Here is a 72089-nt window from a genome sequence, read left to right on the forward strand (position 1 = left end):
TAGACATGGTTTCATGGATGGAAAGAATTCTATTTGTATAGCCTCTAATGTCTCTGGGAGAATAGTAACTAGATGAAGCAGCTTATCTTGGGACAAAGACATTGGAAATTTAAGAACTTACAACTAACCCTGAGAATCTCTTACATCATAACTGACAAGAAAGAATTCTACTTGAAGAAAAAGCGGACTATCAGAATTTGGGATAGGGTGCTGAGGAGGTGAGGAGGTAGCTGAAGAACAAAACTAATTTTTGATTTTGTTATTATAAAAATGTTTTGTCATTATACAAACATCTAGGACCCTTGATATAATTTGTTAAGATCTAATCAAGTGATTAATTGTGTCAACAAGACTGAAAGTTCCAACACCCTTGTGACCCACTAACAGACAACTGTTAGGGAGAATGTCTTCTTTCACTGCATTGTGATACCTATATGGCAGATAGAATTTTCCCAATATTGAGAAATGAATGACTGCCTCCAAATTTAATACTTAAGAAACAGGAATAAATGAGGGAGTACAAAAAATACGTCTGAAGAAATGTAGGACAAATTTAAGGCAAGATTTCTAAGAGAGGAACTTGAGAATTACAGACATTGGAGAGCTCTGATGAGAAATTTCAAGAGCTCCTTGATTCTACGATATGGGTTTGGGTTTCATAAATGTCAATAGTTATGAAGCTTATGTGGTTAGAAAAATGAGATTTAAATTCTAATCAGCAGACATGAAAAGCTAAAATATTCCTAACATATTGCTTGCTTTTCACTTCAAGTTTCCTGTAAACAGCAGCCCCAGCTTCAACAATTCCAACTACAGGATCTCCTGAGCAAGGTACTAAGAATCTTTGAATGTTTCTGTGTTTCTATTTTTTATACTTGTGAAAGAAACATAATATTCCACTTATTTTATATTTTTTGCTTGAATTTCGATGAGTTATAGAAAGAAAGGAGCGATAGCACAGCGGGTAGGGCATTCGCCTTACAAGCTGCCAACATGACCCCCGAGTTCGATTCCTCCACCCCTCTCAGAGAGCCCAGCAAGCTACTGAGAGTATTCGATATGCCAAACACAGTAACAACAAAGTCTCCAATGGAGATGTTACTGGGCCCGCTCGAGCAAATCGACGATCAACGGGAGGGCCTTTACCTTTACCTTATAGAAAGAAAGGAAGGGAGAATGGAAAGAAGACCATAATATTAATTTACTTAAATCAAATTTTGTGAGGATTAAAAGTAGAAATGATTCTCTTTTTTAATTTTTTTAGTCCACATCTGACTAAGTACAGAGGTCACTCTTGGCTCTGTACTGAGGAATTACTCTTGGCAGAGCTCAGGGGACCATATGGGATTCTGGGGATTGAACCAGGGTTGGTCACATGCAAGGCAAATATCCTACTCACTGTACTATCACTTGAGCCAGAGATGTAAATTTTGTACAATATTTGTTATTTAAAAGTTTGGTAGTACTCATTGTTTGTTGATAGTTAATGTGTAACATTAAGTCGTCCTTGGCAGAATCTCCTGCATGGAAGCCTGGCTGTCCTCACCTCCCCTTGGAGGGGGTTGAGTTGAGTTTCCCTCCCCTCCCCGAGCAGAGTCCCGGCAGCTGAAGACCTCTGAAACCCAGCCACAGTCATGCTTAAGACCACTCCCCACATGCTCGGACGAGCCTCATAGATGGGAGAACTGGCAGAGGAGCCCAAGTATGCGGGACCCGGGACTGAGATCTCCAAGCCTGCTCCGATTGGGACTGGGCCTCCTCCACCCAGATCTCTCCCCCATATTGCAGTAGCTAGGCATTACCCCCACCAACTGGCCCTGGCTCCGTGTAGTTCCATCAATGGCCAAGACCCAGATATTAAAATAAAACCAAGCTCCCAAATGTGTGTGGCTGCATTTGTGGCCCTGCGACCTCTTATTGTCTATTTTTGCTCTCGGAGAACCCAGCACATTACTGAGAATATCATACCCACACTACAGAGTCTGGCAAGCTCCCGATGGCGTATTCAAAATGCCAAAACCCAGTAACAATGATGGATCTCATTCCCCTGACCCTGAAAGAGCCTCCAATGTGGCACTTGCTAAAATCTCAGGGCTAGAACTAATGGAGATGTTACTGGTGCCTGCTCAAGGAAATCGATGAACAACAGAATGACAGTGATATAGTGAAGTTGTCCTTATTAATATTGTTATTGGTGGAATTATTTTCACCAAAAGGCACTTATTAGAACTGTAAAGTTCTAAATACTGCTCTCTCCAGCATCTATAATATACCAGCATATTTGGATGCGGGGCCTTTAAAGAGGTGGAGATAGAGGGAAGGAGAGATGGTCTGAAGAGTTGAAGGGCATGCATAGCTTGTGGAGTGTTCCAGTTTGATTCTAACATGAGTCGCCAAGCACTGCTGGACCTGAGAAATACTGGAATGTGTATTTGCAGGAGGACACTTGATTGCCCAGAATACTGCTCTGATCATAAAAAAAAAAAACAATGAATAACAACAACAAAACGCTCAAACTAAAAGGATTTTGTAGAGAACAGATTAGTGGTAGCCAGAGAAAATTTTGGCAGTGGAAGGATTGGTTAAAAGTGGTCAAGTACCAACTTCCAGTTATAAAATAGTAAGTAATAGGTATGGTGACAATGGTCAATGACACTGTATTGCATATTTGAGTAAATCTTACAAAGTTCTCATAACAAGAATACAACTTGTGCTGGTGACAGATGTTAACCAAATATATTGTGATGGTCATGTCACAGTATAAACAAATTATAAAACATGTTATACATGAAAACTAATATTATATGCCATCTAGACCTAAATTTTTTAATGAGAACAATAAAAAGAGGTAATTAGTTAAAATGAAGCAGACAGGATTGTTCTTTAATCCAGCCGGACTAATATGCTTCTCAGATGAGAAACAGGCATAGGGAACCAAACACAGTGAAATGGTCTCACTCTATGGTAGGATTATATATGATGGTGTCCTTTCTTAGGCGTTTCTTGGTGTAATATAATCGTGTTCAACAATAAAGTGTTACACTGAGAGTTTTTTTTAAGTCACAAAATTGTAAGTAACAAAAGAGAAAAATGCAAATGTGATTTCTTTACTTCAGTACTAATAGAAATAGCTACATTTTCCTGTCTTCCTCTAAGGTATACCTTTATATATAAATCTTTGAGTGTTGGTGATACTTGCCAAAAGTAAAATTCTATATTAAATCTCTTCAAAAACCACTAAGGTAGGAAGCAGGGCAAAAAAAATTGCTCAGTGGTCAGAGATCATGTTTTGTATAAGCAAGGAGCCAGACTGCAACCCTGGCACCCCATTGTGCTCCTCATCACAAATAGCCATGGCTCTCGGAGTCGCCCAGCACAACTAGGTTGGCCCTGCAGGTCCTAGGAGTCACAACACCCTATAGCTCTGCATCCTTAGGCTCTACTACATCTGCCCAACCAGAGGTCACCAAATTCACCCTAGCAGTGCTCAGCAGCCCTCCAGGTGCAGATAAAATGGTCAGGGTCTCTGTGGTGCAAGGATTAAAAGTTCCCTAACTCAGGGACAGGAGAAATAGTACAGCAGATAGGAAGTTTGTCTTATAGGAGGCTGACCTGGGCTGCATCCCCAGAAATTAAGGATTACAATGACATTACTTCCTAATAATGAGTTCAATTCTTTCTCTTATTATTTTCTTTTATCCATAGCACTGAACCACCAATGCACTGAACCACCAATGCTGGAGCGATAGCACAGCGGGTAGGATGTTTGCCTTACGTGCTACCGACTGGGCCAACCTGGGTTCAATTCCTCCGTCCCTCTTGGAGAGCCCAGCAAGCTACTGAGATTATTCTGCCCAAATGGCAAAGCCTAGCAAGCTAACCATGATGTATTCAATATACCAAACACAGTAACAAGTCTCACAATGGAGACGTTATTGGGTCTGCTCGAACAAATTGATGCACAACAGAAGGACAGTGCTTATAGTGCAGTGCTTATCCATAGCACAGTGGGTAGGGTGTCTGCCTTGCATGCAGCCGACCTGGCCGGCCCAGGTTTGATTCCTCTGCCCCTCTCAGAGAGCCTGGCAAGCTACGGCAAGCTACCCGTGACATAAAAAATATGCCAAAAACAGTAACAACAAGTCTCACAATTTGTTGTGAAACGTTACTGGTGCCCGCTCAAGCAAATCAAAGAACAACGGGGAGGACAGTGAAAGTAAGATTATAGTTATTTTCCGCGTGATTCCCCAGGCACAACTAAGGGTAATTCCTGAGCACCACTGTGTGTAGCCCAAGAACAAACAACCCAGAAAAATGTCATGACTCCTATTCTATCGACCCATTTTGAAACTGCCTTTTTGTTTATATTGTTATGAGATCAAAAATATAGCTGCTCTGAAACTCCAGCTGTGACTGGGAGGCCACCAGCTATCTGGGTCCTACCTGGAAGTCCTGGGGTGTGGGGACCATTCAGAAATGGCAATTGAACTCAGAACCTAGCACAAGTAAGACTTGTGCTCTGCCACTTGAGCCATATTCTTGACCCATACTGTAGCACTGTAGCACTGTCCTCCCGTTGCTAATCAATTTGCTCAAGCGAGCACCAGTAATGTCTCCATTGTGAGACTTGTTGTTACTGTTTTTGGCATATCGAATATGCCACAGGAAGCTTGCCAGGCCCTGCCGTGAGGGTGGGATACTCTCGGCAGCTTGCCGGGCTCTCCGAGAGGGATGAAGGAATTGAACCCAGGTCAGACACATGCAAGGCAAATGCCCTACCCTCTGTGCTATAGCTCCAGCTCATACATTGAAATAAAGGATTATGATAACATTGCTTCCTAATGTGTTCAATTTTTAATCTTGTTATTTTCTTTAATTAGCACAGCAGTAGGGCGTTTGCCTTAAAAGCGGTCAACATGGCCGACCCGAGTTCAATTCCTCTGCCCCTCTCGGAGAGCCCGGCAAGCTACCGAGAGTATCTCGCCTGCACAGCAGAGCCTGGCAAGCTACCCATGATGTATTCAATATGCCAAACACAGTAACAAAAAGTCTCATTATGGAGACGTTACGGGGCCCGCTCGAGCAAATCAATGAACAATGGGAGGACTGTGTGACTGAGTGTGTGAAGATTAAAGTTATTTTTCATCATTACCCATAAGAAGGAAAAATATGAGAGAAAGAAAAGAATACAAGAGGAGGTTTCCAAGGCAGAAAAGGGAAACTTGCCAGGTTTAAACTCAGAAAAATTAATCTTAAAGAAATCTTAATGGTGTTATATTTCTCTATAAAACCCAGCTCCCGGAAGAGAACAGTGCAGTCTCCTCCCCCGCGCCTGGCTGTCCTCGCCGGGGCCCCTTGGAGGGGAGCGGGTTGAGTTTTTCCTCCCCGCCCCGACCAGGGCTCCGGCAGCCGAAGACCTCCAGAACCAGCTACCACCATGCTGAGACCACTCTCCACACACACGAAGGTACTGGCAGAGGAACGAAGGCACGTGGGTCCCGGGGCTGAGATCTCCAAACCTACTCGGATCGGGGCTGAGCATCCTCCACCCAGATCCTCCAAATTCCAGTAGGCAGGGGTCATACCCACCAACTGACCCCCTGGCACCGTGTAATCCCATCAACGGCCAAGACTCAGAGACTATAAAACCCAGCTCCCGGCAGCGACATCTTATTATCTCATTCCTACTTTGGACAAAATGGCAGGCTACCGAATGTAACCTGCCCACACGGCAGAGTCTGGCAAACTCCCCGTGACATACCCAATATGCCAAATACCAGTAACAATGATGGGTTTCATTCTCCTAACTCTGAAAAAGCCTTGAATATGGCACTTTTTAAAAAAAATCTCAGGGCTAGGACGAAGGAGACGTTACTGGGGCCTGCTCGAGGCAATTGACGAATAACAGGATGGTCGTGATCATGATCGTTGTGGTTAACACAGTCTATTCTCGGGGCTGGAGCAATAGCACAGCAGGTAGGGCATTTGCCTTGCATACAGCCAAACCTAGTTTGATTCCCAGCATTAGGAATAACCCCTGTCATCACCAGGTGTGACCCAAAAAGCAACAAACAAACAAACAAAACACACAGTCTATTCTCCCAATGATAAACACCTATCAGGGCAAGCTCTGCATCAATGGTTTATCATGTCTGCCTGTTTGTTGACCTCTTTCTAGTGAAAAATAAATACTGATGCTTTTTTTAGCCAAAAAGATTTTGAGGTGATACTGCAGCATAATGGCACACCATTCTGATAGACTATACTTTCTTTTAGGAATAATAACTGTCAAAATAACTGTCAAAAATTTTAAAAAACATGAATACTTTTCATTTATTGGGTTGTGAGGGTGGGGTTTTCCATGGTGCTTACTCTATAAGTGGACACTGATGAATGGATAAAACTTTGATAAGGAGAGAAGGGAACTAGGTCAGTATTGAACCAGGACAAAAAAAGCACAGCAAAGATACACAACTCAGAAAGGGTGGACATTAGGAGAAAGGATGACAGGCTGTTTAGCTAGAGTAGAAATACATAATAGGATTAGCAAGTAATTAATTTAGAATATTCATGTGTGAAATCTTTTTTTTATTATTTCAAAGGTAACTGAATATTATAATAAGCTTGCTCCCATTGGACATTGTAGATTGCTCTTAGAATCCTAAGTACTCCATAATACCCTCAGGATGTAGATTGATACTTAGAATTTTATAAATGACCCTGCCATCTCTGAGAGTTTTTTTGCAAGTAGTTATTTTATGTGTTAATCATACTCTGTACAGTATCCTAGCTCAAAGTTCCAAAATGACATCATAAAATACTACCCAAATATCCATATGCCATCTTTCATCTGAGATTCTCAAAGTGTTTTACAAACATTAATTAATTAAGGTTCACAATTAATTAGATGTATTAATTTTTTCAATGTATGAAATAGACTTTGCCGCTTCATTGATTTTTATGTGCTAACAAGCTTTGCTTGAGTATCTTCCTTTCTTCTTGCTTTACTCTACTTCATTTGTGAATGGCTATAAAGAGAAAAGGGTAAGACTAATGGCATTTGGAGGAGGGGAATTTGATTTGAATTTGAACTCCTCAGCCATCTATGTGTTTTTAAAAATGTTGCCCTTATCACAGTAAGGATTGACTCTGCAGGGTCAGTTCTAACTTCTCAATTTATACCTGGGAGCTGTGTCAAGAGCTGAGTCTCAGGTCTGGTACTTTTGCTTTCTTCTTGTCATGTCAGATTTTTAACATTTTGCTTTTGCTTTGACCTAGATTCATATGGAAATAGTGATGTAGATATCTGGACAAGACATAGACAGTTTGTGATTGTGTGGTTTAAGTGCCTATAAAATGACCCAAGTGTCTAAAAGGGGAAAAATGCTGACGAATCAAATCTTTTCATACTAGAAGTTGATTTGAATAAATGTAACTAAGGATCAGATTTTTTTTCTGTAAAAATAGGTGGAAAAAAAAACACAACCAAACAAGCATTTAATTATACATGAGAAGTAAAGATTGAAGCACCCCTTTTGCATCATTAGATTTCTACGTTTTCTTCTTTTGTTTTATTCATACTAGCTCCCAGCAGCAGAAGAACAGGATTTGGGGTTTGTTTGTATTTACAATTGGTTTCTTAAAAGATTCATTATGAAATGTGTTGCTGTTTCCAAAGAGGAAGCCGAGGCCCAAGCTGGTGTGTTCTGGCTGGGCAAATGGAGACTCCACCATCTGCATTCTGTTAGGGGAACACTGACCCTGTGTGTTGGGAGCAGGTTTGGGGTGGAATTGCTTACACATATGTCTTGGAGTTGAGCTAGGCCCTGTCTTATGAAGGTTTCCTTCTTTCAGGGACAGACATAGACCAAAGCAGATTTAGCCATCTTGGCCCTCATGTACTCCACATGGCTCATGTTCTCAGTCCATTTACCCTCGCTGAAGCTGACCTGCCAACTCCTCAGCTTGATCCTTCCTTTTCTCCTAGTTGATCAGTGCTACACACATAGAATGCAGCATGTTCCCCTATGTTCCATGAACCTCTTTTGGAAGAGTTATTGGACTGTTAGCTTTACAAAACAACAGAAATAAAAGTAGGGAAATCCGGCTGTTTATATGTAAGCTCCCAGTACTCATTAGCCTTCCGATGAGGACATCTTGAATCAAAATGAAATTAGAGGCAGACAGGTAGGAAAGATGCTTCCATAAAACTGGTTCTTTTGTATTGGTGGTGATGGAGAGAGCTAAAAATATAAACATATATTTTTTTTCATTTGGTTTGAAATACTAAATTATTTTCTGCAGAAGAATATTCTCTGAGGTCATGTCCTCTCTTCTAACATCCTTCTGAGATAAAATTATTTGGCTTCTGAATTCTGCTCTAAAATGTCCTTAATGGCTTTCATTCACAGCAAGTGCACCAATAAGGACGTCTCAGACCTAGACATTTCTGTATAGCTGTGCAAAGCCTAATCATTCCTCATGCTTTTGTCCTCTTTCCTTATTGAGATTTACCATTATACTCAGCCCTCAGCTTTCCTTAGCCTTGGAACTCACTACATTATTGGTTGAACTATTTGGCAATTAGTCATGTATACCATTGCTTTGTGACGTCTTGTATATTTGACCATTATCAAATTCATATGATCTAACTTTTCACAAGCCAAAGAGTTTCTAAAATTTTCTGTCATAGGTATTGAATGTTATGTAGTATATTAGGATTTAGGGAATTTTTTTTCAATACTAATTTAAAGTACAAGAGCAAAATGAGAAGTTAATTTCAATTGCTGATTCATTAAAGAAGTTATATGATGTGATAACTTTATAATTTTGTTTATAATTTTATATTTAATATATGTTTAAGGAATATAAATAAAAGGAGAGAAGATAAATTTATTCTAAGCATACTACATTATTGGATTCTTTCTAGGAAATCAAGGGTCATTTCAAAAATATCTGGGATGTTTAAAGTGAAAACTAAAAAATTTTCAAGAAGCAGAAGACACTTTCCCTCAGTATTTTTATTTCTCTACAAATTTTATTTTTGCTCTCATTAGAAATAAATTGACCTCCTGTGTTGTTCTTAGAAGGGGTAGTACCACAACTTAAGCATAGAGGCTACCTCAATACTAACTACAGCCAAAGATGACAGACAAGCTAACAATAGGTCCCAACTCCAAATTCCAGGAAAAGAATCTCATTTGCACTAATTGCATTAGATGACCATTCCAGATACATTAAATTACGTATAAGAGAACAGGTTATATATATTTGAATATATAGATTATAAAACATATACATGTATAGTACATTTTATGTATTTACATTTGTCACTAGAATCCCATGTTTATGCAAAATTTCAAATTCAAAATAAAAGGAATATTGTCATAACCCAGTAGACTACCCACAATTTTATCAACTGCAACCATAAAGTTTGGTTGTTTTCCCAAGTTTTTGTTGGCTCAGTTTATTTTAGTTAAGAATCTAAAGTTTATCTCTGACCCTCTTCTCTGAACTTAGATTATTTTTTAATTGTGCCTTCTGTCCTCCCTTTCTTTTGTTTCCATTGATATGTCCATAATCCAAGTGCTAAGGAGAAATTGAAATCAAGCCATATTAATCAGAGGATAATTCCCATAGATATGGTATTTAAATTGGCAGTACTGACATCCATACTGTATCCAGTACTTATACAGTGTGGTAATCTTCTGATTATTCTGTAAATTCTCTGCCCACACATAATTACCCTGCCACATTCCACACAAGAATATGTTCAAAGCACAGATTGGTTAAGGTCAAACTCTTACACTGGGCTATAAAACACTTTCACTGTTACCTTTATTTATTTATGTATTCTTTTATTTTTGTATTTATTCAATACTATTTAGCTAGTATTCATTGATCACCTGTATAAACCTCATAGATTGCTTGAGAAGACAGAATTATTTATAAATGATCCAAGGACCATTAGGACATTGAATGAAGACAAAATACAATAAATTATTTTATATATTTATAGTATTGTTTTATTAAAGAAATAAAAATGCTGATATGAGAGAGTATATGGGGAAATTAAACAACTTTAGGTAACATATCAAGTATACTTAGTCGTACTTTAAGCAAATAAAAGTAACATATATTGGTAATCACTTTATAAGATGATCACTTAAATCACTTAACTTCCCGTTAGTCATCAATTTGCTCGGGTGGGCGCCAGTAACGTCTCCATTTGTCCCTGTCAAGTGCTAGTGTAGCCCAATGGCGTCTGTTCGCTCTGGGAACATGAAGAGCCTCAAACCGATCATTCATGATCTTGATGAAGAAGTCTGACCATCTGGTAGGTGGGTGGCCACACGGTCTTTTGACATCCCGTGGAATCCAGTCGGTAACAGCTCTAGTTCAGCGGTTGTCTTTAAATCTCATTACGTGACCAGCCCATCTGATTTTTGACACTGTGGCAAATGAGACAGCGTCCCTGATTCTTGATCATCGACGGATGTCGGAACTCCGGATTCTTTCTCTCATTTGAGTGAAACATGATATTCCAAGCATAGCTCTTTCAATTCCTCTTTGGGAGACCCGAATAGCGTTCTCATCCTGTTTGTGTAGGGCCCAGGTCTCTGAGGAATATGTTAATGCAGAAAGAACAGTGGAATCAAGAGCTGTGCCCGGAGTCGGAGTTTCTTCGTCCTCTTCGCTATTTCTTCGACGTTCTTGAAGGCATTCCAAGCCGCCCTCTTCCTCCTGCACAGCTCGGGTGCCAGGTCATTTGTCATGTTGACTTCTCAACCTAGGTACACATAGCTGTTGCATTCAGAGATGGTCATTCTGTTGAGAGCGAATGGGGCATCAGGAACGAGGCTTCGCCCGCACGGAAGAGCCTGGCAAACTATTCATTGTGTATTCGATATGCCAAAACCAGTAACTACAACTGGTCTCATTCTAAGATGATAATTGAAATTTTTTAAAAAGCAGGATCAGGACTGGAATCATAGTTCAGAAAATAGGGTGATGCCTTGCACACAGCCAACTTATGTTTGTTCCCCATTATTGTCTTCTGTGCACCACCAGGAGTAATTCCTAAGTACTGCCAGGTGTGACCCAAAAGGTAAAAAAGAAAGTCAACATAATAAAGTTTATAAAAATTAAAAAGTAGAACATACGAATAAGACATTTATGAAGGTGTTATGTTTCTATCACCATGGTAGATATTTCCAAGGAGAGGGTATCTTAGGAATACAGACTCTAAAGTTTGAATAGTTGCTGAATACAAGGGGACATTAAATACAGGACAAGGGAAAGTTAAACAGAAGGTGGCACAAGTAAAGGCACAGAATGATGGGGTCTGACACCCGGACCTGGCAGTCTTTAATACCTTCTTCTGGATACATTGCAAATCAAATATATGTCTTATGAGAGGATTGATTTTAAAAGTTTCAAACTTTGAGTTTTTGCTGTGACTATTCTGTAAATGGAGTATATGGTGGTTAGAATAAATCTAGGAGATCTGTTAGAAAATGACAAGTTTATCCAGGGAAAAGATGACTGTGTGAACCACGGTAGAAATGCAAGAAGAATACCTGGCAAGACTTGTGAAGAAAACGTAATTGGGTGAGAATAGAAAAGGTAATAAGGAGATTCCTACATTTTTTACCTTTTCCTAAGAAAAAGAAGACTGGATGGATAAATTAGATATGCTCTAAAATGGGATAGTAGTGTGGAGAAAATCACATGTGTAATCTCAGAGATGTTCCATGTATATGGAAGTAGAAGTGTCAATCAAGAAGCTGGATGTATGGGTTCAGAGGAGAAATTTGAAATAAGGCATATTAACTAGGGGATTATTAATTAGGGGATGAAACCTCATTGAGGTTTCTCGGGAGTTCAAGATGCCACTCTGTCTAAGGTTCATTGATTTAAAGAAGGCCTTTGTTTCTTTTGAGGTGGAAGCGGTCATTGAAGCCCTAGTCAATCACGGCATTCAAACTCAATACATTAAGATCCTCCGTGAGTTGTATTATGGATTCACTACCAGGATCTCACCATTCTACAAAGAAGTAATCATTGATGTCAAGAGAGGGGTTCGGCAGGGTGATACCATTTCACCGAAACTCTTCAATGCCACCCTCAAGAACATCATGCGACAACTGGAATGGGAAGGAATGGGAGTGAAGATAGATGGTCAGCAACTACACCACCTCCACTTTGCTGTTGACATTGTTTTAGTAACACCAAACATTAGCCAAGCGCACAAATACTGGCCGACTTTGACCATGAGTGTGGAAAAGTCAAACTACAGCTGAATCTTATGAAGACAATGCTTATGAGAAACAGCCTCGTTCCTGACGCCCCATTCGCTCTCAACGAAATGACCATCTCTGAATGCAACAGCTATGTGTACCTAGGTCGAGAAGTCAACATGACAAATGACCTGGCACCTGAGTTGCGCAGGAGGAAGAAAGCAGCTTGAAATGCCTTCAAAAGCATCAAAGAAATAGCTAAGAGGACGAAGAACCTCCGGCTCCGGGCACATCTCTTTGATTCCACTGTTCTTCCTGCCTCAGAGACCTGGGCCCTACGCGAACAGGAGGAGAACGCTATTCGGGTCTCCCAAAGAGGAATTGAAAGAGCTATGCTTGGAATATCACGTTTCACTCAAATGAGAGAAAGAATCCGGAGTTCCGACATCCGTCGATGATCAAGAATCAGGGATGCTGTCTCATTTGCCACGGTGTGAAAAATCAGATGGGCTGGTCACGTAATGAGATTTAGAGACGACCACTGGACTGGAGCTGTTACCGACTGGATTCCACGGGATATCAAAAGACCGTGTGGCTGCACACCTACCAGATGGTCAGACTTCTTCATCAAGATCATGAATGATCGGTTTGAGACTCTTCATGTTCCTAGAGCGAACAGACGCCATTGGGCTACACTAGCACTTGACAGGGACAAATGGAGACGTTACTGGCGCCTACTCGAGCAAATCGATGATTAACGGGAAGTCAAGTGATCAAGTGATCAATTAGGGAATAATTTCCATAGACATGGTATTTAAAATGGCAGTAATGAAATTTATCAAAATAGAGAGTAGATAAAGTGGAAACAGAATTCCAAACTAAAGCTCAAAGTTCTGAAAGACTTAGGTTGAATACTGGCCAAGAGGAAATTGATAGGTCAGCTCAATGTTTCTGTCAAATTACAAGTTCAGTGAATTCATGGTGTTGAGCATTGTGCATTTACCACAATTTCCTGGTACCTCAGAATGTGGAACCATCTTAGCATCTGTCTTTGAAAAACTACAGAAAATTGGCATTTGCACAAAAATGTGTGTTTGCAGAACAAGGATAATATAAAGCTAGTATCCTCAGCAGTAGGCCTCACAGCCACCCCTCAGGACAGTCTGAATAAAAAAATGATTATGTACTTAATGTCCACTGAGCACCCTGGAGAGAAAAAGAGCATACTATAATTGCAAAGTATTATTTTTACCATTATTAATACATGAATCATTCATTAGAAAGAAGAAGTAGGAATCGAAAAGTCAGGAGATAATAGGCTGTGTTTATAATGTTGCACAGAAGGAATTGCGCACATAAATCCCCTCCCACTAGGATGTGTAGTCGGATGCATGCATGCTGAGTTTATTCTTGTTGCAAAGACAAACGCTTAGCAACAGCTCTAAAAAGCCATCATAACCAGGTAAATATCTGGTTGCACTGTAACCAGGTAAATATCTATTCTTCTATGTCCCTTATTTTTTTCTGCTGTCCTTTATTTTGGCTCAGGTCCCTTATTTTTGCCTCTTTTACAGGAGGTATTTTTAATAAAATATTTTTGGCGGAAGTAATCTTCTTGAGAGAAATATTTCACAAATTATTTCCCTCTTCATACAGATGAACATTGCCACATATATTATCTTCCTTTTAAAAATATGTGGGAATTTATAGAAATTTTCAAATACTTCTAAGAATGCCAAGAATAAGCACCAAATTTCTGAATCATTTATCAGAAAACCTGTCAATGTAGAACTGAATAAATTTATCATGGAGTTATTAAGCAAACACTTATGAGTGTGTAATTTTGGATGTATTTTTAGAAACACAAAAACGACAAAAGTAACTTCATTTGTTTTACTGGTCTTTATTGACTAAAATACTTCGGATAAGCAAGACCAAATTGAAATATTAAAATATGCTGTCTTTAATTTCTATATTTTTCATAAAAGGGATAATATCTGCTTCTACAAAAGGTTGTTGTTGTTGTGTGTGTGTATATGTGTGTGCTCACATGCGTGAGTGTGCAGGACCCAAAGTAAAAATGTTTATTCACAAGGACCAAAGGTAAAAATGGATATTCAAAGAAAAGTCAATTTAACGCACTTCGAAAGGACACTAAATTTAATCTAAGTGTCAGTTGACACTGAAATAGAGACAACAAAGTGGAAGAAAATACTTTATTTTCCTACATTAATAAAAAAACACTAATATGGATATGTTATGTTCATTATATTCTCAAAACACATGTGTGTTTATCTGTGCATGTGTTCATGTATGTGTGTGTAAAAGAGAGTGAGAAAAAGAGAGAGAGAGAGAGAGAGAGAGAGAGAGAGAGGGAAAAGGACTAAGAAAGAAGGTAGGTGGGGAGGGAAGACTAGGTCTTTTTAAGTCCTCAGATTCTGAAGGAATATTAGAATGAAAATTTTCTCTCCACAAATAGTTGGGAAGTTGAGACACTGAAATTGCGTGATTTAAGTTCACTAATCTTATTTAAGCATTGTGTAGGACTAAAACAGTATTCATAAAGCTCATGAATACATGGGTTTCTGTAATAGAATAATGTTATGCAGTCCTTCCTGTGTTCCAAAACAAATTTATCAAGACACCAGTACCTGGCACATGCCAAGCAGCTTAATGAATAAAAAAATATTAGCAAATAATCACAGGTTAACTGGAGCCACAACACAAAGTTCTGACCTCATTGACAGTGTTTTGCATGTAGTGACTGAGTGGAGTCCTATTAATAAATTTCTCTGTGTAAGAAACCCCACTCTGAAAGTAATGTTCAATGTATGAACTAAGGACAGAAACTAGCTATCATATGCCCTAAAAGAGCTATTTTCCCTATAATAAATTTAAAAGACTGCCACTTCCTTTAATCTTTAATCTGAAATTCTGTTGGGGGTAAGTTTTTGGGAAAATGCTTTTTTTTCTTTTTTTTTTGACTTAGAGGTTATATATTCCTTTTTAAAAATGGAGTTTTGTGGTCTATCAGTTTCCATCTGCTAAATCTCTTCTAGATTTCCCAACTGATCATTGTCTAGGACCCCCCAGTGGGCTTCCTAGAACTGATATAGATTTATTTTTATATTTCCTCTGTCATTTCGATGGAATTTGAAGAGGCAAGAAAAAAAGTCGTTTGTTCAGTCAGCCATCTTGATTCAGAGTTGATAACCTTTTATCGGGGCAGTCACAGAGGGACAGAACTCATGCCCCAGATCCTTTAAAAAGTAATTTTGAGAGACATTTAGCACGTTCAGAAGACTAGCAACCTGACCTACATTCTTTCAACATATTGATTTGCAAAATCCAAGTCTTTCTTTCCTTTCATATTTTCTGTGCCTTAGTATTTTTTTAAAAAGTAGCAAATATAGAAATGCGGCTATTAATAAAATCAACTTTTATTTTAAACTCCTCTAGTGCAATAAACAAGGAGACTTTCCCCTAATGCAAGAAGCAAATATCAATTTTGAGATTCCTGTTTGTTTTATTGTTTCTCCTTTGGAAGATGAAAACATGAGAGACAGTATTATTCATTTTAATTCCAGTAGTTGGTAGTGATGCTGGAGGCTGTGTGTATGCATGTGTTTGTACACATATGTGCATTTAAAGCCCATGCAAGACTCCATTTTAAATTGTGCCTTAAGTATTTTCTCATTAAAATCTAAAATGAAGATGCATATCAGTAGGAAAAAGAGAAAGAAAAAAATGAATGAAGTATTGGGAGCTTAGAAGTTTGTAAAAGAGAAGCTGTCAGAAAGTATTCAGGTTTTTTATTCATTAAGCTCTAGGTCTACGTGATTTATTTTTTAAGTCACCATGAGATACACAGTTACAAAGTTGTTCATGATTTTATAAAGTTGTTCTTGATCAGGATCAGTTTTCAGTCATAATGGTCCAACACCATCCCTCCACCAGTGTACATTTCCCACCACCAATGTCCCCAGTTTTACTCCTTCCACCTATCTCCACATCCCCAGCCTGTCTCTATTGCAAACTTCTCTCTCTTTCCCTTTCTGTCTCCCTGTTTCTCCCTCCCTCCTCTCTCTCTCTCTCTCTCTCTCTCTCTCTCTCTCTCTCTCTCTCTCTCTTTATCTCTCTCTCTCTCTCTCTCTATCTCTCTCTCTCTCTCTCCACTCTCACTCTCGCTCGTCCCCTCCCTCCTTTTAGGTCTTGCAACACAGATACTGAAAGGTTAGCATGTTCATTATTTTACCTACTTTAAGCACGCAGTACTTATCCAGAGTGATCATTTATAACCATCATTGCCATAGTGTTCTTTCTCCCATCTGCCTTCTCCCCCATCACTGAGGCAGACATCCAACTATGAACCAATTTTCCTGGCCTGTGTTTCTACAAATGGATGCAATGTCAGTTCTTCTCCTTCTGACTCTTTTCATTCAGCATGATATACTGTCCATCTCCATGCATTTCTAAGCTACTTTAATGATTTAATTTTTCCTAACAGCTGCTTAGTATTTCATTGTGTAGATGTACCATAGTTTCTTTTTATTTTAATTTTTATTAGTGAAACACCATGAGGTACAGTTGTAGACTTATAAATTTTTGTGCTTGGGTTTCAGTTATACAATGATCCAGTACCCATCCCTCCACCAGTGCCCATTCTCCATCATGTACCATAGTTTCTTTAACCAATTGTCTATTCTCAGGCATTAGGGTTGTTTCCAGATTCTGGCTATTGTGAAATGCTCTACATTGCTAATCCTCAGGGAGATGAGAATAAAAACAATGAGATATCATCTCACACCATGGAAACTGGCACATATCAAAAAGAACAAGAACAACCAGTGCTGGTGCGGATTGGGGAGAAAGGGACTCTCATTTGTTGCTGATAGTAATATGAACTATCCAGTCTTTTGGAAAACCAATATGGCAGTCCTCAGAAAACTAGCAATTGAGCTTACATATGACCCCGCAATACGGCTTCTTGAAATATACCCTGGGACCCAAAAACACCGCAGCAGAAATGCCATCTGCACTTCTGTGTACCATTTTTAATCATATTTCCTTAATATTTGCTTACATTAGCCACTATTATTCTTTTACTCAGTATATTCTCAGAAATCCTATTACAGATCTCCCAAAGCCAACTTCTTCAGTGGCCAGTACATGTTCATGACTTTTCCTTTTATTTCACAGTTATGTTTCCTTCCAAATCTATCATATTTTTATGATAATCTTTCCCGTCTACATTGCCATTTAATGTTTACTTCTTACAATTAAATATGTTCTGATAAGGGAAGAAATAATAGTAGCATCTGCCAGCTTTTGCATAATGCTCTAAAACTTGTATTTGATTCTACAATTTTGATTGCATTGAATTTGAGAGATATTTTACAAGCCCATTTTAATAAGGACATAGAAAGTGAAAATAAATAAGAGGCTCCTCAAGGTTGCTTTCGTATTTATTTAAAAACAGAGATGGAGGAGGAAGGTCATACAATTCTCAGGTTCACTGAAAATTTGAAAACTCATTCCACACAAACTCTTAGGAGTGCATAAAGCAAAAGTCCTTTGGACTCAGGTTTATGTCAGTGCTTGGAAACCTACCAGCTATATGAGACTTTAATCTGTAAGAAAAACGAAGGTCTCTATTTGGAGAGTTACTTATAGGCAGCAAATCACTAGATTCTATTAAATCACTATTCTGCTTTAACCTTCTGCTTTCTGTTCCAAGTGCCCCCCAATGCTTGAAATGAGATATAAAGATGGGGGGAAAAGGAAATGAGAAAGGAAATTAGATGCAAGAACAAAGTTATTCATTAATAGTATATCTCTATAAAATACTACACATGATATGATATGTTGTTTTATTAGAAGGCACGATTCACATAGAATGAAATTCTCAGAGTATATTCACGTGGAATTACATTTCAATGATATTCTATTGGAATTATGTGATTCCTGCAGCTGTTTATTATTTAAATTTATGAAAGGAAATTTAAAATTGATGGTTTATATAAAATTATTTTTAATTACATATCCAGACATTGAGCTACCTATCTGCTGATTATAAATTGTTGCATTATCTATTGTTTGTTGTCTTATGGTTCTGAAAACTGACTAACTGAGGCTCTCATTTTGGATCCCTCCATATGTTTTCAGTCAAAGAATAGCTAAGGCTGAAGTAATTTGAAAACTTCCTCACTCAATCTGAACACTGTTAAGGTGGTTGAAATGATTTAAGGCTGATATGTCATTGCTGCCTTTAAGTACTCTCTAAATAGAGACCTTCACTTTTCTTACAGAATAAAATCCTATGGTAGTTAGATTTCTAACCTGGAGGCTGGTTTTTCCTAGTGCAAGTTTTTAAAAAGTTTTTAAGAGAACCTATGAAATTTCTTATGATTGAGATTTGGGGTCCAAGAATATTTCTTTTGTGTTCCATAATAAAGCTAGTCATAAGTGTCTGCTCAGATTCAAGGAGAGGGGAAGAGTAGATTCTGCTTCTCATTAGATAGATGGTGGTACTTTCCAGAGAGGGAAGGGTTTGATGTGAATCATTTGCATACTGTAAAGGGATCTGTGTTCCATCTTAATATTCTAGATACCAATGTCTGAGTGTATATATTACCATATTGACGATGTTCAATGTGTTATTCGTCCCCATATCAAGTTTAAAACTACTCCTAGTGTATCTGTGTTGTAGAGACACTGATAGTTTTATAATAAAAGAGCCTTTTCTCACTCATACCCTGTCTAGTTTATTGAACTTTTGTTTTTAGATTGAGCTTATTGCTGCTGAAAATGGTTTAGATTTTAGCACTAAATTTATATACAGAAAAAACATAAGCTCCATGTTCATAACTATTGTCTCTCTAACTAGTAACGTTGAGAAAATAAGCAGAAATGATAACAAGAGAATGAAGGAAAAAGATTTTAGGTTACTGAATCAATGTGACCACATTTAAGAAGTTATCTACTAAAAAAAGAAGTTATCTACTCAATGTGTATATTGCTTGTGTAGATAAAATGATATACATGCATGTGTATGCATATATATATATATATATATGCAATGTATGTCTTTATAGTCATCCAGGAATAGTGATGTGTAAAGGGCTAGTAGTATCTTCTTTACACAGAAAACTAAATCCTAGAATTCTAAGACAGTAGATCTCCCTTAGGTCAATATTAAATTTTTACTTGACTTTAGACTGGTAGAAAATTGCCTCACAAGCTGTCCTCTTAGGCTGAATTTAAACTGTCACGGTCACTGTCCTCCTGTTGTTCATCGATTTGTTCGAGTGGGCCCAGTAACATTGTGAGACTTGTTGCTACTGTGTTTGGCATATCGAATACGTCACGGGTAGCTTGCCAGGCTTTGCTATGTAGGTGAGATACTCTTGGTATCTTGCTGGGCTCTCCAAGAGAGGTGGAGGAATCGAACTTGGGTCAGCCCAGTTGGCCGAGGTAGCCGTGTGCAAGGCAAACGCCCTACCCACTGTGCTATCGCTCCAGCATTTAAACTATTTTAAACTATTGCTTAATTGTTATAATATAGCTTTTTATAAGCCTAAAATTTTATAATGAAACAAGTGAAATAAACTTTTATTTTAAATACTTATGGTAATGACTCTAATGAATTCAGGCTGCTTCTGTATTACGTGTTGGTGAAAATGCAGTGACAGCCATGAAGCTGCCAGGCATATTCTGCCAAGAAAATGTACATACGGAAAATAGAGGAAACAACTATTAGAAAAACGATAAGAACTTCGCATATTTCCTTAATATAGTATTAAAGTGATTTTAATTGTGCACACACACCCACAGACCTCTAAGGGTTAACTGCACACAATGTAATGAATTCAATAATGATGAGTTAAAAAAGGTCTAATTAGCAAGTAACCACTTTATTATGAAAGAAAATGGTAATGAATTTAATAGCTCAAAATCATTAACAATATTTAGTTTGCTGGTACTTGTTCTCTATTATCCTCATTAATATGAACATTTAATATGTTTTAAAATGGATTTGTAATACTTTCTGTGCCATGAGGTTACACTGACAGAAAGAGTGTAATTATTCTGCTAATTGTTATCACTGTATGTTTGTGCTCCGAATAGAAGTATATTTAGGTGTTAATACAAAAAAAAGTAATTAAGAAAAGAAAGATTTAAAAGCTAATTAAACAAAAACTAAAAAATAAATCTAAGTCCAGCATAAGAAAAGATTTTCCAAAGCAATTGCTTTCTAAATACTTTTTCCTCCTGATGAGTTCAATTTTTTTTCATATTGTGAGTTTCTTTAAAATGAATAAAGTTGTCTTGAAGTAAACTGAGAATAAAAAAAAAAAGAAAGCACAGTTTTGAGATTCACAGTCTACAAAGTGAAGTTAAAGGTTTTCAATGTGTTCTACTGCAATCAAATAAACACTTTCTCTCTCAAATTAGGGGCTGACAATAGCTTCTCACACGTAGGGCTGTTGGTAGCTTTGTTCTGTCATCTGAACTTGCCCTAAATAAAGATCATCACACACACTCTGGTTCATTTCACATTGAGTCCCATTTTATGTGAGATTCAGTATAATTTTTCTTTTTTGCATTCTTCAGTCACCAGAACCATTGAAGGTAAAAGCAACTTTAGGCATAAATCCTTGTGGATGGAAAATATCACAAAAAAAAAGATAACAAAAGTTGCTTAAATATCATCTGACATGGTCAAAGACAAAAGAGTAGGGTGGAAACACGTAATCACAAAAAAAGAGTTCTCTTTCCAACACTAAACCTCGTCACCATCCTCCCATCGTTCATTGATTTGCTCGAGCGGGCCCAGTAACGTCTCCATTGGAGACTTTGTTGTTACTGTGTTTGGCATATCGAATACATCACGAAGTCCTTTTTCAAAAAGAGTAGACCAATATGCCATTCCAGGTTGGTGGTGAAGGCATGCTTGAAAACATAAATCTGGGAACCGTAATGATAATTTTAGCCGAGTTTATACTCCTTTTCTTAATTCAATATTTCCTCACAACTTGCAAGATAGAATTGTATATAAGCGTTCATTTTTTCGGAAATGCATATTTTCCTGTTTTCATTTAATCTGAACAATATCTTTGTCCTCTCTACGCTATTTTACTGTTTCAGGATGTCTCCTTGACTTTAAAATTTGGGTTTTTTTTTGGTTTTTGTTTGATTTTGTTTGGTGCCACACCCAAGTTATTCTCAGGGGTTATTCCTGGCAGTTCACCTGGAACCATATTGGATGACAAGGGTCAGTCCTGGGTTGTCTGCATGCAAGGCAAGTGCCCTACCCACTGTATAAGCCTTGCATCTTATACCCAAATCTTGCTCTCCTTCATGGTCACTCTCTGGCTATTGAAACCATAGTTGCCTGTTAGGATTCATGTCTATCTGTACTGCTTCTGTTTTTGTCTTGACAAGTAGCCTCTATAACCAGTTTGATATAGATTTATGTTCATCTTCTTATCGTTCTTGGAAACACCAAAGCAATAGGACATCCACAAAGTATGTCATTATTTCATTGGAAATAAAGGTTAAAATCTTTTAAGATATAGTAGCTAGTCATTTAATGTGGTTGGGACTATAAAGATAAGCAATAGAATGAATAACCTCACACAAGCCATTTCTTTCCACATAAAAGCAACTAAGGCCACTGAGAAAAGAGCTCGCAACACAGAAGTGACTTCTCTGACCTCAAACCTAGACAATATTCAAGAACTGTTTTTAACTATGACCACTTTTATGAACTGCATTTTCCTCCAAGTATTTATTATTTTTTACTGATTTTTTTGCTGCATTTAAATGTAGCAATCACTAATAATTACATCCAATTTAAGGATGCACCTATTACACTAGACAAAATAGTCTCAAAGAAAAACAACTTGTAATTATATTAAAAATGGGCTGAAATACCACATATCTGTATAAAAGCTTCTGACTAGTAGCATACATTCAACTAATTCTCAATAATTAGCAAGCAGAATGGATTGATCATTGGAACTGGAGCTATAGCACAGTGGGTAGGGCCTTGCACATGGCCGACCCGGGTTCATTCCCCAACATCCTATATGGTCTCCTGAGCACTGCCAGGAGTAATTCCTGAGTGCTGAGACAGAAATAAGCTGGATAACCAGGTGTGACCAAAAAAGCAAAAAAAAAAAAAAAAAGAATGGATTGAGCATTAACTGTGGTCTCATTTATATAACTTGAATTTTTTTCATTATTAATATTTTAGCACAGATTACAAATCTCTTCCTCTTCTAAAAAGGTAGTTAACACAATCAAATACCTACTGTGTAAACTCACACAAAAGGGGGCACACACACAGCTGCGATGGCTCTATCTCTCCCGCTGCCCGTGTTTGCTAGTCTCACCCTTCTCCCACCCTGGGGAGGTCGATGGTAATGGTCAGGCGGAGGAAGGAACGAGGGCCAGACTGGTAGGTATTAGTCGTAGTTTATTCTGATCCTCTCTTCATCTCTGTCTCTGCTCCCCTTTTTTCTCCCCCAAGCCACTTCATTTTCCTTCTCCATTCCCCTTCATCCTGCTTCTCTTCCTCTGCTTCTTTCTTCTGAACCCCAGCCCACTCCTACAGTACAGTTAAATCCTCTCTCCATGAGGAATTGGGGGAACAATTACACACAGGTGCGGTCACAATCAACAGGGATAGAAATCTTAGCCTCAGGGAAGGCCGCTCCTAGGACAGATCCTTTCTCAGCAGGAGGATCCACCCTAGAGCCCCTAGAGCGGAATCCCAAGGGTGTGTCTCTTCTCTCTTTGTCCAACAAGCATATAAGCATATATAATATAAATCATTTTGTATGGATACAGTAAGAAATATCTTAAACTTATAGAATTGCTCTCCTAGGGCCATCTCTATCTCAGACTACGGTGCTCAGGCCAGATAGTCTTTCCCACCCCTAGCAGGATCCTAGTCTCGTCGTTACTTTTGGATCATGACAGCATTTGTCTATGATCAAACTCTTAACTTATAGTTAAGAATCATGGCACTTTGGCCTGGCCCATTTCGATGCCAGGGTAGCTCACCGCTTGCCCTGGGTCCATTCAGTCCCTCGTCGGGACCCTGCTTTTGGGGTGTTAGGAACTAAGGGCAACTGAGGCTTAAGTCGAGAAAGCAGATGTCTGGGAAGTGAATAATATTCAAAGCCAATCAAATCCTAAGTTACAAAGCATGATGTTAATGGTCTTCCTGTGTCTATACAAAAAGGATATTGCTTTAAAGTAAACTGTTCATAAGGCATAAGGAGAGGAGAAAGGCAATATTTCACTCATACATAAAAAATCATAGATTTCTGGGAAACTGACTTTACAAATTAACAGAGTCTGATTGAGGGGAAAGCTGATTAACTGGGTGGGGAAGAGAGCATAGGAAAGACTGTTTGCATATAAACACAATGGAAGTGCCTCAGGAGCACTGTGATGGGTGTAACCAGATTGATGGGTGTAACCAGATAAACCTAAGCTTCTTGTGGAAGAAGGACAAAGCAATGTTATCCTACAATCTACCTTAAAATGCTAAGAAAATTCTATATCCTTTATCCAATTCTCTTAATCCTTCTATTTTATTGTCCTTGTCTAACCCATCAATGTTAATACCCTATTTTTTGTTGTCCATTCTTCTATCTTCTTTTGAGTGGCTGTTAATATTTGCTAGTAAGATTCTTTATGAAGCAAACATATAGATACATTTGGAAATTTGAAAAACCTTTCCTGCATTCTGCTTACAAAGTAAGTAGAAAGAATTTAGATCCCCAGAATCAATCAATCACTGTATATTAACATATGTCTACATAGTTTGATAGCATTGTATTGAACTGAAGGCATTGACACAATACCAGGAACATAAGTATTCCAATAAATGTCAATGCATTCATTCCTCCTCTTAATACAACTGCTAAAGTCGAAGAATATTTTATATAGGGCACACCTAAAGTATGCATATGTTTCTGCTTTCAAGGAATGAATCTATTGAATATGTAATATTTAGTCATGAGTAAAACAAATTGTCATATATTATTGTTATCCTGGAAGTGAATTCTGCTCTTTAGTGTAGACATCCATCCAGATAACCACACAAAATATATATAATAGCAAATATCACAAAGAGTTTGGTAGTAGATGTAGGATTTCCTTCGAATGAACTATGGCTAAATTCATACGGGGGGCGCGAGAACAATAGTACTGTGGGTAGGACATTTGCCTTGCATGTAGCTGATCCAGGTTTGGTCCCCTGATATCCTGCATATTACCCCCTGATAGCCAGGAGTAAGTTTTGAGCATTTCTGGGTATGGCCCATAAACTCGAAAGTATTTTCAGACATTGGGCTAAGTAACAAACCTCTGTTAATAGATTTAGTCATCTAGGTCAAAAAATACATTTAGGCAAGCAAGAAAGAAATACATTTTATCGAGCTGTTCCATCAGTTTTCATTAATATAGACATAATAGTTTATATGACTAAAGTGAAAAAAATAAAACTTTTTAACCATAGCATTGTCACTCTGGAGTTGTGGATTTCATCGAATATATTTTCATGAGTATAGAGAATATAAATCAGCAGAAATTTTCTTACTTTTAAGTCCTTATATGATTATATATTGTATTATATGTGCATACAGTGTTTAATTATTATTAATAATAAAATTCTAGCTTAAACTGTTTATACTAAGGTATTTTCTGATACTTTAAATTACTTTTATTATTTAGATTTTAGAGTTTCTCTTTGATTTTACCCTAAAATAGTTATATTTGTCTTTTTAAACTTTTCTTATTTCTTCCTTAGTATAAAATTCATCAAGAAAATTGTATCAAAAATATAATCAATTAAAAGTATTAAATCTGTCAAATATATCTCCTGAAACAATAATTCAATATATACGTCTACACTATATAAATGAATGAGAAAATATACAAGTCTTCATTAAGGACAAAGTTTTTATCCTTTTTCTCACACTGGTAAAAATCAAAATTTAACCTATCACTGTGCATATTATCATTGTATTTTGCATTTATACTATGGCTGGCATAAACTTCTTTATTATCTCATTCCCCCTTACTCTTTCCTTTCATTATCTATAAATTCTTTTAAAAAGTTATTTTTTTCTGTGAGCTATGTTCCTAGATAACACAAGTTTTATCTGGAGTGAATTTGTTTAATTAATTGTAAATATTTTTGTTTATAAAAAATTTTTGATTCACAGGGAAGTGCTCCAAATATCCAAGTATATGCTAACATATATTTTTTCTAGTAAATCTTAAGTGTCTTGGCATAATCAGAAAAGTTATTCTATACAATACTTATTTTTAAATACCTTGAGATTTTTCTTTATGTTAGAAATCTATCTTTTTTGCTTCTCAGTATGTCACTTGATAATTCAGTGATGTTTAATCTTCAACTCTGGTGCATGTATAAATTTCTCATGTATCTGAGAGAGAGAAAGAGAGAGAGAGAGGAGTAACAGAGGAGAATGATATGTTAATATATTTTTTACATATTATTAATTTTTTATTATATATCACTTTGAGAGCTTGTTTGGAGGTTCTAGTAGGGGAGCGCAGCTACTCGTATACCCTCGACCGAAGACGGGTCCGTCTCTATTCGGGGAAGGCCGTCCTCTTCTACCGAGCGCGCAGCTTCGGGAGGGACGCACATGGATCGGTGAGGGAGGAAGGGGACACCCGCCTAGCCAGCCAGATCAGCCGAATCAACCCTGGCGATCAATGGGGTGACAGATGTCGCAGCCAGATAGCTTTATCCCAGTTAATACAGGCATTTGATTTTATTTGTCTAGATTTCTATATCATCTTTCTTTTATATCTTACATACAAATATTTCTCTGCCTGTGCTTGATATATCATCTTATAAAACTATGCCTGCAGAATTTTAAGAGTCACATAGTAGTGCACAACAAAATTTAAAATAATTTGTATCATATGCCTTTAAGAACAGTACTTACCTTACTCTTATTTTGGATTCCTTTATTGTTGAAGGATCCGTGGATTTCTGTTATTATGCCTTGTTCCCTGTATTTGAGGACATCTGTTGCACAAGTTGCCTAATACAGGTGCTTATAAAATTTTATATATACAAATATTATGTATTTAAATATCATTTGTTATGTTTTTTTCAATTATTTAAGTGATATATAACACTACATAACATAAAGTAATGCAATGTTAAATAACATTGAAGGAAGGCAGTCTTGGAGTATCTAAAAATGTCTTCTTTTACTATCACAGTTGTTCTGAGTACAGATTTATGATCTAGAAATCTGTTTTCTTCTTTATTTACATGACTTTTCTTCTTCAGTGTCCAGATTTCGGTTTTGCTTTTGAGAAGACATGTCATTCTGATTCCTGACCTTATTATATTATATTTTTTTCCTGGAAGCTTTTAGGATCTTCTCTGTATCACCATTGATCTATAATATCATGACTTTATTTTCTATTTTTTATTTATTTACTTATTTATTTTTGCTTTTTGGGTCATACCCGGCAATGCACAGAGGTTACTCTTGGTTCATGCACTCAGAAATTACTCTTTTTCTTTGTTTTGTTTTAATTTTTATTAGTGAAACACCATGAGGTACAGTTGTAGACTTACAAATTTTTGTGCTTGGGTTTCAGTTATACAATGATTGAGTACCCATTCCTCCACCAGTGCCCATTCTCCACCACCACTAATCCCAGTATCCCTCCCATCCCCCATCCCCCCAATTCCACCCTGCCTCTGTGGCAGGACATTCCTTTTTGTTCTCTCTCTCCATTTGGGTGCTGTGGTTTGCAAAAGAGGAATTGAGTTAAGTGGCAATCATGTTCGGTCTATATTCTACTTTCAGCGTGCACCTCACTGAAATGAATGCTTCACCAAGAATCTCTATCCAGCTAAACTCTCACTCAAACTCGAATGCTTCACCAAGAATCTCTATCCAGCTAAACTCTCACTCAAACTCGAAGAAATGGTACACTATTTTCTAGATAAATAGCAGCTCAGGAACTTCATACACTCAAAACCAAACCTAAAAGAAGGGCTAAAGGGGCTACTATAAGACAAGACAAACCTACAAGTACAACAGACCCTTACAGAAAGATTACACAAAACCCCATAACAATAATCTCTCTCAACGTCAAAGGCAGCTCAGATAGAGAAGGAAGCATCAGAAATTATTCTTGGTGGTGCACAGGGGACCATATGGGATGCTGGGAACTGAACCTGGGTCTGCCATGTGCAAGGCAAACACCCTGCCCCCTGTCCTATTGCCCTAGCCCTGACTTTATTTTTTTAATTTGCTGCTGCAACCTTAAATCTAAAGCCTACTGATCTTTATTTCTGGAAAATTGTGTGTGTGTGTGTGTGTGTGTGTGTGTGTGTGTGTGTGTGTGTGTGTGTGTAGGTGGGCATAGAGAGTTCACCTATGTGCTCAGGGTTTACTCTTAGCTTTGTCTCACTCCTAGGGTGTATGGTCTCCAGGTGGCTAGAAAGGCCCCGGTGGCACTTCCTCTCAGCCCAACCCCCCCTCCATTTGGTGGGCTCAGGCCACTCCCCCACCCCGGGCAACCCATGTCAGAGGAGGATACAAGGACCAATCAGTTGCCATTTATTCCGTTCTCCCCACGCGCCTGTTCTAGTCTCATTTTAGTCTCATACTAGTGTCACACTGCCCCCATTCCCATCTCCTCCTGTCTCTCTCACTCATCTCTCTGCACACCATCTCGCAGCCTGGGCTGTCTATCTCCATGTGCTTGCTCTTATATTCTTCTTCTACATTCTTCTTCCTCTACCCCCCTTGCTAGTCTCTTGGTGCTCCATCTTGCTGCCTTGCGCTCTCTCTCTCTCTCTCTCTCTCTCTCTCCCTTCCTCCCTCTCTCTCTCCCTCTCTCTCTCTCTCTCTCTCTCTCTCATTTCTCTCCAACTCTATCATCTCTCTCCAACTCTCCAGTGTCTCCCCAACTCCTCAGCACTGGGGATAGAGGATACACATCTGGTAGCAAAATCAACATAAGAAAGCCCTCCCTGACAGCCCATCAGGCTCAAAGGTGGAAACACCAGGTAGGGTGTTCCTCTTCTCCTTAGTCCACTAACTTAGTTAACATCTTCATTAACATCTTAATTCTACTTCTTAATATTATTTTGTATGGACACAATAAGAGATACATTGAGGCTTGTAGGGCAATTCCCTGGGGATATCTTGCCATAGACTCAGACTACAGTGCTCAGGCTGGATAAATCATTTTTAATCCTAGCAGGGTCTGAATCTAGTTATTACTTTTTGGATCATGATAGAATTTGTCCATAACGATGTTCTTAACTTACAGTTAAGTATTATGGCATTTTGGCCAGGTTCATTTCGATGCCAGGGTAGCACATAGCTCACACAGCTTCCCCTGGGTCCATCCAGTCCCTCATGAGGACCCTGCTTTTGGGATGTTAGGAAGTAAGGGCAACTGCAGCTTAAGTTGAGAGAACAGATGTCCAGGAGGAAAAGATCATTTAGAATCAATTAACTCCCAAGTTACAAAAGCATAGCTTTAACTATCTTCTTGTATCCATACAAAAAGGACCTTGCTCTGAATTAACTATGCAAAGGATTTAAGAAGAGAAAAACAGTACTTACAATTAAACAGAGCACAAAGAAAGAGGTTACAAATAAACACAGAGCAATGGGAGCACTGTGATGGGAGTAACCCAATAAACCTAAGCTCCCTGTGGCAAAGCAGAGAAGACAAACCAATGTTATCCTACGCTAGGGGTCTCAGAGAACCATATATTGTACCAGGGAAGGAACTGGTTTCAAATGCTTTGCCCATTGTACTATTGCTCAGCACAAGATCTGGAAGAACTTTATGCTATTGCTCTAGTAATGTTCTCTTCAATACTTTCTTTTTCTGAAATTAATGTCATTGGAATGTTAGTTTTCTTAAATTTTCTTTCCTATTTTCTTCTGTCCTAATCGTTTTGTCTTTAAATTCTTAATTATTTTAACTTCAAATTCTTAATGATTTTATTTAATTACACCTGATTTTTAGGTTTGACAAACTCATTCTTATTCTTGAATGTTTTTTAAATATAGTGACTTATTATTATGTCATATATTTTAGATCTTCCCCCTATCCCAGGATACTTTAGCTACAAAAATTCTCTTTCAGTTGTTCCTCTAATATTTACTTCTATATGTTTTATATAAACTTTTTTACATTGTTTTGTTCGTTAGTCTTGCCAAACTTCTGAATTGACCTAAATCACCCATTGACTTTAAGAGAATTTTTAAAAAGTTAGTAGAAAACCTGTAGATTTTACAACAAACAGGAGTTTATTTAATTTGAGCACACGGCTTGTGATAATCTATGTTTCTTTTTTCATAAGGCATCCAATTTTATCACAGAAGAATCTTTCAAGAATATGTGGAGGACTATTTGTGTACCTTTAATCTTATGTCTATATAAGATCTGTATTTTGTTAGTTTCTCCAACATTTTTATTCTTCTGCTTTATATCTCCTTCACATTTCTTTGAATTTTTATTACTTATTTAAGCTGTGCATTTAGAATTTAGTATTATTAAGGCAGTTAAATAACACTTCATATTTATGGATAATTTGTGAATGAATATAATATTTCTGAATGTGATAATTGTAAAACATATGCATAGGCTTCTTGGTATTTTCACCTAGAAATTCAATTAATTTTTTGTTTTGGCCACATCTAGAAGTGCTCAGTGTTTATGCTTAGTTCTGTACTCAAGGATCACTCCTGACTTGGCTCATGGCAACCACATGTGATACTAGAAATCAAACTTGGGCTGGTCACATACAATGCAAATACCTTATCCATCACACTGTCAGCCCAGTCCACAATTGGATTATTTGTTTCTTTAATGTATGTATTTATTTGTTTTATATCATTGGTAGTTTTGAATCTCAAGTGCATTATTCTTTCCCCTACAAATTTAACAGTTTCTGCCAACCTAATTAAACAAATCATTCTTCCTGTTCCCAAGTGATTTTTAAAAGTGTCATTGTTTTGCTCTAAATTGACATAGAATTTGTTTCACACTTCATTTCATTATTTATGGTCTAGTATTACATTGTTTATATTATTGTGGTTTTGTAATACATTTTAATATTCTTCCTGTTTTGAACATAATTTTCTTCTTATATATCTTTATTACAAATAAACTTTCTAAAATAATAATAAACTTGTTTGACTTGAAATGCATTATATTTAAAACCAATTGAGAATCCATATCTTAAGATGATTCAAAAATAATAATTCATTTTTATTCTATCTTTTCTTAACCCTTATTAGGTTTATCAGTGCATTACATAATTTATCAAATATTATTATTCAATTGCAGAATGTTCACTTCATCTCAAAATAATATGATGCCATGTGAATAATATGCCAAATATAAAAATCAACTCAATTATATTTCAGAAATCATATCTATAAGAATATCTTTATAGACATTAGAGGGCAATTCATTCATAACCACTACTTTCATGGACTCAGCTCTCTTCTTATTAACAAACTACCAGAACTCCTACTAAGCAGTCAAAACCCTTGATCAGAGATATGATATGGGAACCAGGAAAATTTGTATATGCTTTCCTCAAAGGAATACTGTTTTGGTATATTCTGTAATCTTTATTATCTGAAATGAAGATTCAACTGCTCAGAATTTGAAAAATGTCATTTGGCTCATGCACAGGGCCAAAGCATATTTAGAATTTTGATTTAGAAAATACCAAGACAAAAGTTTTTTCTTTTTTATTAATAGACTTTAGTTTTAAATAAATTTTACTTCATGGCAAAACGATGAGGAAGGTATAGAGATTTTCCATATATCTCTGTCCCTTCCCTTTCATGCCCTTATTAATTCACGACTTCTCCCAGTATGAGCATTCCCCCAAAATGCTATGTTTATATATCATTATTACCCAGTGCTCTGGGTAATAGGAGTGCCACTATTTGTAGCAGTACACTACCATTACCCAGTAGTACAGATTAGCATTCATTCTTGGTGTTTTTGTATTCTAGGTGTTTTTAAAATTCTTTAACAAATTTTATAACTACTTGAACACACTGTTCAAGTATCATAAATTGACTTCACGGCCTTTAAGGTACTATATGATTTTTGTTGATAAATATTGAGCAGATTTTAAAACCCAATCTGATATATTACAAATACACAAAAAATTTAAATGTTTTATGTTGAAGAAGTATGAGTTATTAGTTAGTATACATTAACTATAACATAAAGATATTCATCCAAAGAGAAAACAATACCACAGCAAAGGTAATAATTCAGGGCAAAAATCAAAGAGAAGGAGTTATATATAGTAAGAGTTGTCCTGAGACTCAGAACTGGTGGTGCTCACCTCTTTTCCTTCTGTGAATCTGTTCTTTTAAGCCTCTGCAGACCTCTTTATATAGCCATGTACTCTAATTCTGTTTCCATTCAACAGTCCTTAAAACTAATCGAACCTTCTATGCTTACTGACAAACATTACCCACAACTGTATGTGTCAAGTTAGGATAGCTCAGGATTCTGGTTTGCAAAGGTGTTTTATTTTTGAGCTGTAATTTAAATTTCTTTTCACCAAATTCTTTTTAAAGAAAGTATTTAGATGAAGTTTTTGTTGTTGGGTTGATTTTTTTTTTCATTTTTTGCTGGCTTTATTTTCAGCAGAGCTGTTGCATAACACAATTGGTTTTGCATGCTTTATAGGAAAGCAGGCCACCTTCCTTCATAAAGGGTGAGGGCACTGATGTGCCTTCCAATCATTTGATTCTATTGTTCTAAGCAGTCCTTTCAGTGTTTTTGGCAGGCTCAGGCTTCTGTGCTACCATGGCCTTATTTTATTATTGTTTGGAGGGGAGTGCAGTGTGATTATCCATTCTTCCTTCAGGCAGAGCAAGCCATCTGGAATGTTTATTAAGCCCGGCGGCTGATCAGGAGGCTAGAACTCTGGTGATATACATGAACGTGGGTTGTTCTACATCATCACAGCTTTGTTCCTCTGATGATGTAGCATGCAGAGAGGGCCCTGCTAATGGATTTAGAGCACTTCACAGTGGAGGTGTCATGGGCTGAATGGGTGAAGAGATATTTTTGGCCTCCGGATAATTGACTGAAGGATGGTAGAAAAATGTTTAATGTAAAGCAAGACGGCTTCAAAACTTTTAAATGTTTAATTTGGGGTGGTAGAAGGGCAGGTGATCAGCAAGAGGTTTGAGGAACGGCCTTTGAAGCCCAAATCTTTGCGATGAGGTCATAACCTCCTAAGCCTGTCTGTCGCTCTGTGCAAAAAGATCAGTCGAGCTCGCCCAGAAAAAAAAAATGCTACTATTCTAATTTTAAAATTTAGGCATTTCCCAGCCTATCTAAGAAGTACTTTACTTATATATCTTTCCTTTTACAAGTGTCACCGTAAAGGAAGAGGAAAATTCTTTCTTTGCTATAAATTTTGATTTGTAATTGTTGAACATATTTTTGTAGGAATTCAAACTTTCTCTCTGTGTGCTTTTGTAAAATGAGTGTTTGTGGAACTGGGAAAAATAATTTATAATGAGTGTTTAGGTTTCTTTTCCATTTAATTTGAATTTTATATGGTGTCAACTTTTCAGCCAATTACAGAATTATGATTGGTTACCAGTCACTTAAATAAGAACCTTTTGAAAATAGACCTATAAAAATGATAAAGGACTAATCACTGATATGAGCAAATGTTATGCAAGGCCACCCGAACTGTACTTAGAGGGAAAAAAGGATGGTTAAATAAATTAAATCTGTGTTTGGCTCAATCATAAGATATGTAAGCTACCCAACCTACTGAATAAATCTGAGAATAAATCTTCCCTGGCTGAGTTTATGTCAGTGAACATTACATGCTATCAATAAAGTCTTTAGTAAATCCTTGATGACAGAAATGAGTAATTTACCTCTATATGAACATTGATATATTAAGTTGAGGAGCACTGTATGAAAGATCTTGTCTGATCTCAGACTTTGTGTCTATTAATCTAGATACAGGTTAATATACATGTTTAAATTTAGACCTATCATGAGATGTGGCTATATGTATTAAATATATAAACATATGCTGAGATAAAAATATGGTAATATTCATGCCCCTGTATTTTTCCTCATAATATTAGGGGCATCTTCTCCTTTCTACTAGAGATTATAGCCATACTAGTATTACAGAGGGAGATATTATTATTATAATATGCACATATCTTCATAACAGTTGTTTGTTGTCACAATAATAATACATAATACCTACCTACCAGTTTTCAAAATTGTGTGGTTTAATATGATAACCATTTATTTTTCTGATGAAGCATTTATTCCACTGTTGTAGTTCTAGTTCAGCAGGACATCTTACGCACTTTATTTAACTGCTTGCCAGCTAGGTGACATTTCAAACTCACCGTAATTTCAAACTCACTTTTCAAACAACGTAATTCTGGCCAGGGAAACTTTTTTCTCTTTCTCCATTCCTCATCATTTCTCCTCCCTGAGTAAGGAAGATTAAACTCATTCTTATAGCAAAAGGAGGAAGAGAGATTAACAGGGATTCTAGTTATAAATTGCATAGTGTCATTCTTGCCATATTCTAATGGTCATTTCAAGTCACAAAACCAGGCCAGATTCAGGAAATAGAGAAGTAAATACTTCATGATGGGAAGAATTGTAGTCACATTACAAATGATATGGAGATTAGAAAGAAGAGATACAGCTCATGCCTCTCTGTAGTACTACCAGTTTGCGGCAAGTCAGATCAAGAGCATTTACAACTACTTTGTCACCATTTCTAGCACATTTTTGTTATGCCCCTTCTAATATTAAATAACATACATTTTTGATCTTTGAGACATCAGAAAACAGTTACAAATTCTAAATATGAATTTTTCAAACTAATATTCAAATGTCTGTAATTATTATTGACCACAATCTTCATCCTTATACTCTACATAGAAACTAAAGATTCATCAGTTGAAATTATTTTATATGCTGTGCCCAGAAAGTCTAGGAAATTTCATAAGGTTCAGTTATCTACTGAAAACTCTCTTAAACTAAGCTTCTAGTTAAAAATCTGAGGAATGATATTTAGATATCACTTCTAATTTTTTCTACCACAAAGTCCTCATCTGTAAACATCAATGCATCTATAATGTACTTTTAAGTTTTCTTTATACTAAAATTTCATTATTTTCCTATAAATATGGAGATTTTTTTTCCATTATCAGTAGTCTTCTAGATATTTTCCAGACTTCTCTCTTACTGAGAGTCAATCTTGTTCACCATTAGCGTGTAGAAGGGCATTGATAGGTAAGTGGTCAAAACTCATTTAAAAAGTCCTAATGTGGATTGCTAATTACTAAAATTTTGTTTATATTTAATTTTCTCTTTGAATTAATAGCAACTAAACAACAATCAATTTATCTTGTATACTGTCTGTTTCATACATGGTAAGGCTTAGTAAACTTAAAGTGTATTCAGATTCAAAAATTCTGTTTTATTTCAGTTTAATATTGTGTATACATGTCAAGCTGCAAAGAAAAAGTTGGAAGTAGTTACCTTTAACTTTATTTCTTTAGAAGTAGGTACTGACAGAGATTATTAGGGATCTTTTTCCTCCTAATAAGTATTACAAGTCAGAATTTTTTGTTTGTTTTTTAAATCATACCCAGCAATGCTCACAATTGACTCCTGGCTCTGCACTCAGGAAATTCTTCTGGCAGTGCTGGGGGACCATATGGGTTGCCAAGGAGTGAACCTGGGTTAGCATTTTGCACCCTAGCCACTGTGCTATTGCTCTGGTCCCTTACTACTAAGAATGATTAGGTCAAGATTCCTTGTTAAATTTCAGTTAAGAACAAGTATTATTGACCTGAATCAGCAATAGGTTGTCAACTTGGGTTAGAGTAACTCCAGGTAGGTACCCATTCCCTTTCTCTCTATAATTTAACCCAAATCATGCTTTTTTATGTAAAGGTGGCTTTCAAGCAAATAATTTGTGATATCTAATAGCTTATAAAGATTTTCACTAAGAGTCATGAAATGTTTAATATAGCTTGAGGGATGTTAGTTCAGATTGTGGGAAACTATGCTTAAGTCACTACTATGACAGACATAGCTAGCTCTTTAATGTAATTTAATTAACCACAAAGCCAGAGGGTTCTATAGATGAACTTTTCACACTAACGTGAAAGTTGGAAGGTAATAAAACATTGGTTTTCTGGACATCATAGTAAAGTGCTTATATGATATTCTGCATATGTTTCTACAGAAAAAAATTTAAAAACCTAAGCAAAGGTCATGATCTGTATTGAACTTGAATTAATGGCAGCATCATAGGGCAAGGCAGAGATTCTCTGGTGGCAGGTCTATGAAAAGTAAAGTTACTGAGTAATGGACTAAAGTACAATCGTATGACTTTCCCCCCAAATAATCAAAAGTTATCAGTTCTAAACTCAAAGATTTCCTATATTTTTGGATGATTCTTAACTTCATAAATTGAAAATCTCAAGTAACTGAATAAACTTGAGAATCAAATTTCAGTGAGGACTAAGACTTAAATTTTAAGAAGGCAACTTTTGTTGAGAAATGGAATTACAGTCAAGATGGAGAACGTAAGACTGACATACTTTAGCTTGGTCTGGTGGCCACAACATTAGTAGTCCTTTTCAGACCTACCTTGTAGCTTCAGAGATAAAATTAAAAACCTAACATTGTCCTTAGAGGTAAATAAAATATAAAAGATAGATCCTTGAATGAATTTCGTATTCAAAACTAGACCAGAATGAAATAACTATATTTTCTCTCACTATTGCATCCAATCTGCTGTGAAAAATTTTCACTGTATCCAAGTCATCATGAAAACATTCTCAGCTAATTGAGACATTCCCAAACAATTAAGATAACCAGATGCGTCTGTTATTTGTAATTACCTGAACATGCATTCCCTTCTTTGAGAATAGTTCCATTTTTTGAGCCTTTTGAACTACTCTAGATAATGAAAATGAAGATTACTGTGTGTGCATTTTTCACTCAGCCTAATTTTGACATAGAATTACCTCTTTCCAAAATTAAGAAGCAAAACTGGAAACATGTGTGCAAAAAAGAACTTTGTACATTTTGCCTTGTGCTGAAAAATGTCCTTTTTCCTATACAAATCACATTTATTTCTGACAATGTCTAAAAACCTAAGTTAATACACATTTAAATATAAAATGGGAATCCAATAGTCAATGAAAAAAGTAAACAATTTATAATTACCACTTATGACCTACCATATTTAATCTTTCAGTTTCATGGTGGGCATAAAGCAATATTTACAGTTCTTGGCAAATAATGTATATTTTGCATGAGTAGTAACTATCACTATAACAATTTTTGTTCTATTGATGCTAGTTCTATTCCCAATTCCCTGATTATAACATACAATTTCTTCAAATGGTGATTGTCATTGATGATGTGGGATTTTGTTAAATCATTTTTGTATTTATTGATACAATTGCATAAAAATTGATCAGAACAATTCACTATTTTAATTCCATAGTTCTACTCTATTTTTACATCTTCTTTGAGCAAATCCTCTTAATATTTCCAGTTATGATACAAATTCTACCTGTCTTTTCTCAGCTTATTGCATTAGTCTTATTTGTTTACATGCTAATTTTATAACATCTTAAACTTTGTCCTATAACTTCCTTGATTTAGCTTGCATTATAATTCAAATTTTTGCATGCCCAATATAAAGACAAAGCTCACCACATACTTGTTTTTATTTTTTACTCACTACTTTAGTCCTTGCACATGGTAGGTGCTCAATAAATATTTGATTTGCTTTTATTTGAAAAGGTCTTATGCCTTACTGATATATTCATTCCCTCCAGCAAATACTGTCTTTCAGTGTTAAACAATTTTGGATTCTCAGGTGTTGGAACATTATAAACCTCCCATAAGATAAATGAAACTCTTTTCCCTTGCCCTGGGCACTGGAGCAGGTATCACTCTAAGTCACTCTATGAAAGCAAAGTTTCCTACTTAGCAGATCAACACAGGAGAAATGTCTCTGGAGGTGGACAATGACATGAGGAGACATGAAATGGGAAAAAGGAACAGAGCAAAAAAATTTAAAAAGGAGAAAATTGAAGAAGTAGAGAGAGAGAAGGAAATTCAGCAGGAGAAAGTTAATGAAATAAAGAATGAGGAAGACTATTAAATGAATTTTTTTCTCTATGATTCACATCTTCAGTAGTGTAGATGTTGATATATTAAAAATATTGTATGAAAGATATTAATTCAGCTGCTTTAATATTTATCATTTTCTTTTAATGATTACTTCTGAGCTATGGTATAATGGTTTTTATCCTTGAGCAAGTAACCCCTTTTTCATGTTTCTTAGTAGTGTTAACCGATTCTGAATTAATTGTATAATTATTATCAAAGAGCAAGGACTACTGCTCAACTTTTATAAAACCAAACTCACTTTTAAAAATAACTGTTCCATTTATCTGAATCAAACCCTGTATGTTTTGTTGTTTTGAAAAGAGAATAGAAATTATAACCATGCGTATAATACTTCAAGTCTTAGTTTAGTTACATAGTAGCTTTATGATTTTGTACAAGTAATTTATTTATTTGAAGTATATTTTTCTATTTTGAAAGTGAGAAGAGTATAACTTATTCTAATTATTTATTGTTAACATCCTATTAATTTAAAAATGAACTACTAATACTTTTATCATTAAAATATCATAACAAAGAATTTTAGAGGGAAAGCTATTATAAATGTTCATAATTATCTTACCTGTCTAAATATATTTTACCTATATTAATTATCATTGGCCTGGAGCAATAGCACAGTGGGTAGGGCATTTGCCTTGCATGTGGCCGACCTGGGTTCAATTCCTCCGTCCCCCTGGAAGAACCCTGGCTAGCTACCGGGCAGAGCCTGGCAAGGTCCCCATGGCATATTCAATATTCCAAAAAAAGGAACAACAAGTTTCACAATGGAGACTTTTTGGTGCCCACTCGAACAATCAATGAACAATGGGAAGACAGTGCTACAGTACTAATTGTCATTATAATTAATAATGTATAAATAGTCTCAAACAAAGGAATTCTATATGTTACAGAAATTTCAAATGTTTTCCATTATATGTAGGTAATTCTAATGTGGAACTGAACAAAAGTAAACTAAAATCAGAACTAGAAAATCCTTCTAGTTTAATAAGTTAAAACATCAGGGCCTAAGAGATAAGACAATGCATTAGGGATTTGTTTCACATGTGGCTGATCTAGGTTAGATCCCCATATCCCAGATGGCTCCCCAAACCCACCCACCAGAATTGCTGTCTGAGCACAGAGCCAGGAACAATAATGAGCACCACCAAATGTGCTTTTCCCTTTAAAAAAATAGAAATTGAAACACCATGGACAACCAATCATTTGAGGAATCACTAAGCTACAGTGAATTAAATTTGCTTCAACACTTATCTATCATCAGAGTTCTTCTAAGCACTTCTGGTTCGGTGCTGTCCAATTAGAATTGATAAATGTTCAAATAAACTCTTAAATTCTTCATTATGCTTCCATTTATTTTTTGACATATTAAAAAAATCTAGCCAAATCTATTCAAAATGACTTAATATGGCAGTAGTGTTGTTTTGCTGAGCTGAGTGATAGATATGTATTTAATTGTTTAAAAAATATAGACAATTGATTCATTTTCAGCCAACTAATATATTTGCATATTGAACCTAATGGACTAATCTTAATTAGTTCATTGTACTAGTCACCATTGTAGTAATTTTTTAAGGAATAACTAATTTAAGAAGAATAACTAATTCCAGCTATGGTCTATTATAATCATGGCCCCATCTGTTTAGCAATACAATCCAAAATTAGTTTTGCAAAATAATTTAAAAATAAAATTTAGTGCAAATCTTATTACTCCTTAGTTCTTATGAACTATACAAATTTTGATATACAAAGATAAATTTTCCAGAATATCTATGAGTAAAATAGATAGAACCTACTGTTATATAAAGATTACTTTAAGTTATGTATGCTTATAATACTGTGTGACCAAGACAATTTATTTATTCAACTTTACTTCCCCATTGAACAATTAAAACCTTTGTCAGTTTATAGAAGGTACTGTGATGTCATTTATTATTCATTTGGTACAAAAATCCCATTTATATATTAAGTCTGCTCCTGTTCTTTTCTCATTAGCTTGTGACAATTAATGTAGAACATTATTCCACCACACTGTCATTTTCATGATGTCAAAACATTCTCGATTTATAAAATAAATTATGAAGCTAAAATCCCAGTCTATGAAAATATCTTTCAATTGCAGCTGATCACTGTAAAAGAGAAGTTTTGTCTTGATAATTATAAGAATCCAACAAGAGTACAATAGCAGACTCATGATGATCGCTGTCTCATTAACATTAGGACACGATCACCTAAAGTCAGCCAGAAATGCTCTCACATTGTGACAGTTGAGTTTCAATATGGCTAAAACTCACTTGTAAACCTGAGCAGTAAAATCATGTGGAAATGCTAATTTTAAGGTGATATATTTGATGATTTAAAACATGTTCTTTCTTTCCATGCTTAAAAAGTTAAAATCAATGTAAAAATATAAAATTAAAAACACAAAACTCCAGGGACAAAGTGGTAATAGAGATATTTCTCTGGCCCTGTAGCTATTGCTACAGTAGCATGCAATCTTTGCATGCCCAAGATCCCCATATGGTCCTCCAAGCCGTCCAGGAATGATCACTGTGCATACAGATAGAAGCATGCACTAAGCACTACAGGATGTGACCCAAAATCATCCCAACAACAAAAATATAAAACCCCTATTGTAGACCTTATGCCCTCATGGGTCTGTAGATATGGCAAATTACAACATTTGATAATAAGAGATAGTAGAGTATGCAAGAAGTTTGAAAGTTGATTTTTTTTTTTTAGGTCACACTCGGCAATGCTCATGGGTTACTCCTGGCTATTATACTCAGGAATTATTCCTGGCGGTGCTCAGGGGACCATATGGGATGCTGGGAATCGAACCCGGGTCGGCCACATGCAAGGCAAAGCCCTACCTGCTATGCTATTGCTCCACCCTCAAAAGTTTTTTTTTTTAATATATATTCTATGGTTACTGTTTCTTATTTGATCTTATTTGTTTTGAGATGTTTTGGACAAACATTTGATTAGATCTGCTTTAACATGTTTCTAGACCAAGATTGTTGGTGCTATGCCCTACGACATAGGACACCATGGTCTTGAATGGGATTTTACAGTCCTGAGGGGAGCCCAAAGCACTTCAAGAGAACATCGGCTCTGACTACAGAGACTCTTGTGAACTTTTCTCCTGGGACGGATTCATGGCCTTCAATTCAGCCAAGATTTTTTTTTTTCCCTCAAAATCTTGAAGGTCTGTAAGAGAATCTCAAACTTGTGTGAGGTTGGCTGACTGCTGGCTCTTATCTTCCTGCAGAAATCCCAAGATGGACCAATGACATATTTGAGATCACAGTTGTGAACTCTGCCTCCCTGGACATATCAGAAGTTTAGATGAGAAAAATAGTTTCTGTACAGGAATTCCTGAGGGACTTCTAATTCAATCTTTTTTGAGGCTTTTTTTTTTGTTTTTTGTTTTTGAACAAAAAAAACAAAACACCTCAGTTTATGAGGTGCTGAGAGTCGAACCTGGTTAGTTGCATGCAAGACAATTGCCCTACCTGCTGTACCATCTCTAGCTGGTTAATACCTGTATAACCTTGAGCAAATTACACAATTTTGCCTCAATTTCCCTCCTATAAAATGAAGAAAAGTATAGTATTTGCTCACGTGATTATTGTGAGGACTAAAAGTAAACAAAAAATAAACACCTCAGTTTATTAGTTTGCTCATAAACTACTCCCATGGGTAAAGACAGGTTTTAATTTTTAAAGCAAAGAAAGAAAAAACTACTATTGTTGTAAAATAATGAATGCAACAAAATTCATGATGTCTATTCAAAAACTCTATAAATACTGCTCCTTGTGATACCTAGCATTATGTTCATTTTACAGAGGAGGAAACTGAGTCCAGAGAGACTAAGTAACAGTGTACAGGGGCTGATGCTTGATTTACTCTGTTCGCACTGTGACTCTGTTCTCTGTATCTCATCTGCAGGCTATTTTGAAGAGGCAGCAAGGACTACATCAAGGTATTGATTAAAATAATAGTCTAACTTTGATTCAGAGCAGTAATTGTACACAAAGAATAACCAGGTCATGCCTTTTCAAATACAAAAATGAATTTGACCGTTTCTCACATATCATCCAATGAGCTAACAGAAAAATATCTGGATATACTCCAGATGCAGATGAAGAGTCATACAAAGGATGAAGTTGCTTTATTTTTATTTTTAAAGTTTGATAATAAAGTTAGTGATGTTGAAAAAACAAGATAAAAATATAAACACACAAACTATATGAGAAAATATTTTGGATCGCTATTAAAAAAACAAGTCAGTAAATACCAATATAATATGTTTTATTTTAGTTTTTTTTAAATCTCTCCAGCCCCAAAATAATGTTTTACATACATATGTGAAAATCTGATGAAGGACCATTAGTATTCTTGCCATATTTGACACATTTTTCCTTCTCTTCACTTACATATGAATACATATTAAACCAGATACTGTTGTACTTTATCTAGAAACATTAACTTTTAGTCCTCACAATAATCACGTGAGCAAATACTATACTTTTCTTCATTTTATAGGAGGGAAATTGAGGCAAAATTGTGTAATTTGCTCAAGGTTATACAGGTATTAACCAGCTAGAGATAGTACGGCAGGTAGAGCAATTGTCTTGCATGCAACTAACCAGGTTCGACTCTCAGCACCTCATAAAGTCCCCTGAGCCTTCCAGGAGTGATTCCTGAGTGTAGAACAAGGAATACATACTGGGCACTGTCGACTTTCCTTATAATATGAATTGAAAGCCAAAAGTTTGTAACCAGATAGCCCTACTACAGAACTACCATTGAGCAATTATAAGAATCTTGACAATTTATACTAGACATTAACTATAAAAAGGTAGCACGAAGAATGAAGATACTAATCTGAATAATTTATGCTACATGATACTAGGCAAAAATTCTCTGAGTAAGTATATTCTAAGTCACTGATCTACAAAACTGAATTTAGTTGTGTGAAGGAAGAGGGTTGCAGACCTGTTGGGGGCACTTTGGTGAAGGGTATAGTGTTGGAACATTGCATATGCGAAACTCTATCATTAACAATACTGTAAAACACAGTGTCTAAAGATAGATTATTTTAAAATAAATTACATTTGCCATTTTTCTACACAGATATACACAGTAATTTCTTTCCTCTCTTCCCCTGCCTAATCTTACAGTTCAGAATATTTAGATAAAGAGGCATTACTCAAACCCGGGACTCCGATTTCCCTGCACAGGTGCCCCAGGCATCCTCTAGGACCCTGGGCCACCCTCCATCCCTGAACCTCTTCCTATTAATCCCCAACACGGCGCCCAGATTTTTCCTCCCACAGGTTGTACCCCCGACACCATGTAACTGCAGGGGGCGTGGCCTCTGCAGAAGTGGGCGTGGCCTCTGCAGAAGTGGGCGTGGCCTCTGCAGGAGTGGGCGTGGCATAATTTTGGACACGACCACTCACGGGACCAGAGGTAATTACTCATACCCAGCAATCTCATGTAACATCTTTTTTTAAATTTATTTAATTTTTTATTAGTGACAAACCATGAAGTACAGTTGTAGACTTAATTTTTTTTTTGCTTGGGTTTCAATTATACAATGATTAAGTACCCGTCCCTCCACCAGTGCCCATTTTCCACCACCATGGATCCCAGTATACCTCCCACCCCCCTTTCCCCCCATCCCACCCTGCTTCTGTGGCAGGTCATTCCCTTTTGTTCTCTCTCTCCTTTTGGGTGCTGTGGTTTGCAAAAGAGGCATTGAGTGGCAATCATGTTCGGTCTAGAGTCTACTTTCAGCATGCTTCTCCCATCCTGGGAGGATCCTCCCAACACCCTTTATTTGGTGCTCCCTTCTCTATCTGAGCTGCTTTTCCCCCTAGCATATGTGGCTGGCCTCCAAGCCATGGAGTAGACCTCCTGGTACTAATCTCGGCTATTCTTGGGCGTTAATCTCCTATTTTGTTACTTTATGTTCCCCAGATGAATGCATTGTTTCTATGTCTATCCCTCTCTTTCTGACTCATTTCGCTTAACATGATATTTTCCATGTAGTACCACTTGTATGTAAATTTTATGACTTCATCTTTTCTAACAACTACATAGTACTCCTTGTGTAGATGTACCAAAGATTCTTGAACCAGTCATCTGTTATCGGTCACTCAGGTTTTTTCCAGATTCTGGCTATTGTAGAGTGCTGCAATGTACAAACACGTGCAGATGTCACTTCAACTATACTTTTTTGCCTCTCTGGGATATATTCCCAGGAGTTGTATTGCTGAGTCAAATGGGAGCTCAATTTCTAATTTTCTGAGAATTTTCCATACTGTTTTCCAAAAGGGATGAACTAGTCAGCATTCCCACCAGCAGTGAAGGAGGGTCCCTTTCTCACACGTCCATGCCAGCATTGGTTTCTTTTATTCTTTTGGATATGGGCCAATTTCTGTGGTTTGAGATAATATCTCATTGTGGTTTCGATCTGCATCTCCCTGATGAGTAATGATGTAGAGCATTTTCTCATGTGCCTTTTTGCCATTCGGATTTCTTCTTCGAGAAAGTTTCTGTTCATTTCTGTTCATTTCACTTGTTGATGGGGTTGGTAGTTTTCTTCTTGTGGAGTTCAACCAGTACTTTATATATCCTTGATATCAACACCTTGTCAGGTATATAGTGGGCTAATATCCTTTCCCATTTTATAGGCTGTCTTTGTATTTTGGTCATTGTTTCTTTTGAGGTTCAGAAGCTTCTTAGCTTAAGATAGTCCCATTTGTCTATCTCTGTTTTCACTTGCTCGGGCAGTGGCATGACATCTTTGAAGATACCACTGGCTTCAAAGTCATGGAGGGTTTTGCCAACTTTGTATTCAATGAACCTTATGGATTCTGGTCTAATATTGAGATCTTTAATCCATTTTGATCTTACTTTGTAGAGTCTCCTGCCCCCGCGTCTGGCTGTCCTTCCAGGACCCCTTGTAGGGGGGCGGGTTGAGTTTCCATCCCCACCCTGAGCAGAGCTCCAGCAGCCAAAGACTTCCAGAACCAAACACAACCATGCTGAGACCACTCTCCACACACGCATGAAGGTACCAGCAGAGGAACAAAGGCATGAGAGTACTGGGGCTGAGAACTCCAAGCCTGCTCGGATCAGGGATGAGCATCCTCCACCCAGATTCTCCATCTTCCAGTAGGCAGGGGTCATACCCACCAACTGACCCCCTGTGCCGTGTAATCCTATCAAAGACCAAGACCCATAGACTATAAAACCCAGCTCCTGGAAGCACGCGGCCGCATTTGTGGTTGTGTGACATCTTATTATCTCATTCTTACTTTGTACAACCTGGCAGGCTACCAAATGTAACCTGCCCACACGGCAGAGTCTGGCAAACTCCCCGTGGCGTACCCAATATGCCAAATACCAGTAACAATGATGGGTCTCATTCTCCTAACCCTGAAAGATCCTTGAATATGGCACTTTTTAAAATCTCAGGGCTAGGGCGAAGGAGACGTTACTGGTGCCTGCTAGAGGCAATCAATGAACAACAGGATGATCATGATCGTGATCTAACTTTTGTACATGGTGTTAGACAGAGATCTGAGCCCATTTTTTTTGCATGTTGCCATCCAGTATTGCCAGCACAATTTGTTGAAGAGGCTTTCTTTACTCCACTTCACACTTCTTGCTCCTTTATCAAAGATTAGATGATCATGTGGTTGAGGGGAGATGTCAGTATATTTATACCTGTTCCATTGGTCTGCAGTTCTACCTTTGTTCCAGTACCATGCTGTTTTAATTATTACTGCTTTGTAGTAGAGTTTGAAGTTAGGGAGGTTGATTCCTCCCATTTTCTTTTTTGCAAGAATTGCTTTAGCTATTCTTGGGGGCTTATTGTTCCATATGAGTTTCAGGACTGTTTGCTCCATTTCTTTGAAGAATGTCATGGGTAACATTAGAGATATTGCATTGAATTTGTGCAATGCTTTGGGAAGTATTGCTGTTTTGACAATGTTAATTCTCCCAATCCATGAGCAGGGGATAACTTTCCATTACCTCATGTCCTCTTTTATTTCTTGAAATAGCGTTTTGTAATTCTCTTTGTACAAGTCCTTTACTTCCTTAGTTAAGCTGATTCCTAGGTACTTGATTTTCTGGGGTACAATTGTGAATGGGATTTTTTTTTTCATGTCACTTTCTTCTCTCTCACTGTTTGCATATAGGAAAGCCATGGACTTTTGGGTATTGATTTTATAGCCTGCAACTTTAATATACAAGTCTATTATTTCTAGGAGTTTCTTGGTAGAGGTTATAGGGTTCTCTAAATATAGTATATCATCTGCGAATAGTGAGAGCTTTATTTCTTCCTTTCCTACCTGAATGCCCTTAATATCTTTTTCTTGCCTAACCGCCATTGCTAAGACTTTCAGTATTATAGTGAACAGCAGTGGAGAGAGTTCGCATCCTTGTCTCATCCCTGATCTTAGGGGGAAGGCTCTCAGATTTTCCCCATTGAGGATAATGCTTGCTGTAGGCTTGTGGTAGATAGCTTTAACTATATTGAGGAAAGTCCCCCCTATCCCCATTTTGGCAAGGGTTTTCAACATAAACGGGTGCTGGATCTTGTCAAATGCTTTCTCTGCATCTATTGATATGATCATATGGATTTTATCTTTTCTTTTGTTGATATGATGGATTATGTTGATTGATTTCCGAATGTTAAACCATCCTTGCATCCCTGGGATGAATCCTACTTGGTCATGGTGTATGACCTTTTTGATGAGTTGTTGGATTCTATTTGTGAATACTCTTTTGAGGATCTTTGCATCTGTGTTCATCAGGGATATCGATCTGTAATTCTCTTTCTTTGTGGTATCTTTGTCTCATTTTGGTATCAGGGTGATATTTGCTTCGTAGAAACTGGAAGTGTTTTTGATATTTCAATTTCGTAGAAAAGCTTAAAGAGGATTGGGAGTAAGTCTTCTTTAAAGATTTGGAAGAATTCACTAGTGAATCTATATGGGCCAGGACTTTGGGGCTTGGGGAGACTTTTTATTACCATTTCAATTTCTTTGATGGTGTTAGGTCTGGTCATGTATTCCAGGTCTTCTTGGTTTAGCCTTGGGAGTCTATAGGAATCTATAAATTTATCCATTTCCTTACTGGGTAAAGTATTTTTGGTGGGGCTTTTATTTCATTGAGTTTTTTCACTATATTCCACCACTGTTTCTGGACCATGAGGGTTTCATCAGATAAATCAGCTGTGAATTTTAAGGATACTACTTTGTAGGAAATTTCTTTCTTTGATCTTGCTGCTTTCAGAATTTTGTCTCTAAGGTTTTGGTCATTTTGATCAAGATGTTTCTTGGCATATTTTTATTTGAATTTCTTCTAGCTGGTACCTTTTGGGCCTCCTGAATGTGGTCACATGTTTTCTTCAGCTCTGGAAATGTTGTAGCAATAATGTCTTTGACAGTTTCTTCTTCAACAGGGTTTTCTTCTTCCTGTCCCTCTGGGACTCCAATAATTCTTATGTTGCCCCTCTTGACTTCATCACGATCTTGTCTTGCCATCTGTTCCCAAATTGTGAGTCTCTCTTCCTTTTTGTGCTCTATTCTGGAGAGTCTCTGGACTTCATCTTTGAGCTCACTGATTCTGTCCTCAGCAGCTGTTACTCTGCTACCGAGACCTTCCACTTAGTTTTTCAATTTGCCTACCAGGTTTTTCAGGTCTGATATTTCTGTTTTCATTTTCCTCATTTCTACCTTCAAATCCTCTTGTCTTTTACTGGCATTGCTTTCCACTGTTTCTTTTAGATCCCTAAGCATCCTCAGTAGCTCCCTTCTGAATTTCTTGTCAGAGAGGTTATCTAGCACTTCATCAGGGTTGTGTCTTCTGGGCTAGCCTCTTCAATAAGAAAGCTTGGTGGGCTTTTGCGTTGCTTTACCATTGTAACCAGTGTGGTTTAGACCTTCATGCTCAATGTTACTATTCTGCTTGAGCTGCAAAATAAATTGAGATGGGCTTAATGAATTATTGGAGAATGTGTTTCTGGTGGTTAAGCTAACCTAGTGAAAGTTCCATTTAAGAGGGTAACTTATGGTTCCTATGGGATATGTAGTGGGATAATACTCCAAGAAGGGGCTCTTGCACCGGGAGGGTACCTGTTTGAATGAGGTACCAGATCGCTTCACCTTTGTTTCCACGTGGTGTGCCTCAATTCCCATCCCCTGAAGACCAAGGGTGAAAACTGGCTGTTCTCAGGGGGATCTAGTTAGCTGTGCAGGCCCGGGAAGGGACCCTTGCACCGGGCGGATACCTGTTTGAATGAGGAGAGAGTTCCTGGAGTGCTTCAGGTTTATTTCTGTGCAATGTGCCTCAATTCCCGTCCCCCACAGACCAAAGGTGAAAACTGACTGTTCTCAGGGGGATCTAGTTAGCTGTGCAGGCCCGGGAAGGAGCCCTTGCGCCAGGCGGGTACCTGTTTGAATCTCGTGTAACATCTTGTCTCCATACCACCACAACAACCTGAAGAAACAATGCAAATCCCCACCATGAGGAGAGGACAATGAAAAGAGACCAGAAGCATCATTAGGTGTTATACACCTAATGGAGCTCTCTCTGATAAAGAATTCAGATATGAAGTAATGAAGATGTTCAATGAACTCAATGAAACAGTGAGACAGATATCAAGTAAATTAAAGGAGGACATAAAGAAACAATTGAGAAAATACAGGAAGAAATGAGAGCAGAAATTGTAAAGCTATGCAAAGAAATGTCACGAATAAAAGAATATGAAATAAAAAACTCAGTCTGTGCCCTCAACAGTAGAATGACCACGGCTGAAGATAGAATCAGTGAGCTGGAGGATCAGCTGCTTGAAGCCTATAGGCAACAACAAACAGTATCAAGAGACCTCAAAATAGCCCTAGACAAAATCAGAGTCCTAGGGGATTATTCCAAGAGGAACAACAGTAGAATCATTGGAGTACCAGAAGGTTAGGGAAACAGTCCCAATGAAAAAGCCAAGGTAAACAAATCATTGCTAAAAAATTCCCAGAGGTAGAGAATTCAGGCATCCAAATTCAAGGAGCCCCAAAGGTGCCAGCTAAAAGAGACACTAACAAAAAGACTCCAAGACATATCATAGTTAGAATGATCGATGTTGCGGATAGACACACAATACTGCAAGCAACAAGGTCAAAGACGAAAATAACACAAAGGAGCACTCCTTAGATTCACAGCAGAACTATCAGAGGAAACCTACAAGCCTAAAAGCAATGGTGGGATATAATGAAAAAAACTCACTGAAATGAACGCTTCACCAAGAATACTTTATCCGGCTGAACTCTCACTCAAACTCGAAGGAACAGTACACTATTTTCAAGATAAACAACATCTCAGGAACTTCATAGACTCAAAACCAAACCTAAAATACAGGTTAAAGAGGCTACTCTAAGACAAGACAAACCCCTACAAGCAAAACAGACCCTTACAGAAAGATGACACAAAAACCCATAAAAATAAAATCCCTCAACATTAATGGTCTAAATTCACCAATTAAGAGACACAGAGTGGCAAAATGGATTCAGAGACAGAACCCAACATTTTGCTGCCTAGAAGAAACACATTTGAACAATCAGAACAAACACAGACTCAAAGTTAAATGATGGAAAACAACCCTGGAAGTAAACAACCCCTGATAAAAGCTGGGGTGGCCTTACTAGTATTGTACACCATACATTTCAGATGTAAAAAGATTAGAAGGAATGGTGAAGGCCATTTTTTTTATTAATCATGGGATATGTACAGCAGGGATAGAGATATAGCACAGCGGGTAGGTTCAATTCCTCCATCCCTCTCGGAGAGCCAGGCAAGCTACCGAGACTATTTTGCTCACATGGCACAGCCTGGCAAGCTCCCTGTAGCATATTCGATATGTGAAACACAGTAACAAGAAGTCTCACAATGGAGACATTACGGGGCCCGCTCGAGCAAATCAATGACCAATGGGAGGACAGTGACAGTGATGTACAGCAGGAAGAAATCACACTCTTAAATGTATACACATCCACTGAGGGGCCAGTCAAGTACCTACAACAACTGCTAAAAGACTTTAAGAAGGACATCACAAGCAACACAATAGTGGTTGGAGATTTCAACACCACCTAGAAGATTAAAATTCAGCAAAAAATTATGGCTCTGAAGGAAAAAATAGAAGACAGAGACTAGATCTATACAGGACTCTATACACTCCACAAAAAGAATACACATTCTTTGCCAGTGCACATGGAACATTTTCCAGAATATACCATGTGCTGGGCCACAAAGCATACCTCAACAGAATCAGGAAGATTGACATTGTATCATCTTCTCAGAACACAATGCACTGATGTAGAAGTTACTTATGTACAGATGCAGAAAACCAAATCAAACACTAGAAATTAAACAATTCAATGTTGAACAAAGAGTGGATCAGGAAAGAAATCAAGAAAGAAATCAAAAGATACCTGGAAACAAATGAGAATGAAGACATGAGCTACCAGAACCTATGGGAGGCAGCTAAAGCCATGTTAAAAGGAAAATTTATAGCTCTGTAAGCATTCTTCAGGAAGGAAGAAAGGGCCCATATAAACAACTTGACTTCACAGCTCAAGATCTTAGAAAGGACCAACAAAAGGAGGCCAAACCAGGCAAAGGGAAAGACATTATAAAACTTAGAGCAGAAATCAACGATATGATTGAAAAACAATCTGAACGATCAGTCAAACCAAGAGCTGGCTCTTTGAGAAAATAAACAAGATAGATAACCCACTAGCAAGTGTCACGAAGAGAGAGAGAGAGAGAGAGAGAGAGAGAGAGAGAGAGAGAACCCTAATAAACTGAATCAGAAAAGAGAAGGGGAATATCACAACAGAAACCAAAGAAATTCAAAAGATCATCAGAGACTTTTTTGAAAGTCTATATGCCACAAAGACAAGAGAACCTAGAAGAAATGGATAAATTCCTGGATTCGTATAATCTCCCAAGGCTGAATCAAGAAGATCTAGAGTACCTGAATAGTCCTATTAACATCAAGGAAATTGAAACTGTAATCAAAACTCTTCCCAAATACAAAATCCCAGGTCCGGAAGGATTCACTGGCGATTTTTTCCAAACATTTAAAGAGGACGTATTTCCAGTTCTTCTCAAGCTTTTCCAGGAAATTGAAGAAACGGAAACTCTCCCCAAAAGGTTCTATGAAGCCCATATGTCTCTAATACCAAAAGGAAACAAACACACCACAAGAAAAGAAAACTACACTCTGGAAAGAAAGATGGCGGCCGCACGGGAGCCTTGTGGAAAGCAGGTTTGAGCCGGGCTCGGGGGAGCGGCGGGGACCTCATGGGAAGGGGGGCTTTGTGGGCCGTCCCCCACGCCCCACCGAGGTCGCCAGCTGCCCCCCACGAGCGGCTCTCCGGCACGGCCACGACTCCAGGGCACAGAAACCAATCTCTTAACTAGCTAACTTTTAATAGAAATTCTTCCAGGGCCAATAAGTAAAATAGCAGAAATTCAAAACCGCGCGGCCGCTATTGCGGCCGCGTGACATCATTCTATTCTTAAACCAAGTTGTAGAAAGCAAATCATTTCACAACGCTGTTTCAGCATGTCTGATTGTGAGGGGTGGGTCGTAAACTCTAAACAATAATTGTGCATCTTCTATCGAAATAATCTATCTAGTCAAAGTAGATAGAGTATTAACTAGAACTCATCTGCCTCACAAGAATTGGGAGGGGTGGGAGGTGGGGGTCTATTGGGGTTCGGGGTTAAAAATGAGTATTGGTAAAGGGAAATGTGTTCGGTATCTACATGACTGAGACCTAAACCCGAAAGCTCTGTAACTTTTCCCACAGTGATTCAATAAATAAATAAATTATTAAAAAAAAAATTAAAAAAAATAAAAAAAAAAGAAAAGAAAACTACAGGCCGATATCCCTGATGAACATGGATGCAAAGATTCTCAACAAAATACTAGCAAATAGAATTCAACGACTCATCAAAAAGATCATACACCATGACCAAGTGGGTTTCATTTCAGGGATGCAAGGGTGATTTAACATTCAGAAATCAATCAACATAATCTATCATCTCAACAAAAGAAAAGATAAAAACCATATGATAATATCAATAGACGCAGAGAAAGCATTGGATAAGATCCAGCACCCGTTTATGATGAAAACCCTTATCAAAATGGGTGTAGAATGGACTTTCCTCAATATAGTTAAAGCCATCTACCACAAGCCTATGGGAAGCATCATCCTTAATGGGGAAAAGTAAGAGTCTCCGCAAAAAGAGCAGTGATAAGACAAGGATGCCCACTCTCTCCACTGCTGTTCAATATATGCTGTAAGTACTTGCAATAGCGGTTAGGCAAGAAAAAGATATTAAGGGCATTCAGGTAGGAAAGAAAGAAATCAAGCTCTCACTATTCGCAGATTATATGATACTATACTTAGAGAACCCTAAAGCCTTTACCAAGAAACTCCTAGAAAAAATAGACTTGTATAGTAATGTTGCAGGGTATAAAATCAAAACCCAAAAGTCCATGACATTCCTATACACAAAATATGAGAGACATAAAGTGACATAAAAAATCCCGTTTACAATTGTGCCCCAGAAAATCAACTACCTAGGAATCAGCTTAACTAATAATGTAAAAGACCTGTACAAAGAAAACTACAAAACGCTGCTTCAGGAAATAAAAGAGGACATGAGAAAATGGAAAGTTATCCCCTGCTCATGGATCGGGAGAATTAACATTGTCAAAATGACAATACTTCCCAAAGCATTGTACAAATTCAATGTGATCCCTATAATGATACCCAAAGAAATGGAGCAAACACTCCTGAAATTCATATGGGAGAGTAAACCCGCACAAATAGCTAAGTAATTCTTGGGGAAAAGAAAATGGGAGGAATCAACCTCCCCAACCTCAAACTCTACTTCAAAGCAGTAATAATTAAAACAGCATGGCACTGGAACAAAGGCAGAGCTGCAGACCAATGTAACAGGGTTGAAATACTGACATCTCCCCCAACCATATGATAATCTAATCTTTGATAGGGAGCAAGAAATGTGATGGGGAGCAAGGAAAGCCTCTTTGACAAATTGTGCTGGCAAAACTGGACAGCTACATGCAAAAAAATGGGCTCAGATCTCTACCTAACACCATGTACAAAAGTAAGATAAAATGGATTAAAGACCTCAACATCAGACCGGAATCCATAAGGTACATTAAAGACAAGGTTGGCAAAACTTTCCATGACATTGAAGAAAATGGTATCTTCAAAGATATCATCTCACACCACAGAGACTGGTCCACATCCAAAGAACAAGTGCAACCGGTGTTGGTGTGGATGTGGCAATAAAGGGATCCTCCTTCACTGCTGTTGGGAATGCCACCTGGTTAAGCCCTTTTGGAAAACAGTATGGACGATTCTCAAAAAATTAAAAGTTGAGCTCCCATTTTACCCAGAAATAACACTCCTGGGAATATATTCCAGAGACATAAAAAAAGTTCAATCTAAATGACATCTGCGGAGCTGGAGCCATAGCACAGTGTTAGGGCATTTGCCTTGCACGTGGCTGACCTGGGTTTGATTCCCAGCATCCTATATGCTCCCCTGGCCCTCCCCAGGACTAATTCCTGAGTGCAGAGCCAGGAGTAACCCCAGTGTATTGCTGAGTGTGATCCAAAAAGCAAAATAAATAAATAAATAAATAAAATCTGCAATTCTATGTTCATTGCTGTATTGTTCACAATAGTCCAAAGTTGAAAAAAACACGAGTGCCTGAGAACAGATGACTGGTTAAAGAAACTTGGTACATCTACACAAGGGAATACTATGCAGATGTTAGAAAGAGTGAAGTCATGGAATTTACATACAATTGGTTCTACATGGAAAGTATCGTGCTAAATGTAATGAGCCAGAAAGAGAAGGACAGACATAGAAAGACTGCATTCATCTGGGGAATACAAAGTAATAGAATGGGAGTCAAACACCCATAAATAGTTGAGATAAGTACCAACAGGTCTGCCCCATGGCTTGGAAGCCAGCAGCACATGCTGGGGCAAAAGGCAGCTCAAATAGATAAAGGAACACCAAGTAAAAGATGTTTGGAGGACTCTCTTGGGATGCGAGATGAGTGTTGAACATGGTGGCCACTCAATACCACTATTGCAAACTACAACCCTAAAAGAATTAGTGAGAATGAGGGAATGCCCTGCCACAGAGGCACGGTGGGATGAGGGTGATGGGGTGGGCGTTGGGAGAGCTACTGGGATCATTGGTGATGAAGAATGGGCACTGGTGGAGGGATGGGTACTCGATCATTGTGTAACTGAAACCCAAACATGAAAGTTTGTAAGTCTACAACTGTACCTCATGGTGTTTCACTAATAAAAAAAGGAAAAAAAAAGAATATTTAGGTACAAAGATGAGTCTAAGAGAGTAAGACTTGTCCAAAGATTGAGGCACCATTTCTGAAAACATCCAATTGTTTATAATGCCATTAAAACCATATTGCTATAAAATTTTATCTTAAGATACCAAAAGAACATCTACGCTTTAAAAATTCCACCAGAGTGAAGGGTTGAGCTGAAGGCATCTCCTTTAGTACAAATGAACAACAATCAGTAGAACTCTAGGCCAAAACATCAAGATGTTTAGATTTTGAAGAAGATTCTTGCTATCTGGATGGGTTATAAAAGAGGATAATTCATCAAGAACATTGACAGTATAGGGAATAATTAAAGTATACAAATATTTCAGAGGTAGAGCAGAAAATTTAGGGGAGGAGTCATTAAATTTGACCCAGAAGACTGTGCATAACCATAGATAAATGATAGAAATGGAAACTTTATAAAATTATACTCAATAACTTAAAAAGTAAGATGAAAACTCCTTGAAGGACAAAAAGTATTTTGAAAGGGGTTGCGGCTCTTAAGATAGAGACCTGCGATGCTCTATAATAAAGTCTTCACTAAAAGATCCTTAACCCCTTGATAAAGGGAGTCCTCAGTTCAGAAATCACTCTGTATGAAGGGTCAGCAGAACTGATTATTCTGATACTCATTTCTCATCAGTATCAGAAATCACTCTGTTCGAAGGATCAGCAAAACTGATTATTCTGATATTCATTTTTAATGGATATATATTAAAGGAATTTTGAAGTCTTATATATGTCAGTGAAAATTCCAATATACACTAGTTCAGAGTCACCACCTGGAATATATAAATCATTTATTTAACAAATGATGTTGATCATTTACTAGGAAGCAGACAGAGTGCTAAAACTTTATGACATTTTGAGATCAACCGTAATTTTTCTACTATTCGCCCTTATTATGCTAATTAAGCAATATACTTAGTCTTCCTCTTATTACCTATTACACAAAAGTTTCAATAATCTTCATGAGACTGTAACAGAAACTGATAAGAAAATTTCCATTATAGCACATAGCATTAGTTCCCCGCTCTGCCTTTAAAGAGTACCAAATGCCTCTTTTATTTGCCTAACCATACATTTTGCCATCTGTGCTTCTTCTGACATGATGTTACAATGAGGATAGGGGTAAAATATATGGTTTCTGAGTTGTTATTCTTAGTTTTCATGGAAAGAATGGGTCCCTATTTTTTTAGTCTCACAAATATATCATCAAAGAATATTTATTTCATATATCAATACATTTTTCCCAGGATAAATTGTCAATTTCTAAAGTGGCAAAAAATGTCAAAGTCAAATATATACCAGTGAGGCAATTGTGAGACTATTCAGGTAGAGACATATCTAAATAATGAAAGATAGAGTCATTAGTCAGGCTAACATCAAGAGTATTCCTTAAATGCTGATGGCATTCTAAGTAAAGACAGAAAATTGTGATGGATTCTGCTTATCCTCCTTTTCTTACTTTATGTGCATAAGCCTTCTTTATTTTCAACAGTTGATCAACAGTAAAGTATCTATAATACAGTAAATACCAGAAAGGAGAGAACATTAATTCTGTCTTTTAGTCTAGGAAAGACCAGCTAAAAAGAGAAGTTATTTTATTAGTACTTCCAGCTCTGTGCCAAATATCCACACATGTTCTCTACAGTGTGTGCTTTAAATTACTTACTGAAATGGATATTTGTCTTTACAAAGAAATAATGGTTTCCTCGTGTCTCTCAGTAACAGGAAAAATATCCATCCTTACTGGGGTAAGATTAAAAAGCTAATCAGCATTGCGGTCTCTCAGAGTCTGCAGATGCATGCTCCCCAAATCCACAGTGGATTTAGATTACCTGGCAATATTTGAACTTCCCCCTCTGTTCTTCTTCTACGTTTATTTAACACTTTACTCAGCTTTGTTTTTAAGTGATTCTGAAAGCTCCTAACTAAGGAACACCATGCTCTGGCTAGATGTTTGGGGCAAGGATTTTAATTTTAAAATAAGCTTATATTCATTTTGATTTTAATGTAGAAATGTTTGCAGATGGGAGGTGATCCAAATTAAAAGCAAAGAGATGTCTATTGTGGAGGCTGGGTTCAGTTTTTGCAGGGACAATCTGCCCTCGGGTGAATTTAAAATAATCAACTCCCCACCCCAAATAAAGTGAAGCATGTTTGACTTGTTAACTCCATTTAAAAAGTGAACTCTTTCAGGAAGTAAAGCCCTTGTCAAGTTCATATTTTGATTACTTAATTCTTTATCATCTTTCTTGGCACATAGTAGGCATATAGGGGGAAAAACATAAATGTTGAATCACACTGCTTTCCTCACTATATTGTAAGTGAACTGAGGTCACATCTATGACAGGACCTGGCTTGGTCCTGGATATTGCTGTAGGTCCTCAACCAAGACTTGATGAGTGATTGAAAGACTGACCTGTTTCTCATTCTTCTCTATGCCAAGCCATAGGAGAAGTAGTAAACAGAATTAATAAGAGATGAAAAGAAGGATTGCTGAATCACAGTGAGGGGTTAAAGAACAAGAATTTGTGGCAGCGCCAATCAGCTTGTTTTCAAATATAACTCTAACACAACTTGGCAGCCTAAAGAGAAAGTGACAAAGAAGGGGGTTGGATGGAGGGGGGAAAAGTTGGTGGGGGAAGGGAATCTGGGGTAAGGATTTGCCAAGTATATACAGAGTTATGGGCTGGAGCAATAGCACAGAGGATAGGGTGTTTGCCTTGCACGCAGCCGACCCAGGTTTGATTCCTCTGCCCCTCTTGGAGAGTCCCGCAAGCTACTGAGAGTATCTCGCCCACACAGCAAAGCCTGGCAAGCTCCTTGTGACATATTTGATATACCAAAAACAGTAACAACAAGTCTCACAATTTGTTGTGAGAGATTACTGGTGCCTGCTTGAGCAAATTGATGAACAATGAGAGGACAGTGCAGTGCTATAGAGTTACATTTCCTCATGTTTACTGTGTGTGTGTGTGTGTGTGTGTGTGTGTGTGTGTGTGCGTGCGCGCGCGCGCGCGCGTGCTTACCCTAGATACCTGACTGGTAATTGGCTCTGCTTGGAATAATTCTAAGAATAAGAATGAAGGGAGAATTTAAATGACTTTTTTTTCACGACTATTAGACCAAAACAGCCCTTTATTCATACTTTAAGTTTTGGGGTTTCTGATCCCTTTTTTTAATGTTTGTTTTCCCAGGAGGTGGGGTTGCTAGTGATCCAAGTCAGGACTTCATGATGTATAAAATGTGTTCTATCATTGAGTTATACCTATGTACTTTAATGACATATTTCTGCAGTATTCTCACTCTTTCCCATATATTGGGCCACCCGACAATATTTTTCTTGAAAGCAAGAAAATTTTAAAATTTTGAGAGGTAGAAAAACAGCTGCTAATGATGAGGCTGGGCCTTTGTGATGACTTTTTATGGTCTTTAAGCATTTTGTCTACATGATCCCTCTCCTTCAGGGGAATATATATACATATACATATGAATATATATACATATACATATGAATATATATACATATACATATATGTATGTATGTGTGTGTGTTTGGTGTGCGTGTGTCTGTGTGTGTGTATTTGACTAAGCCGGCATTAAGATGAATATAATCAGGCTGGTTCTAATTTGGAATATGTCATAATCAATACTGTCATGTTTATTTTTCTTTAAACTTTGAAATAAAATAAGAGCTTTTGGGGATTCTTAACATCATAGAGACCCTAGACACTGTGATGGAGAATCCAGTTATACTTATGTGAGGACTAAAGAAGTAAAATGGGTTTTCTTTGTCATCAGTATCGAGAAAACAAGCAATTCTGATTCTGATTTGAAAGTCAACAACACAGAAACTCTTCATTTCTCACAATTAAAGGTTGTCATCTTATGGTTCTCTCATCCTGATATATATTTGTCATAAGATTTGATTTATTAACTTCTAAATAAAGTTTCATAATTTTTTTCACTTTTAACTTTATTTTTTTCTATTTCTTTTTTCATGAGCTTGGAATTTATCTCTTTTACTTCACTTAATGCTTTCTACTATGTCTTAAAAGATACAATTATTTTGTCTAATCAAAAACAACCTCAGAGTACTAAGTCTCTTTCTTTCTTTCTTTCTTTTCCAGCTTTTCACTGGAAAAACTAAAAGCTCAATAGTGGAAATTCAGCCTTCAAATTCAGATCACCTAATATTTTTATCTTTCTTCAATAAAGTTCATTGTTATAACATTATTTTTCTTAATTCTTCTATCAATCCTATAATTTGAGAATCCTCTGTGATATCCCAAAACATAATCTTTGATAGAATACCTTGATCTTTTAAAAACTTTTTTCTGTTTGTTTGTTTGGCAGCCACACCCAGTTATGTTCTGGGATTACTGCTGGCTCTGTGCTCAGAAATCACTCCTGGTGGGCTTGTGAGACCATACGGGATAGCAAGGGTCAAACCCGCATTGACCGCATGCAAGGCAAAAGCTCTATCCCTGTACTACTGCTCCATACCGAAATTCTTTCGAAGTTGAAATTATGATTCTAATGATCTAGTCTGTCAGATTTCTACTTTTGCTAATTCAAATTCATTTTCTGTTAAGATTTCTGTTACCCAACTTCAGTAATTCATACATAACCATTCCTCTATGCTATTACCACCACCATTTCCTATAACTGGCTTTCACTTTTATTATAGCCCCTATATTTTGCAAGTCCATCTCAATTAATCCAATTTTTCACATTACCCTGAGCTTCAGGATCCCTTCCCAAGCAACAACTCCATGCCAACCATTCCCAAATAATTCTTTCTAAACAGTAGAATCACTTTTGCATAATACCCAAACTGATGAAATCTCCCAAAGTGAGTGAGTCTACCATTTGTAGGCTACTCATTCATCTTGAGGTTTTCAATGTTTGCAATTTAGATTGATACAAAAGTTGCCACTAGGTCGGCTAAACATGTTTCCTTACTTCACCTTTGAGTATTTAATTCTTTATCCCCATTCACTATCCCATTCCTCCGGAGCTGTAGATATCTTTTCTCTCAGGAAAAAACAAATCCTAACATTTTCTACATTTTCATGCCTCATTCTCAACCATGCTGTCCTCACTCTGAACAGATGACCTTCCTTCCTACTTTACTGAAAAAGCAGAGGCCATCTGGTACAACCTCCATAATCTCTCCTCCTCTCCATCTGTCACCACGCTACACTCTGAAACTTTCCCTGGTATCTTCATCGTTTCTTCTCTTTCCTCCTGTTTCCATCTCTTTTCCAAAAGATCCAAAGTTAAGAAACTATACAACTATTGTGTATCATGCATAAATTTGACTTATTAAGCATATCATATGTGGATCTCTAAGTGACATTTAAAATAGCTGTCACAGGTTCCTTTATCAGGAAGTTGAGACTTAAAGTTGGTAACTGAACTGAGGTCACCAAGCACTTTGGGGCTTTAGATTTCCTATTACCTGTATTTCCAGATATGAGGGATACATTTCTTCCTTTCTTAAGCTTCATCACGCTTTCCATGTATATAGGTTTACATACATAATCATATACAAGATCATCATTTTTTAAATTTATTTTAACTTCTTTGACAATGAACATGTAATCTCACTATTCTGACTGCCACTAAATTCATTAGAAAGGCAAACTGACTGATTCTAGTCTTGTTTATGTTCATTACTTTACAGAACATTTTCTTCTATGTCTAAATCCAGATTAAATGGAATTTTATCAGTCTTCTTTAAACCTCTGCAGTATTTAAACTATGTTCAAGGACCGCTACCCGCTTGATATTCTTTTCTTTCTCATCTTTTATAGAGTTTTATTCTTTTAGACTTTTTGTTTTCTAATGTTTAAAAATTACAATGCTTTAAGATTCTATCTTTTTACACTCACTTTGTCCTTGGCATTTCAGTCTTTTGCTTAATATCTTCTGAAAGATCCAACCCAAATGGTGTTTTTCATGAGGAAATTTTATTTAAAAAATATACTAATGTAATAAAACATCAGATCAAATTGAAAGTATGCAGTTGTTGAGGAAACTTTAATCACTGCATGCCTTGAACCTCCTGCACTCATCACTCTAGGACGTGGTTAGCTAGTGAATTTAACCATCAATTTATTATGTTTTGATCCTTGACTTCTTTCCATTTCAAAATTTTTCATTTCAAAAACAAGTGTGATCATCAAATGCAATTTGTGATCTATATCTCAGAGGTAAAACATGTTCTCTCATTTAAAATCAAAACACTTATAAAAATAAACCAGAAAAAAAAAACAATCCTTGTTATTGGGTTGTGGGAAGATGTTGTTTGCATCATGATTACCAATTCTGCTTATGACAGGGTTTCATGAATACATCATTCAGTTGTACAACCTTCCATCAGAGTCTCAGGGTTTCCATCCCTTCCCCAACCCCATCATGAAAAGCTGAGGTTTTTTTTTATTATTATCATTTATTGGGCTGGAGCGATAGCACAGAGGTAGGGCGTTCGCCTTACAAGTGGCCAACATGGCTGACCCGAGTTCGATTCCTCCGCCCCTCTCGGAGAGCCCGGCAAGCTACCGAGAGTATTCGATATGCCAAACACAGTAACAACAAAGTCTCCAATGGAGACGTTACTGGGCCCGCTCGATCAAATCGACGATCAACGGGAGGGCCTTTACCTTACCTTTTATCATTTATTGGGTTCTATTGTGAACATTTGTTATTTTCTTACAATATTTCTTTATATATCACAAAGAGAAAGATCAGTTGATACCTGTCCTTCTCCCAATTAACTTGATTTAGCATGATACTCACTGGATACTCACTAGTTGCATCAATATACTGACCAACTGAATGATTTCATTTTTCTTTATAGCAGACTAGTATTCTATTATGTATTATATGAGGATTTCTTTATACATTAAATTGTTTTTGTATGGATTTTATGGATTGTTTCCAGACTTGGGTTGTTGTGAATAGTGTTAATGAACATAAGAATGCAAATGTCTTCTTTAAACAGTGCTTTTGGGTCCTTGGAATAATTGCCCAGAAGTGGAATTCCTAGGTCACATGAAAGCTCAGTTCTAAGATTTTGAGGTGTCTACTTGTTTTTCACAGAGGTTAAACAAGTTGACATTCCCACCGATAATGAATGAGAGCTCCATTTCTCCCTACGCCCATTTAGTTCTTTCAGGCTTTTTAATTTGTGCCAGTCTCACTGGTGTGAGGCAATATCTTATTGTTGTTTTGATCTTCATATTCCAAATGATAAGAGATGGAGAGAAGTTTTTTGTATACCCATTGACCATCTGTATGTTTCTTTAGTGAACTGTCTATTCATCACTTCTCCCCATATTTTGATGCTTGTATTTTTCTGGTTGTTTTGCAAGTGTTCTGTATATCTTGGTTATTAATCTTTGTCAGTTGAGTGGTGGGCAAATATTTTATCCCAGTCTTTGGGTGAATTTTTAATTCTAATCATCATTTTCTTCCCAGTGCAGAAGCTTCTTAATTTGATGTAGTTCCATTTGTTTAATCTTCACTTCTGTTTTCTGGACCAAATTCCATAGAGTCATTAATGATGCCTCCTAGATTCAATGTCATGAAGGGTTCTGCTTATGAATTAGCTTTTTATTCTAGGCAAATCATTCTTTCAAAATTAGTTTGGTATGGGGCAAAGACTGAAATTATTCAGTTACAATTATATAATTTTCCATTGAAGTCAAATAAAGAAGCAGGATCCTTGGTATTTTTTATCATGGTTTTAATTACTCTATTCTATATGTTTTCACATAAATTCCTCATATAAATTTTAGAATTGACTTTTAATTTTATCACAAAATTTTATAGAATTTTTGTAGATTCTGACTGTGATTTATAGAGTTGTAGACCAATTCGGAGATAATTTGTAAGTTGAAAAATTGTCATCCTTCCAATTTTGAACATTCAAGTCTTTACATGTATATCTTCGGCTGCAGCAATAGCACAGCAGGTAGGGTGTTTGCCTTGCATGCAGCCAACATGGTCGACCCGAGTTTGATTCCTCCACCCCTCTTGGAGAGCCCTGCAAGCTACCGAGAGTATCTCGCCCACATGGAAAAGCCTGGCAAGCTACCTGTGGCGAATTCGATATGCCAAACATAGTAACAAGTCTCACAATGTTACTGGGCCTGCTCAAGCAAATTGATGAACAACAGGAGGACAGTGACAAGGACAGTGACATGTATATGTCTTAATTTCTACTCTCAATGCTTTGTAATTTTTAGAGTGAACTATTTGCACATATATTAAACATATTTATAGCGATTTTATAATTTTAAAGTGATTTTGAAGGTATCTTTTTTATTTTTTCTATTTATTTTTATTTTATTTATTTTATATTCAATTTTTTTATTTTGTTAATTTTTAAATTTTTTTTATTAGTGAAACACCATGAGGTATAGTTATAGACTTACAAATTTTTGTGCTTGGGTTTCAGTTATACAATGATCAAGTACCCATCCCTCCACCAGCGCAATGGGAGCAATTTTATAATTTTGAAACTAAGATAAGTTAATGTTTTTTTAACTAATTCATTATCAATATGGAAGATTATAATTGATCTTTTATCTTGTGTCCTTGTTTAGTTCATTTATTACTTCTAAATACTTTCTAGAGGGAGAAAATATAATTAATCTAAAAATTCTTTAAATGTTCTATGTATATTCATATTCATATGTGAATAAAGACAATTTCATTTACTTATATTTACTTATATCTTTATTTGTATACAATTCTGATTATGATTTGTCGTTAAGAAATACTAAATTCTGACCGATCCCCGCGGAAGGACAGTGTGTCCAGCTCCGAACCAGCAGTCCATCGTCCCCCCCACATCCAGGTGGGTTGGAGGAGCCCAGCCGATCCCCGCACCTGACCCCAGCCGTGCCGCGCTGACCACCGATCCCCGCGGAAGGACAGCGCAGAGGACGGCCCCCATCCAGGATCCTGGGAGGTAGTGGCCTGGGAATAGCTAGGGGCGTGGCCTCTGAGAAGGGGGCGTGGCATCCCAAAAGTGGGCGTGGCCTTCTTCCCGGCGGCCGCATGTAATCACTAACTCCAAGCAATTTGGACTTTCATTCTTTCATCCTTTTCATCAACTTATCACCCAATACCAACCAAAAATTTCTCACCTCTTCTACTACAACTCAACAACATCCCACTCACCTACTACATTTCCAACAAAAATCCTGTTTGAAAATAGCTGTACAAGATCAGTAGTAAATAGCACCTCCTCAAAAAGTTTCACTCAATGTCAGTTATAAAACAAAGAATAACACATGATTGAGAAGAAGGTCAAACTCAGAAAGGTAGAAGAGGCCCATCTAGCAGTAACAAAGCTGAACGGCACCTGGCAGTCTCTCCTCACTCAACCAGAGTAGTAACAGTGAACGTGAAGGACCAAACCACACTGGTCACAATGGTAAAGCAATGCAAAAGCCCACCAGTTTTCTTACTGAAGAGGCTAGCCCAGAAGACACCAACAGTACTGTAGCGTTAGACAACCTCTCTGACAAGGAATTCAGAAAGGAGCTTCTTAGGATGCTTAGGGAACTAAAAGAAACAATGGAAAGCAATGCCAATAAAAGACAAGAGGATTTGAAGGCAGAAATGAGGAAAATGCAATCAGAAATGTCGGACCTGAAAAACCTGGTAGCCAAATTGAAAACCTCAGTGGAAGGCCTCAGCAGCAGAGTAACAGCTGCTGAGAACAGAATCAATGAGCTCGAAGATGAAGTTCAGAGATTCTCCAGGAAAGAGCAGAAAATGGAAAAGAGACTCACAATTCGGGAACAGATGGCAAGAGAAGACCCTGACGAAGCCAAGAGGGGTAACATAAGAATCATTGGAGTCCCAGAGGGACAGGAAGAAAACCTTGATGAAGAAGAAACTGTCAAAGAAATCATTGCTACAATGTTCCCAGAGCTGAAGAAAACTTGTGACCACATCCAGGAGGCCCGAAGGGTACCAGCTAGAAGAAATCCGAATAAAAATACCCCAAGACATATCCTGATCAAAATGACCAAAACTTTAGACAGAGACAAAATTCTGAAAGCAGCAAGATCGAAGAAAGAAATCTCTTACAAAGGAGCATCCTTAAAATTCACAGCTGATTTTTCTGATGAAACCCTCAGGGCCCGAAAACAGTGGTGGGACATAGTGAAAAAACTCAACGAAATAAATGCCTCTCCAAAAATACTTTACCCAGCGAGACTCTCATTCATAATAGAAGGAACAACACACAGTTTCACAGACAAACAACAGCTCAGGAACTTCATAGACTCAAAACCATGGTTACAAGAACAACTAAATGGGCTACTTTAAGGCAAGAAAGGGCCCTCAAATACACCAAATTTCAACAGAAGAATGGGACAAAATCCCATAACAATAATCTCTCTCAATGTCAATGGGCTAAATGCACCAATTAAAAGACATAGTGTGGCAGGATGGATTAGAAAATTGAACCCAACATTCTGCTGCCTGCAAGAAACATATCTCAATAGTCAAAGCAAACACAGACTCAGAGTCAAAGGCTGGAAAACAATCCTACAGGCAAACAGCTCCCATAAAAAAGCTGGGGTAGCCATCCTAATATCAGACCACATCGATTTCAGAGTGAAGAAGGTCATAAGAGACAGTGAAGGCCATTTCTTATTGATCAAAGGATCTGTACAACAGGAAGAACTTACAATAATAAATGTATATGCACCTAATGAGAGACCAGCAAAATACTTAAAACAACAACTCATAGATTTGGAAAAAGACATCAATAGCAACAAAATACTAGTGGGAGACTTCAACACCACTTTGTCACCTCTTGATAGATCAACCAGACTCAAGCTTAGCAAGGACATACTTCATCTGAGGGAAACAATGGAAGAAAGTGACTTAGTAGATATATACAAGACACTTCATCCACAAAAAGCTGAATACACATTCTTCTCAAGCGTAAATGGAACATTCTCCAAGATAGACCACATGCTGAGCCACAAAACATGCCTCCATAAAATTAAGAAGATAGAGATTATATCAACAATCTTCTCAGACCATAATGCACTGAAATTAGAAGTAAATCACACACAAAAACAGAAAACTAAATCAAACACCTGGAAATTAAACAGTGTGCTACTGAACAACGAGTGGCTTAGACAGGAAATTAAAGAAGAAATCAAAAGATTCCTAGAAACAAATGAAAATGAGGACACGAGTTACCAAAATTTATGGGACACAGCAAAAGCTGTCTTGAGAGGAAAGTTTATAGCTCTACAAGCATTCCTCAGAAAGGAGGAGCGAGCCCACATAAATAAACTAACCTCACAGCTTAAGAACTTGGAGAAGGACCAACAAAAGGAGCACAACCCTAACAGGAGGAAGGAAATAATAAAACTCAGAGCAGAGATTAATGAGATGGAAACCCAAAAAACAATCCGAAAGATCAATGAAACCAAGAGCTGATTCTTCGAGAAAATTAACAAGATTGATAAACCCCTAGCAAAACTAAAAAAGAAAGGGAGAAAGAAAACTCTAAAAAAACGAATCAGAAATGAAAAGGGGGTCATTACAACAGAAACTACAGAAATTCAAAGGATCCTCAGGGAATACTTTGAGAAGCTTTATGCCACGGAACATCAAAACCTCGAGGAAATGGATAAATTCCTAGACTCCAAGGCTGAACCAAGAAGACCTGGAATACCTGAACAGACCTATCACCATCAAGGAAATTGAAATGGTAATAAAAAGTCTCCCCAAGCACAAAAGCCCTGGCCCGGATGGATTCACTAGTGAATTCTTCCAAATCTTTAAAGAAGACTTACTCCCAATCCTCTTTAAGTTTTTCCACGAAATTGAAATATCAAATCCACTTCCGAACAGTTTATACGAAGCAATTATCACACTGATACCAAAAGCAAACAGAGATAACACAAAGAAAGAGAACTACAGACCGATATCCCTGATGAACACAGATGCAAAGAACCTCAACACACTACTAGCAAATAGAATCAAACTACTCATCAAAAAGATCATACACCATGACCAAGTAGGATTCATCCCAGGGATGCAAGGATGGTTTAACATTCGGAAATCAATCAACATAATCCATCATATCAACAAAAGAAAAGATAAAATCCATATGATCATATCAATAGATGCAGAGAAAGCATTTGACAAGATCCAGCACCCCTTTATGATGAAAACCCTAGCCAAAATGGGTATAGAGGGGACTTTCCTCAACATAGTTAAAGCCATCTACCACAAGCCTACAGCAAGCATCATCCTCAATGGGGAAAAACTGAGAGCCTTCCCTCTAAGATCAGGGACAAGACAAGGATGTCCACTCTCTCCACCGCTGTTCAATATAGTACTGGAAGTACTTGCAATAGCAATTAGGCAAGAAAAAGATATTAAGGGCATTCAGATAGGAAAGGAAGAAATCAAGCTCTCACTATTCGTAGATTATATGATATTATACTTAGAGAACCCAATAACCTCCACCAAAAAACTCCTAGAAACAATAGACTTGTATAATAAAGTTGCAGGCTATAAAATCAATACCCAAAAGTCCACGGCTTTCCTCTACACAAACAGTGAGAGAGAGGAAAGCTACATAAAAAAAATCCCGTTCACAATTGTGCCCCAGAAAATCAAGTACCTAGGAATCAGCTTAACTAAGGAAGTAAAGGACCTGTACAAAGAAAACTACAAAACGCTACTTCAGGAAATAAAAGAGGACATGAGAAAACGGAAAGATATCCCCTGCTCATGGGTCGGGAGACTTAACATTGTCAAAATGGCAATACTACCGAAAGCATTGTATAAATTCAATGCAATCCCTATAAGGATACCCATGACATTCTTCAAAGAAATGGAGCAAACACTCCTGAAATTTATATGAAACAATAAGCCCCCACGAATAGCTAAAGCAATTCTAGGGAAAAAGAAAATGGGAGGAATCAACCTCCCTAACCTCAAACTTTACTACAAAGCAGTAATAATCAAAACAGCATGGTACTGGAACAAAGGCAGAACTGCAGACCAGTGGAACAGAGTTGAATACACGGACATCTCCCCTCAATCATATGATCATCTAATCTTTGACAAAGGTGCAAGAAATGTGAAGTGGAGTAAGGAAAGTCTCTTTAATAAATTGTGCTGGCATCAATGGACGACTACATGCAAAAAAATGGGCTCAGAACTCTGCCTAACACCATGTACAAAGGTAAGATCAAAATGGATTAAAGACCTCAACATTAGACCAGAAACCATAAGGTACATTGAAGAGAAAGTTGGCAAAACCCGCCATGACATTGAGGCTAATGGTATTTTCAAAGATGCCATACCACTGGCCGAGCAAGTGAAAACAGAGATAGATAAATGGGACTATCTTAAACTAAGAAGCTTCTGCACCTCCAAAGAAACAGTGACCAAAATACAAAGACAGTCTACAGAATGGGAAAGAATATTTGCCGAATACACATCTGACAAGGGGTTGATATCAAAGATATACAAAATACTGGTTAAACTCCACAAGAAGAAAACATCCAAACCCATCAAAAAATGGGGCAAGGAAATGAACAGAGAATTTCTCAAAGAAGAAATCCGAATGGCAAAAAAGCACATGCGAAAATGCTCTACATCATTAATCATCAGGGAGATGCAGATCAAAACCACAATGAGATACCATCTCACACCTCAGAGACTGGCCCACATTCAAAAGAACAAAAGCAACTGTTGCTGGCGCGGATGTGGCGAGAAAGGGACACTCCTTCACTGTTGGTGGGAATGCCGACTGGTTCAGCCCTTCTGGAAAACAGTATGGATGATTCTCAAAAAACTAGAAATTGAGCTCCCATTTGACCCAGCGATACCACTCCTGGGAATATATCCCAGAAAGGCAAAAATGTGTAGTCGAAGTGACATATGCACTTGTTTGTTCATTGCAGCACTCTTTACAGTAGCCAGAAACTGGAAGAAACCTGAGTGCCCAAGAACAGATGACTGGTTAAAGAAACTTCAGTACATCTACACAATGGAGTACTATGTAGCTCTTAGAAAAGATGAAGTCATGAACATTACATACAAGTGGTACAATATGGAAAGTATCATGCTAAGCGAAATGAGTCAGAAAGAGAGGGATAAACACAGAAAGATTGCATTCATCTGGGGGATATAAAATAACAAAATATGATATTAATACCCAAGAATAGCTGAGATCAACACCAGGAGGATTATTCCATAGCTTAGAGGCCAGCCAGGTATTCTAGGGGAAAGGACAGTTCAGATAGAGAAGGGAGCACCAAATGGAGGGTGTTTGGAGGATCCTCCCAGGAGGGGAGATGCAGGTTGAAAGTAGACTGGACTGAACATGTTTGCCACTCAATGCCTCTTTTGCTGATCACAACACCCAAAAGGAGAGAGAAAACAGAAGAAAATGCCCTGCCACAGTGGCAGGGGTGGATGGGGGGAATGGGGGGGAGGGATATTATCCATGGTGGTGGAAAATGGGCACTGGTGGAGGTATGGGTATTTGATCATGGTATGACCGAAATCCAAGCACAAAAATTTGTAAGTCTACAACTGTACCTCGTGGTGTTTCACTAATAAAAATTAAAAAAAAAAGAAATACTAAATTCTGAGTACAATAGATGTGTTGATCAAAACACCTTATCTAAATATATAAGAGAAATGTTGTCTTCCACTCTTCCATAATTAAGTTGATGGTCATAACATATATGGTTCTTATCTTTTGTCTGGATAAGAAAATTCTATAAAATCTCACCAAGAATATTTAACAAATCAATGCTAAAATTTGGGACATATTTTCTGCATCTATTGAGAAAGCACACATCTTACTCATCTATTTTATTTTATGATGTCATGGTCACGGTCCTCCCGTTGTTCATGGATTTGCTCGAGTGGGTCCAGTAACGTCTCCATCATGAGACTTGTTGTTAGTGTGTTTGGCATATCGAGTACATCACGGGTAGCTTGCCAGGCTCTGCCATGCGGGTGAGATACTTTCGGTAGCTTGCCAGGCTCTCCAAGAGGGGAGGAGGAATCGAACTCGGGTCGGCCATGTTGGCCGCTTGTAAGGCAAATGCCCTACCGCTGTGCTATTGCTCCAGCCCATTTTATGATAAAATATATTAATTTTTATTTGAATAATAACTTACATTTTACAGCTTGAGATAAATTCTTCTTAAATACTTCTGGGTTATAAACACTAGGAATATGTTAATTTTTTCTCAATGTTTATCTGATTTGCTCAAGCGGGCCCAATAACATCTCCATTGGAGACTTTGTTGTTACTGTGTTTGGCATGCGGATCTGCAGATTATTTATTTAAATAATTTTTATCTGATGGTTTAAGCAAATACTAACCTAGTAATATAATTTGGTAAATGTGCCCTCCTCTATTTTCTAACATTGTTTATGCAAGTTATTATTATTACTAGTGGATTTATATGAAACAGGAATTTTGCTGATAGACTATTGCAATTAAAAAATACATTGGGAGTCTTATTTTTCCTGATTACTTCTAAAATTGCTGTATCAATTTGTTTCTAAGAATTCATTATTTTTAATTGGTTGAATGGTGGTTTCAAGTTTAAATAATTTAGTCATTGTAAATTATTAATGTAGGATCTCTATTATTGTTTTCTTCATAATTTTTATATATTAATTTTCAAATTTTGAAACTCAAATGTATTATTTTAAAACTTTTAATTTCGTAATATTTAATTTACTGGAGCGATAGCACAGTGGTAGGGTATTTGCCTTGCACGCAGCCAACATGGCCAACCTGAGTTCGATTCCTCCGCCCCTCTCGGAGAGCCCAGCAAGCTACTGAGAGTATCTCGCCTGCACGGCAGAGTCTGGAAAGCTATCCGTGATGTATTCGATATTCCAAACACAGTAACAACAAAGTCTCCAATGGAGACGTTACTGGGCCCGCTCAAGCAAATCGATGAACAATGGGAGGACAGTGACAGTGATCAATATTTAGTTTTATTAACTTGTTTTTTTCAGAGACTATAAAACCCAGCTCCCGGAAGAGAACAGCGCAGAGTCTCCTGACGCTGCACCTGGCTGTCCTCACCAGGGCCCCTTGGAGGGGAGTGGGTTGGGTTTTCCTCCCCACCCCGACCAGGGCTCCGGCAGCTGAAGACCTCCAGAACCAGCCACCACCATGCTGAGACCGCTCTCCGCACGCATGACGGTACCAGCAGATGAACAAAGGCACGCGGGTCCCGGGGCTGAGATCTCCAAGCCTATTCAGATCGGGGCTGAGCATCCTCCACCCAGATCCTAAATTCCAGTAGGCGGGGGTCACATCCACCAACTGGCCCCCTGGCGCCATGTAATCCCATCAACGGCCAAGACTCAGAGACTATAAAACCCAGCTCCCGAAAGCGATATCTTATTATCTCATTCCTACTTTGGACAAACTGGCAGGCTACCGAATGTAACCTGCCCACACGGCAGAGTCTGGCTAACTCCCCGTGGCGTACCCAATATGCCAAATACCAGTAACAATGATGGGTCTCATTCTCCTAACTCTGAAAGAGCCTTGAATATGGCACTTTTTAAAAAAATCTCAGGGCTAGGACGAAGGAGACGTTACTGAGGCCTGCTCGAGGCAATCGACGAATAACAGGATGGTCGTGATCGTGATCTTTTTTTTTTTAAGTTTTTTTACTCTAATCTGTAAATCCTGCCTTCTCCTTGTTGTCCTTTTTCTAATAAGCAGAATTTTTGACTCCTAATATTGTAACTTAAACTTCTAATTTTGTATTTTTCCAATAAAAGCATTTTAAGCAAAAGTAGTTTCCTATATACTACTTTAGTTGCATCTGATATATTTTGATAGGATATCTTTTACTTCTGTCATTTCCTAATTTGCCATTTGATTTCTTCTATTTTTTATAGCATCTCCACAGTAGTGTTTCAGAGGCCTGGAATCACATCCCGAAATTCTCAGTCATAACTGTAGCCATGATAGTTGTGGACAATCATGCAATGCCAGGGGTCAAGCTAAGGCATCACATATGCTAGATATATGCTCTGGCACTTAAATTATCTCCTGGTGTCATTTTTAATTTACTCTGTACTGGAGCGATAGCACAGCAGTAGGGCACTTGCCTTACAAGTGGCCAACATGGCCGACCCGAGTTCGATTCCTCCGCCCCTCTCGGAGAGCCCGACAAGCTACCCAGAGTATTCGATATGCCAAACACAGTAACAACAAAGTCTCCAATGGAGACGTTACTGGGCCCGCTCGAGCAAATCGACGATCAACGGGGGGGCCTTTACCTTTTTTTTACCTTTATGTACAATTAAACCAGTTCACAACAATTTTTAGTTTTCCTTTTGATGTCTTCTTTAGATGTATTATTTAAAATTTTTTCAAAATTGTAAATTTTTCAGGTTTTACAAAGTTAAATTGCATTTTAATTTTGTTATATTGAGATAGCACACTGTTATTTCCTTTGGCATTTTACTGAGCCCTCTGACTTAGGTTAATGGTGTATTTAAATAAAAAGTCATGTTCAAAATAATGTGAATTTTGTTGTTTTGAAATATTTTGAAAGGTTTCAAATTTTTCTCACTATATCTATTAAATTGAAAGAAGAATGTTAAAATTTCTAATGCAGATGTTGATTTGTTTATTCCTGTTCCAGTTCAATTATTTTTAGTATATCTTGAAGCAATTTCATAATTTTCCTTCTTAATGAACTGCAATTACTCTCAAACAACACCCTTACTTATTCCTTAACCATTCCATTTTATCTAGTATTAATAAAGGTACTCTATTAGTATTCCTGCACCTTTTCCATCTTTGAAAGTTTGTACTATTGTTTTAACATTGTGTAAGTAAAGAAATAGTCCAAAGTTTGTTTGTTTATATATTTTTGATTTTGGCATCACACCTGACAGTATTCAGGGCTTACTTCTGGTTCTTTACTCAGGTATCACTCCTGGTGTGGTTCTGGGGACCCTATGGAGTGTCAGAATCAGTAGCTTGGGTTGGGCATG

This window comes from Sorex fumeus, unplaced genomic scaffold (assembly GCF_029834395.1).
Source record: "Sorex fumeus unplaced genomic scaffold, SorFum_2.1 ptg000006l, whole genome shotgun sequence".
Lineage (NCBI taxonomy): Eukaryota > Metazoa > Chordata > Mammalia > Eulipotyphla > Soricidae > Sorex > Sorex fumeus.